This window comes from Oncorhynchus keta, unplaced genomic scaffold (assembly GCF_023373465.1).
Source record: "Oncorhynchus keta strain PuntledgeMale-10-30-2019 unplaced genomic scaffold, Oket_V2 Un_contig_4633_pilon_pilon, whole genome shotgun sequence".
In the NCBI taxonomy this organism is placed as follows: domain Eukaryota; kingdom Metazoa; phylum Chordata; class Actinopteri; order Salmoniformes; family Salmonidae; genus Oncorhynchus; species Oncorhynchus keta.
Window position 1 is genome coordinate 1,531 of NW_026287880.1, and position 72,089 is coordinate 73,619.

At 39.0% G+C, this 72,089-nt stretch overlaps 3 protein-coding genes across 6 annotated transcripts in view; 1 reads left to right on the top strand and 2 right to left on the bottom strand.

Annotated features, from left to right (window-relative positions):
* Positions 1-2,147: 2,147 nt before the first annotated feature.
* On the top strand, positions 2,148-40,274 carry LOC127924840 (sodium/glucose cotransporter 5-like; the record flags this gene model as incomplete). Its single annotated transcript, XM_052509452.1, has 6 exons — positions 2,148-2,252; positions 13,966-14,116; positions 14,651-14,819; positions 32,988-33,203; positions 39,086-39,191; positions 39,533-40,274. Coding segments are annotated over 6 exons (941 nt in total), but the record flags the coding sequence as incomplete, so codon positions are not given.
* Positions 40,275-44,407: 4,133 nt separating this feature from the next.
* On the bottom strand, positions 44,408-62,757 carry LOC127924843 (vinexin-like). Its single transcript, XM_052509457.1, has 4 exons — positions 62,199-62,757; positions 59,344-59,441; positions 59,084-59,203; positions 44,408-44,912 (listed from the first exon to the last, which is right to left on the bottom strand). The coding sequence occupies exons 1-4, from the start codon at positions 62,580-62,582 to the stop codon at positions 44,408-44,410; spliced, it is 1,107 nt and encodes a 368-aa protein (XP_052365417.1). The 5' UTR covers positions 62,583-62,757.
* Positions 62,758-68,176: 5,419 nt separating this feature from the next.
* The window catches only part of si:dkeyp-75b4.8 (lipopolysaccharide-induced tumor necrosis factor-alpha factor homolog), a 26,871-nt gene continuing 22,958 nt past the window's right edge, over positions 68,177-72,089 (bottom strand). For 2 of the 4 annotated variants that reach the window (XM_052509454.1, XM_052509453.1), the window contains exon 6: positions 68,239-68,635. In XM_052509454.1, coding sequence (XP_052365414.1) covers positions 68,629-68,635 — 7 coding nt within the window. In that variant the 3' untranslated portion in view covers positions 68,239-68,628. Of the gene's footprint in view, positions 68,636-72,089 lie in introns of all 4 variants that reach the window. The other 2 variants (XM_052509456.1, XM_052509455.1) reach the window with 2 other exon arrangements.

Genomic DNA, 72,089 nt, shown 5'->3' on the forward strand with positions numbered 1-72,089 from the left:
CTGTTCTGAGATCATACTGCTGGTGTCCTTTAGAAGGGGAGCTGTTCTGAGATCATACTGCTGGTGTCCTTTAGGAGGGGAGCTGTTCTGAGACCATACTGCTGGTGTCCTTTACAAAGGAGGGGAGCTGTTATGCGAGTGGTCTAATAAAAAAGTAAACAAAAGTAGATACAGGGGCCGGTACTGCATCAAAGCCTAATAGGGCGCCCCCTGGAGGTGAAAATCATAGACATTATAACCAGGGTAATAATGGTGTGTAATAATCCTAGACATTATAACCAGGGTAATAATGGTGTGTAATAATCATAGACATTATAACCAGGGTAATAATGGTGTGTAATAATCATAGACATTATAACCAGGGTAATAATGGTGTGTAATAATCATAGACATTATAACCAGGGTAATAATGGTGTGTAATAATCATAGACATTATAACCAGGGTAATAATGGTGTGTAATAATCATAGACATTATAACCAGGGTAATAATGGTGTGTAATAATCATAGACATTATAACCAGGGTAATAATGGTGTGTAATAATCATAGACATTATAACCAGGGTAATAATAATGGTGTGTAATAATCATAGACATTATAACCAGGGTAATAATGGTGTGTAATAATCATAGACATTATAACCAGGGTAATAATAATGGTGTGTAATAATCATAGACATTATAACCAGGGTAATAATGGTGTGTAATAATCATAGACATTATAACCAGGGTAATAATGGTGTGTAATAATCATAGACATTATAACCAGGGTAATAATGGTGTGTAATAATCATAGACATTATAACCAGGTAATAATGGTGTGTAATAATCATAGACATTATAACCAGGGTAATAATGGTGTGTAATAATCATAGACATTATAACCAGGGTAATAATAATGGTGTGTAATAATCCTAGACATTATAACCAGGGTAATAATGGTGTGTAATAATCATAGACATTATAACCAGGGTAATAATGGTGTGTAATAATCATAGACATTATAACCAGGGTAATAATGGTGTAATAATCATAGACATTATAACCAGGGTAATAATGGTGTGTAATAATCATAGACATTATAACCAGGGTAATAATGTTGTGTGTAATAATCCTAGACATTATAACCAGGGTAATAATGGTGTGTAATAATCATAGACATTATAACCAGGGTAATAATGGTGTGTAATAATGGTGTGTAATAATCATAGACATTATAACCAGGGTAATAATGGTGTGTAATAATGGTGTGTAATAATCATAGACATTATAACCAGGGTAATAATGGTGTGTAATAATCATAGACATTATAACCAGGGTAATAATAATGGTGTGTAATAATCCTAGACATTATAACCAGGGTAATAATGGTGTGTAATAATCATAGACATTATAACCAGGGTAATAATGGTGTGTAATAATCATAGACATTATAACCAGGGTAATAATGGTGTGTAATAATCATAGACATTATAACCAGGGTAATAATGGTGTGTAATAATCATAGACATTATAACCAGGGTAATAATGGTGTGTAATAATCATAGACATTATAACCAGGGTAATAATGGTGTGTAATAATCATAGACATTATAACCAGGGTAATAATGGTGTGTGTAATAATCATAGACATTATAACCAGGGTAATAATGGTGTGTAATAATCATAGACATTATAACCAGGGTAATAATGGTGTAATAATCATAGACATTATAACCAGGGTAATAATGGTGTGTAATAATCATAGACATTATAACCAGGGTAATAATAATGGTGTGTAATAATCATAGACATTATAACCAGGGTAATAATGGTGTGTAATAATCCTAGACATTATAACCAGGGTAATAATGGTGTGTAATAATCATAGACATTATAACCAGGGTAATAATGGTGTGTAATAATCATAGACATTATAACCAGGGTAATAATGGTGTGTGTAATAATCATAGACATTATAACCAGGGTAATAATGGTGTGTAATAATCATAGACATTATAACCAGGGTAATAATGGTGTGTAATAATCATAGACATTATAACCAGGGTAATAATGGTGTGTAATAATCATAGACATTATAACCAGGGTAATAATGGTGTGTGTAATAATCCTAGACATTAAAACCAGGGTAATAACTGTGTGTTCCAGACTCGGTGGGGTGTGTGGACCCAGAGGAGTGTGTGAGGGTGTGGAGCGGAGGTGGGCTGCTCCAACATCGCTTCCCAAAACTGGTCATCGAACTCATGCCCAGCGGTGAGTGAGTGTGTGTGTGTGTAATGCTGTATGTGTGTAAAAGCCTGGTGTAGATTGTATCTAAAAGCCTGGTGTAGAATGTCTCTGGGTGGTGTAGAATGTCTCTGGGTGGTGTAGAATGTCTCTGGGTGGTGTAGAATGTCTCTGGGTGGTGTAGAATGTATCAGTCATGTCTCTGGGTGATGTAGAATGTATCAGTCATGTCTCTGGGTGGTGTAGAATGTCTCTGGGTGGTGTAGAATGTCCCTGGGTGGTGTCGAATGTCTCTGGGTGGTGTAGAATGTATCAGTCATGTCTCTGGGTGATGTAGAATGTATCAGTCATGTCTCTGGGTGGTGTACAATGTATCAGTCATGTCTCTGGGTGGTGTAGAATGTATCAGTCATGTCTCTGGGTGGTGTAGAATGTCTCTGGGTGGTAGAATGTCCCTGGGTGGTATCGAATGTCTCTGGGTGGTGTAGAATGTATCCGTCATGTCTCTGGGTGGTGTAGAATGTCTCTGGGTGGTGTAGAATGTATCAGTCATGTCTCTGGGTGGTGTAGAATGTCTCTGGGTGGTGTAGAATGTCTCTGGGTGGTGTAGAATGTCTCTGGGTGGTGTAGAATGTATCAGTCATGTCTCTGGGTGGTGTAGAATGTCTCAGTCATGTCTCTGGGTGATGTAGAATGTCTCTGGGTGGTGTAGAATGTCTCTGGGTGGTGTAGAATGTCTCTGGGTGGTGTAGAATGTATCAGTCATGTCTCTGGGTGGTGTAGAATATATCAGTCATGTCTCTGGGTGGTGTAGAATGTATCAGTCATGTCTCTGGGTGGTGTAGAATATATCAGTCATGTCTCTGGGTGGTGTAGAATGTATCCGTCATGTCTCTGGGTGGTGTAGAATGTATCAGTCATGTCTCTGGGTGGTGTAGAATGTATCAGTCATGTCTCTGGGTGGTGTAGAATGTCTCTGGGTGGTGTAGAATGTATCAGTCATGTCTCTGGGTGGTGTAGAATGTATCAGTCATGTCTCTGGGTGGTGTAGAATGTATCAGTCATGTATCTGGGTGGTGTAGAATGTATCAGTCATGTCTCTGGGTGGTGTAGAATATATCAGTCATGTCTCTGGGTGGTGTAGAATATATCAGTCATGTCTCTGGGTGGTGTAGAATGTCTCTGGGTGGTGTAGAATGTCTCTGGGTGGTGTAGAATGTCTCTGGGTGGTGTAGAATGTATCAGTCATGTCTCTGGGTGGTGTGGAATGTATCAGTCATGTCTCTGGGTGGTGTAGAATGTATCAGTCATGTCTCTGGGTGGTGTAGAATGTATCAGTCATGTCTCTGGGTGGTGTAGAATGTATCAGTCATGTCTCTGGGTGGTGTAGAATGTATCAGTCATGTCTCTGGGTGGTGTAGAATGTATCAGTCATGTCTCTGGGTGGTGTAGAATGTCTCTGGGTGGTGTGGAATGTATCAGTCATGTCTCTGGGTGGTGTAGAATGTCTCTGGGTGGTGTAGAATGTATCAGTCATGTCTCTGGGTGGTGTAGAATGTATCAGTCATGTCTCTGGGTGGTGTAGAATGTCTCTGGGTGGTGTAGAATGTATCAGGCATGTCTCTGGGTGGTGTAGAATGTCTCTGGGTGGGTAGATTGTATCCGTCATGTCTCTGGGTGGTGTAGAATGTCTCTGGGTGGTGTAGAATGTATCAGTCATGTCTCTGGGTGGTGTAGAATGTATCAGTCATGTCTCTGGGTGGTGTAGAATGTATCAGTCATGTCTCTGGGTGGTGTAGAATATATCAGTCATGTCTCTGGGTGGTGTAGAATGTATCAGTCATGTCTCTGGGTGGTGTAGAATGTATCAGTCATGTCTCTGGGTGGTGTAGAATGTATCAGTCATGTCTCTGGGTGGTGTAGAATGTCTCTGGGTGGTGTAGAATGTATCAGGCATGTCTCTGGGTGGTGTAGAATGTATCAGTCATGTCTCTGGGTGGTGTAGAATGTATCAGTCATGTCTCTGGGTGGTGTAGAATGTATCAGTCATGTCTCTGGGTGGTGTAGAATGTATCAGTCATGTCTCTGGGTGGTGTAGAATGTATCAGTCATGTCTCTGGGTGGTGTAGAATGTCTCTGGGTGGTGTAGAATGTCTCTGGGTGGTGTAGAATGTCTCTGGGTGGTGTAGAATATATCAGTCATGTCTCTGGGTGGTGTAGAATGTATCAGTCATGTCTCTGGGTGGTGTAGAATGTATCAGTCATGTCTCTGGGTGGTGTAGAATGTCTCTGGGTGGTGTAGAATGTATCAGTCATGTCTCTGGGTGGTGTAGAATGTCTCTGGGTGGTGTAGAATGTATCAGTCATGTCTCTGGGTGGTGTAGAATGTCTCTGGGTGGTGTAGAATGTATCAGTCATGTCTCTGGGTGGTGTAGAATGTATCAGTCATGTCTCTGGGTGGTGTAGAATGTCTCTGGGTGGTGTAGAATGTATCAGGCATGTCTCTGGGTGGTGTAGAATGTCTCTGGGTGGTGTAGATTGTATCCGTCATGTCTCTGGGTGGTGTAGAATGTCTCTGGGTGGTGTAGAATGTATCAGTCATGTCTCTGGGTGGTGTAGAATGTATCAGTCATGTCTCTGGGTGGTGTAGAATGTATCAGTCATGTCTCTGGGTGGTGTAGAATATATCAGTCATGTCTCTGGGTGGTGTAGAATGTATCAGTCATGTCTCTGGGTGGTGTAGAATGTATCCGTCATGTCTCTGGGTGGTGTAGAATGTATCAGTCATGTCTCTGGGTGGTGTAGAATGTCTCTGGGTGGTGTAGAATGTATCAGGCATGTCTCTGGGTGGTGTAGAATGTATCAGTCATGTCTCTGGGTGGTGTAGAATGTATCAGTCATGTTTCTGGGTGGTGTAGAATGTATCAGTCATGTCTCTGGGTGGTGTAGAATGTATCAGTCATGTCTCTGGGTGGTGTAGAATGTATCAGTCATGTCTCTGGGTGGTGTAGAATGTCTCTGGGTGGTGTAGAATGTCTCTGGGTGGTGTAGAATGTCTCTGGGTGGTGTAGAATATATCAGTCATGTCTCTGGGTGGTGTAGAATATATCAGTCATGTCTCTGGGTGGTGTAGATTGTATCAGTCATGTCTCTGGGTGGTGTAGAATGTATCAGTCATGTCTCTGGGTGGTGTAGAATATATCAGTCATGTCTCTGGGTGGTGTAGAATGTATCAGTCATGTCTCTGGGTGGTGTAGAATGTATCAGTCATGTCTCTGGGTGGTGTAGAATGTCTCTGGGTGGTGTAGAATGTCTCTGGGTGGTGTAGAATGTCTCTGGGTGGTGTGGAATGTATCAGTCATGTCTCTGGGTGGTGTAGAATGTATCAGTCATGTCTCTGGGTGGTGTAGAATGTATCAGTCATGTCCCTGGGTGGTGTAGAATGTATCAGTCATGTCTCTGGGTGGTGTAGAATGTATCAGTCATGTCTCTGGGTGGTGTAGAATATATCAGTCATGTCTCTGGGTGGTGTAGAATATATCAGTCATGTCTCTGGGTGGTGTAGAATGTATCAGTCATGTCTCTGGGTGGTGTAGAATGTATGAGTCATGTCTCTGGGTGGTGTGGAATGTATCAGTCATGTCTCTGGGTGGTGTAGAATGTATCCGTCATGTCTCTGGGTGGTGTAGAATGTCTCTGGGTGGTGTAGAATGTCTCTGGGTGGTGTAGAATGTCTCTGGGTGGTGTGGAATGTATCAGTCATGTCTCTGGGTGGTGTAGAATGTATCAGTCATGTCTCTGGGTGGTGTAGAATGTATCAGTCATGTCCCTGGGTGGTGTAGAATGTATCAGTCATGTCTCTGGGTGGTGTAGAATGTATCAGTCATGTCTCTGGGTGGTGTAGAATATATCAGTCATGTCTCTGGGTGGTGTAGAATATATCAGTCATGTCTCTGGGTGGTGTAGAATGTATCAGTCATGTCTCTGGGTGGTGTAGAATATATCAGTCATGTCTCTGGGTGGTGTAGTATATATCAGTCATGTCTCTGGGTGGTGTAGAATATATCAGTCATGTCTCTGGGTGGTGTAGAATGTATCAGTCATGTCTCTGGGTGGTGTAGAATATATCAGTCATGTCTCTGGGTGGTGTAGAATGTATCAGTCATGTCTCTGGGTGGTGTAGAATGTATCAGTCATGTCTCTGGGTGGTGTAGAATGTATCAGTCATGTCTCTGGGTGGTGTAGAATGTATCAGTCATCAGTCATTGGAATAGACAATACCATGGGGTTGGCTTGGAATAGACAATACCATGGGGTTGGATTGGAATAGACAATACCATGGGGTTGGCTTGGAATAGACAATACCATGGGGTTGGATTGGAATAGACAATACCATGGGGTTGGATTGGAACAGACAATACCATGGGGTTGGCTTGGAATAGACAATACCATGGGGTTGGCTTGGAATAGACAATACCATGGGGTTGGGTTGGAATAGACAATACCATGGGGTTGGATTGGAATAGACAATACCATGGGGTTGGCTTGGAATAGACAATACCATGGGGTTGGCTTGGAATAGACAATACTATGGGGTTGGCTTGGAATAGACAATACCATGGGGTTGGGTTGGAATAGACAATACCATGGGGTTGGATTGGAATAGACAATACCATGGGGTTGGCTTGGAATAGACAATACCATGGGGTTGGATTGGAATAGACAATAACATGGGGTTGGCTTGGAATAGACAATACCATGGGGTTGGCTTGAATAGACAATACCATGGGGTTGGATTGGAATAGACAATACCATGGGGTTGGCTTGGAATAGACAATACCATGGGGTTGGCTTGGAATAGACAATACCATGGGGTTGGATTGGAATAGACAATACCATGGGGTTGGCTTGGATTGGAATAGACAATACCATGGGGTTGGATTGGAATAGACAATACCATGGGGTTGGATTGGAATAGACAATACCATGGGGTTGGATTGGAATAGACAATACCATCGGGTTGGCTTGGAATAGACAATACCATGGGGTTGGCTTGGAATAGACAATACCATGGGGTTGAATTGGAATAGACAATACCATGGGGTTGGCTTGGAATAGACAATACCATGGGGTTGGCTTGGAATAGACAATACCATGGGGTTGGATTGGAATAGACAATACCATGGGGTTGGCTTGGAATAGACAATACCATGGGGTTGAATTGGAATAGACAATACCATGGGGTTGGCTTGGAATAGACAATACCATGGGGTTGGATTGGAATAGACAATACCATGGGGTTGGCTTGGATTAGAATAGACAATACCATGGGGTTGGCTTGGAATAGACAATACCATGGGGTTGGATTGGAATAGACAATACCATGGGGTTGGCTTGGAATAGACAATACCATGGGGTTGGCTTGGAATAGACAATACCATGGGGTTGGATTGGAATAGACAATACCATGGGGTTGGCTTGGAATAGACAATACCATGGGGTTGGATTGGAATAGACAATACCATGGGGGTGGATTGGAATAGACAATACCATGGGGTTGGATTGGATTGGAATAGACAATACCATGGGGTTGGCTTGGAATAGACAATACCATGGGGTTGGATTGGAATAGACAATACCATGGGGTTGGATTGGAATAGACAATACCATGGGGTTGGCTTGGAAAGACAATACCATGGGGTTGGCTTGGAATAGACAATACCATGGGGTTGGCTTGGAATAGACAATACCATGGGGTTGGATTGGAATAGACAATACCATGGGGTTGGCTTGGAATAGACAATACCGTGGGGTTGGCTTGGAATAGACAATACCATGGGGTTGGATTGGAATAGACAATACCATGGGGTTGGATTGGAATAGACAATACCATGGGGTTGGATTGGAATAGACAATACCATGGGGTTGGCTTGGAATAGGCAATACCATGGGGTTGGATTGGAATAGACAATACCATGGGGTTGGATTGGAATAGACAATACCATGGGGTTGGATTGGAATAGACAATACCATGGGGTTGGATTGGAATAGACAATACCATGGGGTTGGATTGGAATAGACAATACCATGGGGTTGGATTGGATTGGAATAGACAATACCATGGGGTTGGCTTGGAATAGACAATACCATGGGGTTGGATTGGAATAGACAATACCATGGGGTTGGCTTGGAATAGACAATACCATGGGGTTGGATTGGAATAGACAATACCATGGGGTTGGATTGGAATAGACAATACCATGGGGTTGGATTGGAATAGACAATACCATGGGGTTGGATTGGAATAGACAATACCATCATGGGGTTGGCTTGGAATAGACAATACCATGGGGTTGGCTTGGAATAGACAATACCATGGGGTTGGATTGGAACAGACAATACCATGGGGTTGGATTGGAATAGACAATACTATGGGGGTGGATTGGAATAGACAATACCATGGGGTTGGATTGGAATAGACAATACCATGGGGTTGGATTGGATTGGAATAGACAATACCATGGGGTTGGATTGGAATAGACAATACCATGGGGTTGGATTGGAATAGACAATACCATGGGGTTGGATTGGATTGGAATAGACAATACCATGGGGTTGGATTGGAATAGACAATACCATGGGGTTGGATTGGATTGGAATAGACAATACCATGGGGTTGGATTGGAATAGACAATACCATGGGGTTGGATTGGCTTGGAATAGACAATACCATGGGGTTGGATTGGAATAGACAATACCATGGGGTTGGCTTGGAATAGACAATACCGTGGGGTTGGCTTGGAATAGACAATACCATGGGGTTGGATTGGAATAGACAATACCATGGGGTTGGATTGGAATAGACAATACCATGGGGTTGGATTGGAATAGACAATACCATGGGGTTGGATTGGAATAGGCAATACCATGGGGTTGGCTTGGAATAGACAATACCATGGGGTTGGATTGGAATAGACAATACCATGGGGTTGGATTGGAATAGACAATACCATGGGGTTGGATGGATTGGAATAGACAATACCATGGGGTTGGCTTGGAATAGACAATACCATGGGGTTGGATTGGAATAGACAATACCATGGGGTTGGCTTGGAATAGACAATACCATGGGGTTGGATTGGAATAGACAATACCATGGGGTTGGATTGGAATAGACAATACCATGGGGTTGGATTGGAATAGACAATACCATGGGGTTGGCTTGGAATAGACAATACCATGGGGTTGGCTTGGAATAGACAATACCATGGGGTTGGCTTGGAATAGACAATACCATGGGGTTGGATTGGAATAGACAATACCATGGGGTTGGGTTGGATTGGAATAGACAATACCATGGGGTTGGATTGGAATAGACAATACCATGGGGTTGGATTGGAATAGACAATACCATGGGGTTGGATTGGAATAGACAATACCATGGGGTTGGATTGGAATAGACAATACCATGGGGTTGGATTGGATTGGAATAGACAATACCATGGGGTTGGATTGGAATAGACAATACCATGGGGTTGGGTTGGAATAGACAATACCATGGGGTTGGCTTGGATTGGAATAGACAATACCATGGGGTTGGCTTGGATTGGAATAGACAATACCATGGGGTTGGATTGGAATAGACAATACCATGGGGTTGGCTTGGATTGGAATAGACAATACCATGGGGTTGGATTGGAATAGACAATACCATGGGGTTGGATTGGAATAGACAATACCATGGGGTTAGATTGGAATAGACAATACCATGGGGTTGGATTGGATTGGAATAGACAATACCATGGGGTTGGCTTGGAATAGACAATACCATGGGGACAATACCATGGGGTTGGATTGGAATAGACAATACCATGGGGTTGGCTTGGAATAGACAATACCATCGGGTTGGCTTGGAATAGACAATACCATGGGGTTGGCTTGGAATAGACAATACCATGGGGTTGGATTGGAATAGACAATACCATGGGGTTGGATTGGATTGGAATAGACAATACCATGGGGTTGGCTTGGAATAGACAATACCATGGGGTTGGATTGGAATAGACAATACCATGGGGTTGGATTGGAATAGACAATACCATGGGGTTGGATTGGAATAGACAATACCATGGGGTTGGATTGGAATAGACAATACCATGGGGTTGGATTGGAATAGACAATACCATGGGGTTGGATTGGAATAGACAATACCATGGGGTTGGCTTGGATTGGAATAGACAATACCATGGGGTTGGATTGGAATAGACAATACCATGGGGTTGGCTTGGAATAGACAATACCATGGGGTTGGATTGGAATAGACAATACCATGGGGTTGGATTGGAATAGACAATACCATGGGGTTGGCTTGGATTGGAATAGACAATACCATGGGGTTGGATTGGAATAGACAATACCATGGGGTTGGATTGGAATAGACAATACCATGGGGTTGGCTTGGATTGGAATAGACAATACCATGGGGTTGGGTTGGAATAGACAATACCATGGGGTTGGCTTGGATTGGAATAGACAATACCATGGGGTTGGATTGGAATAGACAATACCATGGGGTTGGATTGGAATAGACAATACCATGGGGTTGGATTGGAATAGACAATACCATGGGGTTGGATTGGAATAGACAATACCATGGGGTTGGATTGGAATAGACAATACAATGGGGTTGGCTTGGAATAGACAATACCATGGGGTTGGATTGGAATAGACAATACCATGGGGTTGGGTTGGATTGGAATAGACAATACCATGGGGTTGGATTGGAATAGACAATACCATGGGGTTGGATTAGAATAGACAATACCATGGGGTTGGATTGGAATAGACAATACCATGGGGTTGGATTGGAATAGACAATACCATGGGGTTGGATTGGAATAGACAATACCATGGGGTTGGATTGGAATAGACAATACCATGGGGTTGGATTGGAATAGACAATACCATGGGGTTGGATTGGAATAGACAATACCATGGGGTTGGATTGGAATAGACAATACCATGGGGTTGGATTGGAATAGACAATACCATGGGGTTGGATTGGAATAGACAATACCATGGGGTTGGATTGGAATAGACAATACCATGGGGTTGGATTGGAATAGACAATACCATGGGGTTGGATTGGATTGGAATAGACAATACCATGGGGTTGGATTGGAATAGACAATACCATGGGGTTGGATTGGAATAGACAATACCATGGGGTTGGATTGGAATAGACAATACCATGGGGTTGGATTGGAATAGACAATACCATGGGGTTGGATTGGAATAGACAATACCATGGGGTTGGATTGGAATAGACAATACCATGGGGTTGGATTGGAATAGACAATACCATGGGGTTGGATTGGAATAGACAATACCATGGGGTTGGATTGGAATAGACAATACCATGGGGTTGGATTGGAATAGACAATACCATGGGGTTGGATTGGAATAGACAATACCATGGGGTTGGATTGGAATAGACAATACCATGGGGTTGGATTGGAATAGACAATACCATGGGGTTGGATTGGAATAGACAATACCATGGGGTTGGATTGGAATAGACAATACCATGGGGTTGGATTGGAATAGACAATACCATGGGGTTGGATTGGAATAGACAATACCATGGGGTTGGATTGGAATAGACAATACCATGGGGTTGGATTGGAATAGACAATACCATGGGGTTGGATTGGATTGGAAGACAATACCATGGGGTTGGATTGGAATAGACAATACCATGGGGGGTTGGATTGGAATAGACAATACCATGGGGTTGGATTGGAATAGACAATACCATGGGGGGTTGGATTGGAATAGACAATACCATGGGGTTGGGTTGGAATAGACAATACCATGGGGTTGGATTGGAATAGACAATACCATGGGGTTGGATTGGAATAGACAATACCATGGGGTTGGATTGGAATAGACAATACCATGGGGTTGGATTGGAATAGACAATACCATGGGGTTGGATTGGAATAGACAATACCATGGGGTTGGATTGGAATAGACAATACCATGGGGTTGGATTGGAATAGACAATACCATGGGGTTGGATTGGAATAGACAATACCATGGGGGGTTGGATTGGAATAGACAATACCATGGGGTTGGCTTGGAATAGACAATACCATGGGGTTGGCTTGGAATAGACAATACCATGGGGTTGGCTTGGAATAGACAATACCATGGGGTTGGATTGGAATAGACAATACCATGGGGTTGGATTGGAATAGACAATACCATGGGGTTGGCTTGGAATAGACAATACCATGGGGTTGGATTGGAATAGACAATACCATGGGGTTGGATTGGAATAGACAATACCATGGGGTTGGATTGGAATAGACAATACCATGGGGTTGGATTGGAATAGACAATACCATGGGGTTGGATTGGAATAGACAATACCATGGGGTTGGATTGGAATAGACAATACCATGGGGTTGGATTGGAATAGACAATACCATGGGGTTGGATTGGAATAGACAATACCATGGGGTTGGATTGGAATAGACAATACCATGGGGTTGGATTGGAATAGACAATACCATGGGGTTGGATTGGAATAGACAATACCATGGGGGGTTGGATTGGAATAGACAATACCATGGGGTTGGATTGGAATAGACAATACCATGGGGTTGGATTGGAATTGTTGAATAGACAATACCATGGGGTTGGATTGGAATAGACAATACCATGGGGGTTGGATTGGAATAGACAATACCATGGGGTTGGATGGGGTTTGGAATAGACAATACCATGGGGGGTTGGCATTGGCTTGGAATAGACAATACCATGGGGTTGGATTGGAATAGACAATACCATGGGGTTGGCTTGGAATAGACAATACCATGGGGTTGGCTTGGATTAGAATAGACAATACCATGGGGTTGGATTGGAATAGACAATACCATGGGGTTGGATTGGATTGGAATAGACAATACCATGGGGTTGGATTGGAATAGACAATACCATGGGGTTGGATTGGATTGGAATAGACAATACCATGGGGTTGGATTGGAATAGACAATACCATGGGGTTGGATTGGAATAGACAATACCATGGGGTTGGCTTGGAATAGACAATACCATGGGGTTGGATTGGAATAGACAATACCATGGGGTTGGCTTGGAATAGACAATACCATGGGGTTGGATTGGAATAGACAATACCATGGGGTTGGCTTGGAATAGACAATACCATGGGGTTGGCTTGGAATAGACAATACCATGGGGTTGGATTGGAATAGACAATACCATGGGGTTGGATTGGAATAGACAATACCATGGGGTTGGATTGGAATAGACAATACCATGGGGTTGGCTTGGAATAGACAATACCATGGGGTTGGCTTGGAATAGACAATACCATGGGGTTGGCTTGGAATAGACAATACCATGGGGTTGGATTGGAATAGACAATACCATGGGGTTGGATTGGAATAGACAATACCATGGGGTTGGCTTGGAATAGACAATACCATGGGGTTGGATTGGAATAGACAATACCATGGGGTTGGATTGGAATAGACAATACTATGGGGTTGGCTTGGAATAGACAATAGAATATATTGAATAGAATAGATTGAAATTCCATGAGGTCTGATGATTACATGTGTGTGTGTGTGTGTGTGTGTGTGTGTGTGTGTGTGTGTGTGTGTGTGTGTGTGTGTGTGTGTGTGTGTGTGTGTGTGTGTGTGTGTGTGTGTAGGTCTGCGGGGGCTGATGATAGCAGTGATGATGGCGGCCCTGATGTCATCGTTGACCTCTATCTTTAACTCCTCCTCCACGCTCTTCACCATGGACATCTGGAAGAAGTACCGCGCTTACGCCTCGGAACGGGAGCTGCTATTGGTCGGCAGGTCAGTCACTCACACAGGAACAGCTGTTATTGGTCGGCAGGTCAGTCACTTATACAGGAACAGCTGTTATTGGTCGGCAGGTCAGTCACTTATACAGGAACAGCTGCTATTGGTCGGCAGGTCAGTCACTCATACAGGAACAGCTGTTATTGGTCGGCAGGTCAGTCACTCATACAGGAACAGCTGCTATTGGTCGGCAGGTCAGTCACTCATACAGGAACAGCTGCTATTGGTCGGCAGGTCAGTCACTCATACAGGAACAGCTGTTATTGGTCAGCAGGTCAGTCACTCATACAGGAACAGCTGCTATTGGTCGGCAGGTCAGTCACTCATACAGGAACAGCTGCTATTGGTCAGCAGGTCAGTCACTCATACAGGAACAGCTGCTGTTTAGACGTTTAGGTTCTATTCTTAGAGATGATGTCATTGTATACGGTTCCTAAATCTCCACTGTGTGTGTGTGTGTGTGTGTGTGTGTGTGTGTGTGTGTGTGTGTGTGTGTGTGTGTGTGTGTGTGTGTGTGTGTGTGTGTAGGATAGTAACAGTGATTCTGGTGGTGATAAGCGTGGTGTGGATTCCAATCCTGCAGTCGGCCAATAGCGGACAGCTCTACGTTTACATCCAATCAGTGACCAGTTACCTGGCTCCACCCGTTACCGCTGTCTTCTCATTGGCTATCTTCTGGACCAGAACCAACGAGCAGGTAACACACACTTTAGTCCAAAAGGAAGGACAGTCAAGAATCCCTTTTCTTTTGGGTTAGCAGGAAACAAACCCATGACTCTTGGTGTTGCACAGTGGTCTGAGCCACATAGGACATGTAACAGAGTATAGTTAGTTATATAATTAGGGTTATATACTATAGTATAGTTAGTCATATAATTAGGGTTATATACTGGTGTGATCAGAGGGTTCTATAGTTAGTGATATAATTAGGGTTATATACTATAGTATAGTTAGTCATATAATTAGGGTTATATACTATAGTATAGTTAGTTATATAATTAGGGTTATATACTATAGTATAGTTAGTTATATAATTAGGGTTATATACTGGTGTGATCAGAGGGTTCTATAGTTAGTCATATAATTAGGGTTATATACTGGTGTGGTCAGAGGGTTCTATAGTATAGTTAGTTATATAATTAGGGTTATATACTGGTGTGATCAGAGGGTTCTATAGTTAGTCATATAATTAGGGTTATATACTGGTGTGATCAGAGGGTTGTATAGTTAGTTATATAATTAGGGTTATATACTATAGTATAGTTAGTCATATAATTAGGGTTATATACTGGTGTGATCAGAGGGTTGTATAGTTAGTTATATAATTAGGGTTATATACTATAGTATAGTTAGTCATATAATTAGGGTTATATACTGGTGTGATCAGAGGGTTGTATAGTTAGTTATATAATTAGGGTTATATACTATAGTATAGTTAGTTATATAATTAGGGTTATATACTATAGTATAGTTAGTTATATAATTAGGGTTATATACTGTTGTATAGTTAGTTATATAATTAGGGTTATATACTGGTGTGGTCAGAGGGTTCTATAGTTAGTCATATAATTAGGGTTATATACTATAGTATAGTTAGTTATATAATTAGGGTTATATACTGGTGTGATCAGAGGGTTCTATAGTATAGTTATATAATTAGGGTTATATACTATAGTATAGTTAGTCATATAATTAGGGTTATATACTATAGTATAGTTAGTCATATAATTAGGGTTATATACTATAGTATAGTTAGTCATATAATTAGGGTTATATACTATAGTATAGTTAGTCATATAATTAGGGTTATATACTATAGTATAGTTAGTTATATAATTAGGGTTATATACTGGTGTGATCAGAGGGTTCTATAGTTAGTCATATAATTAGGGTTTTATACTGGTGTGATCAGAGAGTTCTATAGTTAGTCATATAATTAGGGTTTTATACTGGTGTGATCAGAGGGTTCTATAGTATAGTTAGTTATATAATTAGGGTTATATACTGGTGTGATCAGAGGGTTGTATAGTTAGTTATATAATTAGGGTTATATACTGGTGTGATCAGAGGGTTGTATAGTTAGTTATATAATTAGGGTTATATACTGGTGTGATCAGAGGGTTATATAGTTAGTTATATAATTAGGGTTATATACTGGTGTGATCAGAGGGTTCTATAGTATAGTTAGTCATATAATTAGGGTTATATACTGGTGTGGTCAGAGGGTTCTATAGTTAGTTATATAATTAGGGTTATATACTATAGTATAGTTAGTCATATAATTAGGGTTATATACTATAGTATAGTTAGTCATATAATTAGGGTTATATACTATAGTATAGTTATATAATTAGGGTTATATACTATAGTATAGTTAGTCATATAATTAGGGTTATATACTATAGTATAGTTATATAATTAGGGTTATATACTGGTGTGATCAGAGGGTTCTATAGTATAGTTAGTCATATAATTAGGGTTATATACTGGTGTGATCAGAGGGTTCTATAGTATAGTTAGTCATATAATTAGGGTTATATACTGGTGTTATCAGAGGGTTCTATAGTATAGTTATATAATTAGGGTTATATACTGGTGTGATCAGATGGTTCTATAGTTAGTTATATAATTAGGGTTATATACTATAGTATAGTTAGTCATATAATTAGGGTTATATACTGGTGTGATCAGAGGGTTGTATAGTATAGTTAGTCATATAATTAGGGTTATATACTATAGTATAGTTAGTCATATAATTAGGGTTATATACTGGTGTGATCAGAGGGTTCTATAGTATAGTTAGTTATATAATTAGGGTTATATACTGGTGTGATCAGAGGGTTCTATAGTATAGTTATATAATTAGGGTTATATACTATAGTATAGTTAGTCATATAATTAGGGTTATATACTGGTGTGATCAGAGGGTTCTATAGTATAGTTAGTCATATAATTAGGGTTATATACTATAGTATAGTTAGTCATATAATTAGGGTTATATACTGGTGTGGTCAGAGGGTTGTATAGTTAGTTATATAATTAGGGTTATATACTATAGTATAGTTAGTCATATAATTAGGGTTATATACTATAGTATAGTTAGTCATATAATCAGGGTTATATACTATAGTATAGTTATAATTAGGGTTATATACTATAGTATAGTTAGTCATGTAATTAGGGTTATATACAATAGTATAGTTAGTTATATAATTAGGGTTATATACTGATGTGATCAGAGGGTTGTATAGTTAGTCATATAATTAGGGTTATATACTATAGTATAGTTAGTCATATAATTAGGGTTATATACTATAGTATAGTTATATAATTATGGTTATATACTATAGTATAGTTAGTCATATAATTAGGGTTATATACTGGTGTGATCAGAGGGTTCTATAGTTAGTCATATAATTAGGGTTATATACTATAGTATAGTTAGTCATATAATTAGGGTTATATACTATAGTATAGTTATATAATTAGGGTTATATACTATAGTATAGTTAGTCATATAATTAGGGTTATATACTATAGGGTTAGTCATATAATTAGGGTTATATACTATAGTATAGTTAGTTATATAATTAGGGTTATATACTGGTGTGATCAGATGGTTCTATAGTTAGTCATATAATTAGGGTTATATACTGGTGTGATCAGAGGGTTCTATAGTAGAGTTAGTCATATAATTAGGGTTATATACTATAGTATAGTTAGTCATATAATTAGGGTTATATACTATAGTATAGTTATTTATATAATTAGGGTTATATACTGGTGTGATCAGAGGGTTGTATAGTTAGTTATATAATTAGGGTTATATACTGGTGTGATCAGAGGGTTGTATAGTTAGTCATATAATTAGGGTTATATACTGGTGTGATCAGAGGGTTCTATAGTATAGTTAGTTATATAATTAGGGTTATATACTATAGTATAGTTAGTCATATAATTAGGGTTATATACTGGTGTGATCAGATGGTTGTATAGTTAGTTATATAATTAGGGTTATATACTGGTGTGATCAGAGGGTTCTATAGTATAGTTAGTTATATAATTAGGGTTATATACTATAGTATAGTTAGTCATATAATTATGGTTATATACTGGTGTGATCAGAGGGTTCTATAGTTAGTCATATAATTAGGGTTATATACTGGTGTGATCAGAGGGTTCTATAGTATAGTTAGTTATATAATTAGGGTTATATACTGGTGTGATCAGAGGGTTCTATAATTAGTCATATAATTAGGGTTATATACTATAGTATAGTTATATAATTAGGGTTATATACTGGTGTGATCAGAGGGTTCTATAGTATAGTTAGTCATATAATTAGGGTTATATACTATAGTATAGTTAGTCATATAATTAGGGTTATATACTGGTGTGATCAGAGGGTTCTATAGTTAGTTATATAATTAGGGTTATATACTATAGTATAGTTAGTCATATAATTAGGGTTATATACTGGTGTGATCAGAGGGTTCTATAGTTAGTTATATAATTAGGGTTATATACTATAGTATAGTTAGTCATATAATTAGGGTTATATACTGGTGTGATCAGAGGGTTCTATAGTTAGTTATATAATTAGGGTTATATACTATAGTATAGTTAGTCATATAATTAGGGTTATATACTATAGTATAGTTAGTCATATAATTAGGGTTATATACTGGTGTGATCAGAGGGTTCTATAGTATAGTTAGTTATATAATTAGGGTTACATACTGGTGTTGTCAGAGGGTTCTATAGTTAGTCATATAATTAGGGTTATATACTATAGTATAGTTAGTCATATAATTAGGGTTATATACTATAGTATAGTTAGTCATATAATTAGGGTTATATACTATAGTATAGTTATATAATTAGGGTTATATACTATAGTATAGTTAGTCATATAATTAGGGTTATATACAATAGTATAGTTAGTTATATAATTAGGGTTATATACTGATGTGATCAGAGGGTTGTATAGTTAGTCATATAATTAGGGTTATATACTATAGTATAGTTAGTCATATAATTAGGGTTATATACTATAGTATAGTTATATAATTATGGTTATATACTATAGTATAGTTAGTCATATAATTAGGGTTATATACTGGTGTGATCAGAGGGTTCTATAGTTAGTCATATAATTAGGGTTATATACTATAGTATAGTTAGTCATATAATTAGGGTTATATACTATAGTATAGTTATATAATTAGGGTTATATACTATAGTATAGTTAGTCATATAATTAGGGTTATATACTATAGTATAGTTAGTTATATAATTAGGGTTATATACTGGTGTGATCAGAGGGTTCTATAGTTAGTTATATAATTAGGGTTATATACTGGTGTGATCAGAGGGTTCTATAGTATAGTTAGTCATATAATTAGGGTTATATACTATAGTATAGTTAGTTATATAATTATGGTTATATACTATAGTATAGTTAGTCATATAATTAGGGTTATATACTGGTGTGATCAGAGGGTTGTATAGTTAGTCATATAATTAGGGTTATATACTGGTGTGATCAGAGGGTTGTATAGTTAGTCATATAATTAGGGTTATATACTATAGTATAGTTAGTTATATAATTAGGGTTATATACTATAGTATAGTTAGTCATATAATTAGGGTTATATACTGGTGTGATCAGAGGGTTCTATAGTTAGTTATATAATTAGGGTTATATACTGGTGTGATCAGAGGGTTCTATAGTATAGTTAGTTATATAATTAGGGTTATATACTATAGTATAGTTAGTCATATAATTATGGTTATATACTGGTGTGATCAGAGGTTCTATAGTTAGTCATATAATTAGGGTTATATACTGGTGTGATCAGAGGGTTCTATAGTATAGTTAGTTATATAATTAGGGTTATATACTGGTGTGATCAGAGGTTCTATAGTTAGTCATATAATTAGGGTTATATACTATAGTATAGTTAGTCATATAATTAGGGTTATATACTGGTGTGATCAGAGGGTTCTATAGTATAGTTAGTTATATAATTAGGGTTATATACTATAGTATAGTTAGTCATATAATTAGGGTTATATACTGGTGTGATCAGAGGGTTCTATAGTTAGTCATATAATTAGGGTTATATACTATAGTATAGTTAGTCATATAATTAGGGTTATATACTGGTGTGATCAGAGGGTTCTATAGTATAGTTATATAATTAGGGTTATATACTGGTGTGATCAGAGGGTTCTATAGTTAGTCATATAATTAGGGTTATATACTGGTGTGATCAGAGGGTTCTATAGTATAGTTATATAATTAGGGTTATATACTGGTGTTATCAGAGGGTTCTATAGTATAGTTATATAATTAGGGTTATATACTGGTGTGATCAGAGGGTTCTATAGTATAGTTATATAATTAGGGTTATATACTGGTGTGATCAGAGGGTTCTATAGTTAGTCATATAATTAGGGTTATATACTGGTGTGATCAGAGGGTTGTATAGTTAGTTATATAATTAGGGTTATATACTATAGTATAGTTAGTTATATAATTAGGGTTATATACTATAGTATAGTTAGTCATATAATTAGGGTTATATACTATAGTATAGTTAGTCATATAATTACGGTTATATACTGGTGTGATCAGAGGGTTCTATAGTTAGTCATATAATTAGGGTTATATACTGGTGTGATCAGAGGGTTCTATAGTTAGTTATATAATTAGGGTTATATACTGGTGTGATCAGATGGTTCTATAGTTAGTCATATAATTAGGGTTATATACTATAGTATAGTTAGTTATATAATTAGGGTTATATACTGGTGTGATCAGAGGATTCTATAGTTAGTCATATAATTAGGGTTATATACTGGTGTGATCAGAGGGTTCTATAGTATAGTTATATAATTAGGGTTATATACTATAGTATAGTTAGTCATATAATTAGGGTTATATACTGGTGTGATCAGAGGGTTCTATAGTTAGTTATATAATTAGGGTTATATACTGGTGTGATCAGAGGGTTCTATAGTATAGTTAGTTATATAATTAGGGTTATATACTATAGTATAGTTAGTCATATAATTAGGGTTATATACTGGTGTGATCAGAGGGTTCTATAGTATAGTTAGTTATATAATTAGGGTTATATACTGGTGTGATCAGAGGGTTGTATAGTTAGTCATATAATTAGGGTTATATACTGGTGTGATCAGAGGGTTCTATAGTTAGTTATATAATTAGGGTTATATACTATAGTATAGTTAGTTATATAATTAGGGTTATATACTGGTGTGATCAGAGGGTTTTATAATTTAGTATAGTTATATAATTAGGGTTATATACTATAGTATAGTTAGTTATATAATTAGGGTTATATACTGGTGTGATCAGAGGGTTGTATACTTAGTTATATAATTAGGGTTATATACTGGTGTGATCAGAGGGTTCTATAGTTAGTCATATAATTAGGGTTATATACTATAGTATAGTTAGTTATATAATTAGGGTTATATACTATAGTATAGTTAGTTATATAATTAGGGTTATATACTATAGTATAGTTAGTCATATAATTAGGGTTATATACTATAGTATAGTTAGTCATATAATTAGGGTTATATACTATAGTATAGTTAGTCATATAATTAGGGTTATATACTATAGTATAGTTAGTCATATAATTAGGGTTATATACTGGTGTGATCAGAGGGTTCTATAGTATAGTTATATAATTAGGGTTATATACTATAGTATAGTTAGTCATATAATTAGGGTTATATACTATAGTATAGTTAGTCATATAATTAGGGTTATATACTGGTGTGGTCAGAGGGTTCTATAGTTAGTTATATAATTAGGGTTATATACTGGTGTGATCAGAGGGTTCTATAGTTAGTCATATAATTAGGGTTATATACTGGTGTGATCAGAGGGTTCTATAGTATAGTTAGTCATATGATTAGGGTTATATACTGGTGTGATCAGAGGGTTGTATAGTATAGTTAGTCATATAATTAGGGTTATATACTGGTGTGATCAGAGGGTTATACAGTTAGTTATATAATTAGGGTTATATACTGGTGTGATCAGAGGGTTCTATAGTTAGTCATATAATTAGGGTTATATACTATAGTATAGTTAGTCATATAATTAGGGTTATATACTGGTGTGATCAGAGGGTTCTATAGTTAGTCATATAATTAGGGTTATATACTATAGTATAGTTAGTCATATAATTAGGGTTATATACTGGTGTGATCAGAGGGTTGTATAGTATAGTTAGTTATATAATTAGGGTTATATACTATAGTATAGTTAGTCATATAATTAGGGTTATATACTATAGTATAGTTAGTCACATAATTAGGGTTATATACTATAGTATAGTTAGTTATATAATTAGGGTTATATACTGGTGTGATCAGAGGGTTCTATAGTTAGTTATATAATTAGGGTTATATACTGGTGTGATCAAAGGGTTCTATAGTTAGTCATATAATTAGGGTTATATACTGGTGTGATCAGAGGGTTCTATAGTTAGTCATATAATTAGGGTTATATACTGGTGTGATCAGAGGGTTCTATAGTTAGTCATATAATTAGGGTTATATACTGGTGTGATCAGAGGTTCTATAGTTAGTCATATAATTAGGGTTATATACTATAGTATAGTTAGTTATATAATTAGGGTTATATACTATAGTATAGTTAGTTATATAATTAGGGTTATATACTGGTGTGATCAGAGGGTTCTATAGTTAGTTATATAATTAGGGTTATATACTGGTGTGATCAGAGGGTTCTATAGTTAGTCATATAATTAGGGTTATATACTATAGTATAGTTAGTCACATAATTAGGGTTATATACTATAGTATAGTTAGTCATATAATTAGGGTTATATACTATAGTATAGTTAGTTATATAATTAGGGTTATATACTGGTGTGATCAAAGGGTTCTATAGTTAGTCATATAATTAGGGTTATATACTGGTGTGATCAGAGGGTTCTATAGTATAGTTAGTCATATAATTAGGGTTATATACTATAGTATAGTTAGTCATATAATTAGGGTTATATACTGGTGTGATCAGAGGGTTATATAGTTAGTTATATAATTAGGGTTATATACTGGTGTGATCAGATGGTTCTATAGTTAGTCATATAATTAGGGTTATATACTATAGTATAGTTAGTCATATAATTAGGGTTATATACTGGTGTGATCAGAGGGTTCTATAGTTAGTCATATAATTAGGGTTATATACTATAGTATAGTTAGTCATATAATTAGGGTTATATACTGGTGTGATCAGAGGGTTCTATAGTATAGTTAGTTATATAATTAGGGTTATATACTATAGTATAGTTAGTCATATAATTAGGGTTATATACTATAGTATAGTTAGTCATATAATTAGGGTTATATACTATAGTATAGTTAGTTATATAATTAGGGTTATATACTGGTGTGATCAGAGGGTTCTATAGTTAGTTATATAATTAGGGTTATATACTGGTGTGATCAGAGGGTTGTATAGTTAGTCATATAATTAGGGTTATATACTGGTGTGATCAGATGGTTCTATAGTTAGTCATATAATTAGGGTTATATACTGGTGTGATCAGAGGGTTCTATAGTATAGTTAGTTATATAATTAGGGTTATATACTGGTGTGATCAGAGGGTTCTATAGTTAGTTATATAATTAGGGTTATATACTGGTGTGATCAGAGGGTTCTATAGTTAGTCATATAATTAGGGTTATATACTGGTGTGATCAGAGGGTTCTATAGTTAGTCATATAATTAGGGTTATATACTGGTGTGATCAGAGGGTTCTATAGTTAGTTATATAATTAGGGTTATATACTGGTGTGATCAGAGAGTTCTATAGTTAGTCATATAATTAGAGTTATATACTGGTGTGATCAGAGGGTTATATACTATAGTATAGTTATATAATTAGGGTTATATACTATAGTATAGTTAGTTATATAATTAGGGTTATATACTGGTGTGGTCAGAGGTTTATATACTATAGTATAGTTATATAATTAGGGTTATATACTATAGTATAGTTAGTTATATAATTAGGGTTATATACTGGTGTGATCAGAGGGTTATATACTATAGTATAGTTATATAATTAGGGTTATATACTGGTGTGATCAGAGGGTTCTATAGTATAGTTAGTTATATAATTAGGGTTATATACTATAGTATAGTTATATAATTAGGGTTATATACTGGTGTGATCAGAGGGTTCTATAGTATAGTTAGTTATATAATTAGGGTTATATACTATAGTATAGTTAGTCATATAATTAGGGTTATATACTGGTGTGATCAGAGGGTTGTATAGTTAGTTATATAATTAGGGTTATATACTGGTGTGATCAGAGGGTTGTATAGTTAGTTATATAATTAGGGTTATATACTATAGTATAGTTAGTTATATAATTAGGGTTATATACTGGTGTGATCAGAGGGTTGTATAGTTAGTTATATAATTAGGGTTATATACTATAGTATAGTTAGTCATATAATTAGGGTTATATACTATAGTATAGTTAGTCATATAATTAGGGTTATATACTATAGTATAGTTAGTTATATAATTAGGGTTATATACTATAGTATAGTTAGTCATATAATTAGGGTTATATACTGGTGTGATCAGAGGGTTCTATAGTATAGTTAGTCATATAATTAGGGTTATATACTATAGTATAGTTAGTTATATAATTAGGGTTATATACTATAGTATAGTTAGTTATATAATTAGGGTTATATACTATAGTATAGTTAGTTATATAATTAGGGTTATATACTATAGTATAGTTAGTTATATAATTAGGGTTATATACTGGTGTGATCAGAGGGTTCTATAGTTAGTTATATAATTAGGGTTATATACTGGTGTGATCAGAGGGTTCTATAGTTAGTCATATAATTAGGGTTATATACTGGTGTGATCAGATGGTTCTATAGTTAGTCATATAATTAGGGTTATATACTATAGTATAGTTAGTCATATAATTAGGGTTATATACTATAGTATAGTTAGTCATATAATTAGGGTTATATACTATAGTATAGTTATATAATTAGGGTTATATACTATAGTATAGTTAGTCATATAATTAGGGTTATATACTGGTGTGATCAGAGGGTTCTATAGTATAGTTAGTCATATAATTAGGGTTATATACTATAGTATAGTTAGTCATATAATTAGGGTTATATACTATAGTATAGTTAGTCATATAATTAGGGTTATATACTATAGTATAGTTAGTCATATAATTAGGGTTATATACTATAGTATAGTTATATAATTAGGGTTATATACTATAGTATAGTTATATAATTAGGGTTATATACTATAGTATAGTTAGTCATATAATTAGGGTTATATACTGGTGTGATCAGAGGGTTCTATAGTATAGTTAGTCATATAATTAGGGTTATATACTATAGTATAGTTAGTCATATAATTAGGGTTATATACTATAGTATAGTTAGTTATATAATTAGGGTTATATACTATAGTATAGTTAGTCATATAATTAGGGTTATATACTATAGTATAGTTAGTCATATAATTAGGGTTATATACTATAGTATAGTTAGTCATATAATTAGGGTTATATACTATAGTATAGTTAGTCATATAATTAGGGTTATATACTATAGTATAGTTAGTTATATAATTAGGGTTATATACTGGTGTGATCAGAGGGTTCTATAGTTAGTCATATAATTAGGGTTATATACTATAGTATAGTTAGTCATATAATTAGGGTTATATACTATAGTATAGTTAGTTATATAATTAGGGTTATATACTGGTGTGATCAGAGGGTTCTATAGTTAGTCATATAATTAGGGTTATATACTATAGTATAGTTAGTCATATAATTAGGGTTATATACTGGTGTGATCAGAGGGTTCTATAGTATAGTTAGTTATATAATTAGGGTTATATACTGGTGTGATCAGAGGGTTCTATAGTATAGTTAGTTATATAATTAGGGTTATATACTGGTGTGATCAGAGGGTTCTATAGTATAGTTATATAATTAGGGTTATATACTATAGTATAGTTAGTTATATAATTAGGGTTATATACTGGTGTGATCAGAGGGTTCTATAGTATAGTTAGTCATATAATTAGGGTTATATACTATAGTATAGTTAGTTATATAATTATGGTTATATACTATAGTATAGTTAGTCATATAATTAGGGTTATATACTGGTGTGATCAGAGGGTTGTATAGTTAGTCATATAATTAGGGTTATATACTGGTGTGATCAGAGGGTTGTATAGTTAGTCATATAATTAGGGTTATATACTATAGTATAGTTAGTTATATAATTAGGGTTATATACTATAGTATAGTTAGTCATATAATTAGGGTTATATACTATAGTATAGTTAGTCATATAATTAGGGTTATATACTATAGTATAGTTAGTTATATAATTAGGGTTATATACTGGTGTGATCAGAGGGTTCTATAGTATAGTTAGTTATATAATTAGGGTTATATACTGGTGTGATCAGAGGGTTCTATAGTTAGTTATATAATTAGGGTTATATACTATAGTATAGTTAGTCATATAATTAGGGTTATATACTATAGTATAGTTAGTCATATAATTAGGGTTATATACTGGTGTGATCAGAGGGTTCTATAGTTAGTCATATAATTAGGGTTATATACTATAGTATAGTTAGTCATATAATTAGGGTTATATACTATAGTATAGTTAGTCATATAATTAGGGTTATATACTGGTGTGATCAGAGGGTTCTATAGTTAGTCATATAATTAGGGTTATATACTATAGTATAGTTAGTTATATAATTAGGGTTATATACTGGTGTGATCAGAGGGTTCTATAGTTAGTCATATAATTAGGGTTATATACTATAGTATAGTTAGTCATATAATTAGGGTTATATACTATAGTATAGTTAGTCATATAATTAGGGTTATATACTGGTGTGATCAGAGGGTTCTATAGTTAGTCATATAATTAGGGTTATATACTATAGTATAGTTAGTCATATAATTAGGGTTATATACTGGTGTGATCAGAGGGTTCTATAGTTAGTCATATAATTAGGGTTATATACTATAGTATAGTTAGTCATATAATTAGGGTTATATACTATAGTATAGTTAGTCATATAATTAGGGTTATATACTGGTGTGATCATAGTATAGTTAGTTATATAATTAGGGTTATATACTATAGTATAGTTAGTCATACAATTAGGGTTATATACTATAGTATAGTTAGTCATATAATTAGGGTTATATACTATAGTATAGTTAGTCATATAATTAGGGTTATATACTATGGTATAGTTAGTCATATAATTAGGGTTATATACTATAGTATAGTTAGTCATATAATTAGGGTTATATACTGGTGTGATCAGATGCCTCAGGATAACTCCTTATGATGTAGGGTTATATACTGGTGTGATCAGATGCCTCAGGGTAACTCCTTATGATGTAGGGTTATATACTGGTGTGATCAGATGCCTCAGGATAACTCCTTATGATGTAGGGTTATATACTGGTGTGATCAGATGGCTCAGGGTAACTCCTTATGATGTAGGGTTATATACTGGTGTGATCAGATGCCTCAGGGTAACTCCTTATGATGTAGGGTTATATACTATAGTATAGTTAGTCATATAATTATGGTTATATACTGGTGTGATCAGATGCCTCAGGGTAACTCCTTATGATGTAGGGTTATATACTGGTGTGATCAGATGGCTCAGGATAACTCCTTATGATGTAGGGTTATATACTGGTGTGATCAGATGGCTCAGGATAACTCCTTATGATGTAGGGTTATATACTGGTGTGATCAGATGCCTCAGGGTAACTCCTTATGATGTAGGGTTATATACTGGTGTGATCAGATGCCTCAGGATAACTCCTTATGATGTAGGGTTATATACTGGTGTGATCAGATGCCTCAGGGTAACTCCTTATGATGTAGGGTTATATACTGGTGTGATCAGATGCCTCAGGATAACTCCTTATGATGTAGGGTTATATACTGGTGTGATCAGATGGCTCAGGGTAACTCCTTATGATGTAGGGTTATATACTGGTGTGATCAGATGCCTCAGGGTAACTCCTTATGATGTAGGGTTATATACTGGTGTGATCAGATGGCTCAGGGTAACTCCTTATGATGTAGGGTTATATACTGGTGTGATCAGATGCCTCAGGGTAACTCCTTATGATGTAGGGTTATATACTGGTGTGATCAGATGCCTCAGGATAACTCCTTATGATGTAGGGTTATATACTGGTGTGATCAGATACCTCAGGATAACTCCTTATGATGTAGGGTTATATACTGGTGTGATCAGATGCCTCAGGGTAACTCCTTATGATGTAGGGTTATATACTGGTGTGATCAGATGCCTCAGGATAACTCCTTGTGATGTAGGGTTATATACTGGTGTGATCAGATGCCTCAGGGTAACTCCTTATGATGTAGGGTTATATACTGGTGTGATCAGATGCCTCAGGGTAACTCCTTATGATGTAGGGTTATATACTATAGTATAGTTAATAACTCCTTATGATGTAGGGTTATATACTGTTGTGATCAGATGCCTCAGGATAACTCCTTATGATGTAGGGTTATATACTGGTGTGATCAGATGCCTCAGGGTAACTCCTTATGATGTAGGGTTATATACTATAGTATAGTTAATAACTCCTTATGATGTAGGGTTATATACTGGTGTGATCAGATGGCTCAGGGTAACTCCTTATGATGTAGGGTTATATACTGGTGTGATCAGATGGCTCAGGGTAACTCCTTATGATGTAGGGTTATATACTGGTGTGATCAGATGCCTCAGGATAACTCCTTATGATGTAGGGTTATATACTGGTGTGATCAGATGGCTCAGGATAACTCCTTATGATGTAGGGTTATATACTGGTGTGATCAGATGCCTCAGGATAACTCCTTATGATGTAGGGTTATATACTGGTGTGATCAGATGGCTCAGGATAACTCCTTATGATGTAGGGTTATATACTGGTGTGATCAGATGCCTCAGGATAACTCCTTATGATGTAGGGTTATATACTGGTGTGATCAGATGCTTCAGGATAACTCCTTATGATGTAGGGTTATATACTGGTGTGATCAGATGCCTCAGGACAACTCCTTATGATGTAGGGTTATATACTGGTGTGATCAGATACCTCAGGACAACTCCTTATGATGTAGGGTTATATACTGGTGTGATCAGATGCCTCAGGATAACTCCTTATGATGTAGGGTTATATACTGGTGTGATCAGATGCCTCAGGATAACTCCTTATGATGTAGGGTTATATACTGGTGTGATCAGATGCCTCAGGATAACTCCTTATGATGTAGGGTTATATACTGGTGTGATCAGATGCCTCAGGATAACTCCTAATGATGTAGGGTTATATACTGGTGTGATCAGATGCCTCAGGATAACTCCTTATGATGTAGGGTTATATACTGGTGTGATCAGATGGCTCAGGATAACTCCTTATGATGTAGGGTTATATACTGGTGTGATCAGATGCCTCAGGATAACTCCTTATGATGTAGGGTTATATACTGGTGTGATCAGATGCCTCAGGATAACTCCTTATGATGTAGGGTTATATACTGGTGTGATCAGATGCCTCAGGGTAACTCCTTATGATGTAGGGTTATATACTGGTGTGATCAGATGCCTCAGGATAACTCCTTATGATGTAGGGTTATATACTGGTGTGATCAGATGGCTCAGGATAACTCCTTATGATGTAGGGTTATATACTGGTGTGATCAGATGGCTCAGGGTAACTCCTTATGATGTAGGGTTATATACTGGTGTGATCAGATGGCTCAGGGTAACTCCTTATGATGTAGGGTTATATACTGGTGTGATCAGATGGCTCAGGGTAACTCCTTATGATGTAGGGTTATATACTGGTGTGATCAGATGGCTCAGGATAACTCCTTATGATGTAGGGTTATATACTGGTGTGATCAGATGGCTCAGGATAACTCCTTATGATGTAGGGTTATATACTGGTGTGATCAGATGGCTCAGGGTAACTCCTCATGATGTAGGGTTATATACTGGTGTGATCAGATGGCTCAGGGTAACTCCTTATGATGTAGGGTTATATACTGGTGTGATCAGATGCCTCAGGATAACTCCTTATGATGTAGGGTTATATACTGGTGTGATCAGATGGCTCAGGGTAACTCCTTATGATGTAGGGTTATATACTGGTGTGATCAGATGCCTCAGGATAACTCCTTATGATGTAGGGTTATATACTGGTGTGATCAGATGCCTCAGGGTAACTCCTTATGATGTAGGGTTATATACTGGTGTGATCAGATGCCTCAGGGTAACTCCTTATGATGTAGGGTTATATACTGGTGTGATCAGATGCCTCAGGGTAACTCCTTATGATGTAGGGTTATATACTGGTGTGATCAGATGCCTCAGGGTAACTCCTTATGATGTAGGGTTATATACTGGTGTGATCAGATGCCTCAGGGTAACTCCTTATGATGTAGGGTTATATACTGGTGTGATCAGATGGCTCAGGATAACTCCTTATGATGTAGGGTTATATACTGGTGTGATCAGATGCCTCAGGGTAACTCCTCATGATCTTACTAATATTTTTTATTGTACCTTGTATAGCTCTTTGTTTTCATATAAATTAATGAACTGATCAACCGTAACTCATCTTGCTCTTGGCTCATGATGGTGTTAACATCATGAAATTCCACTTTGTTGACATTTATTTTGATACTTAACAGTTTGAAATGAAGGTCTAGGAGCCATGTTTAAGTGTTTTCAGTTTGATTCTGGGTTTGGTTTTCAAGGATACTTATTAATTAAGAAAACAGCTTGGCACATGATAAACAGTTGTCTTCCCTCTTGTTCTGTTAGACGTTTTGTTGTTGTAGAAAGTGTTTTGTAAATGTTTTGTAAATGTTTTGTAAATGCATTTCAGAAGGCATGATAGCGGTACCTAGCGGATGCCTGTAATTATCAGGACCAGGCAAAGTCACATTTCAAATGTTGGAGCATTAAAATGATTCTGATTAATTTGGGAAACAATGTACAGTACCAGTCAACAGTTTGGACACCTTCTCATTCCAGGGGTTTTCTTTATTTTTTACTATTTTCTACATTGTAGAATAATAGTGAAGACATTAAAACTATGAAATAACACACATGGAATCATGTGGTAACCAAAAACCAAATCAAAAATATATTTTATATTTGTGGTTCTTCAAGGTATCCCTCCTTTGTCTTGATGACAGCTTCACACTATTCAGATGAGCCCTTTGTTAAGTAAATCAGGTGTTACATCTAGTGAAACGGAGACTGGAGTTAGACTTAAAGTTCTATTATTAAAATTATATTCTAGTCAGTCACGCAATTCATTTTCTGCATTTTAATGTTTTTTTAAAGTTTGTCTTAGTAACTAGTGTGTAATTCCTAGGTTTAGTTTTAGTATGTACTTTTTAGGGTTAGTGTGTACTATTTAGTATTAGTGTGTACTATTCAGGGGTAGTGTTAGTGTGTACTATTTAGGGGTAGTGTTAGTGTGTACTATTTAGGGGTAGTGTTAGTGTGTACTATTTAGGGCTAGTGTTAGTGTGTACTATTTAGGGGTTGTGTTAGTGTGTACTATTTAGGGGTGGTGTTAGTGTGTACTATTTAGGGGTAGTGTTAGTGTGTACTCTTTAGGGTTAGTTTTAGTGCGTAGTTGGTAGAGTTAGTGTGTACTCTTTAGGGTTAGTTTTAGTGTGTAGTTGGTAGAGTTCGTGTGTACTCTTTAGGGTTAGTTTTAGTGCGTACTTGGTAGAGTTAGTGTGTACTCTTTAGGGTTAGTTTTAGTGCGTAGTTGGTAGAGTTAGTGTGTACTCTTTAGGGTTAGTTTTAGTGCGTAGTTGGTAGAGTTAGTGTGTAGTATTTAGGGTTAGTTTTAGTGCGTACTTGGTAGAGTTAGTGTGTACTCTTTAGGGTTAGTTTTAGTGTGTACTTTTTAGGGTTAGTTTTAGTGCGTACTTGGTAGAGTTAGTGTGTACTTTTTAGGGTTAGTTTTAGTGCGTACTTGGTAGAGTTAGTGTGTACTATTTAGGGGTAGTGTTAGTGTGTACTATTTAGGGGTAGTGTTAGTGTGTACTATTTAGGGGTAGTGTTAGTGTGTACTATTTAGGGTTTTACTTGGAAGAGTTAGTGTATACTATTTCGAGGGTAGTGTTAAATCAAATCAAATCAAATCAAATTTATTTATATAGCCCTTCGTACATCAGCTGATATCTCAAAGTGCTGTACAGAAACCCAGCCTAAAACCCCAAACAGCAAACAATGCAGGTGTAAAAGCACAGTGAAGCAGGTGTTAGTGTGTACTATTTAGGGGTAGTGTTAGTGTGTACTATTTTGTTAGTGTGTACTATTTAGGGGTAGTGTTAGTGTGTACTCTTTAGGGGTAGTGTTAGTGTGTACTATTTAGGGGTAGTGTTAGTGTGTACTATTTAGGGGGTAGTGTTAGTGTGTACTATTTAGGGGTAGTGTTAGTGTGTACTATTTAGGGGTAGTGTTAGTGTGTACTATTTAGGGGTAGTGTTAGTGTCTCCTCCACCTGCATGGAAACCTTCCAGCCATTGGTCTGTCTGTGAAACAGTCTTTGTGTTTCACCATTGTATGTGTGTGTGTGTGTGTGTGTGTGTGTGTGTGTGTGTGTGTGTGTGTGTGTGTGTGTGTGTGTGTGTGTGTGTGTGTGTGTGTGTGTGTGTGTGTGTGTGTAGGGAGCATTCTGGGGTCTGATGGTGGGGCTGGTGGTCGGTGTGTGTCGGATGGTTCTAGAATTTGCATTCCCGCCTCCTCGCTGTGGTATCCAAGACGACGCCCCGTCAGTGCTGCGCTCCGTTCACTACCTTCACTTCGCCATCATCCTCTGCTTCCTGTCTGCTGCCGTTGTCATAGTGATATCACTGCTGACTCCGCCCCCCACTGAAGAGCAGGTATGATGTCACTTTGTTTATCATGTCTTCACATCAACTCGTTCTTAATAATACTAACCTATGAGTGTGTTAACTTGTTGTTGTTAATAATAATACTAACCTATGAGTGTGTTAACTTGTTGTTGTTAATAATAATACTAACCTATGAGTGTGTTAACTTGTTGTTAATAATAATACTAACCTATGAGTGTGTTAACTTGTTGTTGTTAATAATAAACTAACCTATGAGTGTGTTAATAATAATACTAACCTATGAGTGTGTTAACTTGTTGTTGTTAATAATAACACTAACCTATGAGTGTGTTAACTTGTTGTTGTTAATAATAATACTAACCTATGAGTGTGTTAACTTGTTGTTGTTAATAATAATACTAACCTATGAGTGTGTTAACTTGTTGTTAATAATAATACTAACCTATGAGTGTGTTAACTTGTTGTTAATAATACTAACCTATGAGTGTGTTAACTTGTTGTTGTTAATAATACTAACCTATGAGTGTGTTAACTTGTTGTTAATAATACTAACCTATGAGTGTGTTAACTTGTTGTTGTTAATAATAATACTAACCTATGAGTGTGTTAACTTGTTGTTAATAATACTAACCTATGAGTGTGTTAACTTGTTGTTAAAAATAATACTAACCTATGAGTGTGTTAAATTGTTGTTGTTAATAATAATACTAACCTATGAGTGTGTTAAATTGTTGTTGTTAATAATAATACTAACCTATGAGTGTGTTAACTTGTTGTTAATAATAATACTAACCTATGAGTGTGTTAAATTGTTGTTGTTAATAATAATACTAACCTATGAGTGTGTTAACTTGTTGTTGTTAATAATAATACTAACCTATGAGTGTGTTAACTTGTTGTTGTTAATAATAATACTAACCTATGAGTGTGTTAACTTGTTGTTAATAATACTAACCTATGAGTGTGTTAACTTGTTGTTGTTAAAAATAATACTAACCTATGAGTGTGTTAACTTGTTGTTAATAATACTAACCTATGAGTGTGTTAAATTGTTGTTGTTAATAATACTAACCTATGAGTGTGTTAACTTGTTGTTAATAATAATACTAACCTATGAGTGTGTTAACTTGTTGTTAATAATAATAATACTAACCTATGAGTGTGTTAACTTGTTGTTGTTAATAATACTAACCTATGAGTGTGTTAACTTGTTGTTGTTAATAATACTAACCTGAGTGTGTTAACTTGTTGTTGTTAATAATAATAATACTAACCTATGAGTGTGTTAACTTGTTGTTGTTAATAATACTAACCTGAGTGTGTTAACTTGTTGTTGTTAATAATAATACTAACCTATGAGTGGGTTAACTTGTTGTTGTTAATAATAATACTAACCTTTGAGTGTGTTAACTTGTTGTTGATAATAATACTAACCTATGAGAGTGTTAACTTGTTGTTAATAATAATACTAACCTATGGGTGTGTTAACTTGTTGTTAATAATAATACTAACCTATGAGTGTGTTAACTTGTTGTTGATAATAATACTAACCTATGAGAGTGTTAACTTGTTGTTAATAATAATACTAACCTATGGGTGTGTTAACTTGTTGTTAATAATAATACTAACCTATGAGTGTGTTAACTTGTTGTTAATAATAATACTAACCTATGGGTGTGTTAACTTGTTGTTAATAATAATACTAACCTATGAGTGTGTTAACTTGTTGTTAATAATAATACTAACCTATGAGTGTGTTAACTTGTTGTTAATAATAATACTAACCTATGGGTGTGTTAACTTGTTGTTAATAATAATACTAACCTATGAGTGTGTTAACTTGTTGTTAATAATAATACTAACCTATGAGTGTGTTAACTTGTTGTTGTTAATAATAATACTAACCTATGAGTGTGTTAACTTGTTGTTGTTAATAATACTAACCTATGAGTGTGTTAACTTGTTGTTGTTAATAATAATACTAACCTATGAGTGTGTTAACTTGTTGTTGTTAATAATAATACTAACCTATGAGTGTGTTAACTTGTTGTTGTTAATAATAATACTAACCTATGAGTGTGTTAACTTGTTGTTGATAATAATACTAACCTATGAGTGTGTTAACTTGTTGTTGTTAATAATAACACTAACCTATGAGTGTGTTAACTTGTTGTTGTTAATAATAACACTAACCTATGAGTGTGTTAACTTGTTGTTGTTGTTAATAATACTAACCTATGAGTGTGTTAACTTGTTGTTAATAATACTAACCTATGAGTGTGTTAACTTGTTGTTGTTAAAAATAATACTAACCTATGAGTGTGTTAACTTGTTGTTGTTGTTAATAATACTAACCTATGAGTGTGTTAACTTGTTGTTAATAATACTAACCTATGAGTGTGTTAACTTGTTGTTGTTAAAAATAATACTAACCTATGAGTGTGTTAAATTGTTGTTGTTAATAATACTAACCTATGAGTGTGTTAACTTGTTGTTAATAATAATACTAACCTATGAGTGTGTTAACTTGTTGTTAATAATAATAATACTAACCTATGAGTGTGTTAACTTGTTGTTGTTAATAATACTAACCTGAGTGTGTTAACTTATTGTTGTTAATAATAATAATACTAACCTATGAGTGTGTTAACTTGTTGTTGTTAATAATACTAACCTATGAGTGTGTTAACTTGTTGTTGTTAATAATACTAACCTGAGTGTGTTAACTTGTTGTTGTTAATAATAATACTAACCTATGAGTGGGTTAACTTGTTGTTGTTAATAATAATACTAACCTATGAGTGTGTTAACTTGTTGTTGATAATAATACTAACCTATGAGAGTGTTAACTTGTTGTTAATAATAATACTAACCTATGGGTGTGTTAACTTGTTGTTAATAATACTAACCTATGAGTGTGTTAACTTGTTGTTGTTAATAATAATACTAACCTATGAGTGTGTTAACTTGTTGTTAATAATAATACTAACCTATGAGTGTGTTAACTTGTTGTTAATAATAATACTAACCTATGAGTGTGTTAACTTGTTGTTGTTAATAATAACACTAACCTATGAGTGTGTTAACTTGTTGTTGTTAATAATAACACTAACCTATGAGTGTGTTAACTTGTTGTTAATAATAATACTAACCTATGAGTGTGTTAACTTGTTGTTGATAATAATACTAACCTATGAGTGTGTTAACTTGTTGTTGTTAATAATAACACTAACCTATGAGTGTGTTAACTTGTTGTTAATAATAACACTAACCTATGAGTGTGTTAACTTGTTGTTAATAATACTAACCTATGAGTGTGTTAACTTGTTGTTGTTAATAATAACACTAACCTATGAGTGTGTTAACTTGTTGTTGTTGTTAATAATACTAACCTATGAGTGTGTTAACTTGTTGTTGTTAATAATAATACTAACCTAGTGTGAGTGTGTTAACTTGTTGTTTAATAATACTAACCTATGAGTGTGTTAAATTGTTGTTGTTAATAATACTAACCTATGAGTGTGTTAACTTGTTGTTAATAATAATACTAACCTATGAGTGTGTTAACTTGTTGTTAATAATAATAATACTAACCTATGAGTGTGTTAACTTGTTGTTGTTAATAATACTAACCTATGAGTGTGTTAACTTGTTGTTGTTAATAATACTAACCTGAGTGTGTTAACTTATTGTTGTTAATAATAATAATACTAACCTATGAGTGTGTTAACTTGTTGTTGTTAATAATACTAACCTATGAGTGTGTTAACTTGTTGTTGTTAATAATACTAACCTGAGTGTGTTAACTTGTTGTTGTTAATAATAATACTAACCTATGAGTGGGTTAACTTGTTGTTGTTAATAATAATACTAACCTATGAGTGTGTTAACTTGTTGTTGATAATAATACTAACCTATGAGTGTGTTAACTTGTTGTTAATAATAATACTAACCTATGGGTGTGTTAACTTGTTGTTAATAATAATACTAACCTATGAGTGTGTTAACTTGTTGTTAATAATAATACTAACCTATGGGTGTGTTAACTTGTTGTTAATAATAATACTAACCTATGAGTGTGTTAACTTGTTGTTAATAATAATACTAACCTATGAGTGTGTTAACTTGTTGTTAATAATAATACTAACCTATGGGTGTGTTAACTTGTTGTTAATAATAATACTAACCTATGAGTGTGTTAACTTGTTGTTGTTAATAATAATACTAACCTATGAGTGTGTTAACTTGTTGTTGTTAATAATACTAACCTATGAGTGTGTTAACTTGTTGTTGTTAATAATAATACTAACCTATGAGTGTGTTAACTTGTTGTTGTTAATAATAATACTAACCTATGAGTGTGTTAACTTGTTGTTGTTAATAATAATACTAACCTATGAGTGTGTTAACTTGTTGTTGTTAATAATACTAACCTATGAGTGTGTTAACTTGTTGTTGTTAATAATAATACTAACCTATGAGTGTGTTAACTTGTTGTTGTTAATAATACTAACCTATGAGTGTGTTAACTTGTTGTTGTTAATAATAACACTAACCTATGAGTGTGTTAACTTATTGTTGTTAATAATAATACTAACCTATGAGTGTGTTAACTTGTTGTTGTTAATAATAATACTAACCTATGAGTGTGTTAACTTGTTGTTGTTAATAAAACTAACCTATGAGTGTGTTAACTTGTTGTTGTTAATAATAATACTAACCTATGAGTGTGTTAACTTGATGTTGTTAATAATACTAACCTATGAGTGTGTTAACTTGTTGTTGTTAATAATACTAACCTATGAGTGTGTTAACTTGTTGTTGTTAATAATAATACTAACCTATGAGTGTGTTAACTTGTTGTTAATAATAATACTAACCTATGAGTGTGTTAACTTGTTGTTGTTAATAATAATACTAACCTATGAGTGTGTTAACTTGTTGTTGTTAATAATACTAACCTATGAGTGTGTTAACTTGTTGTTGTTAATAATACTAACCTATGAGTGTGTTAACTTGTTGTTGTTAATAATACTAACCTATGAGTGTGTTAACTTGTTGTTGTTAATAATAATACTAACCTATGAGTGTGTTAACTTGTTGTTGTTAATAATAATACTAACCTATGAGTGTGTTAACTTGTTGTTGTTAATAATAATACTAACCTATGAGTGTGTTAACTTGTTGTTGATAATAATACTAACCTATGAGTGTGTTAACTTGTTGTTGATAATAATACTAACCTATGAGTGTGTTAACTTGTTGTTGTTAATAATACTAACCTATGAGTGTGTTAACTTGTTGTTGATAATAATACTAACCTATGAGTGTGTTAACTTGTTGTTGATAATAATACTAACCTATGAGTGTGTTAACTTGTTGTTGTTAATAATAATACTAACCTATGAGTGTGTTAACTTGTTGTTAATAATAACACTAACCTATGAGTGTGTTAACTTGTTGTTGTTAATAATACTAACCTATGAGTGTGTTAACTTGTTGTTGTTAATAATAATACTAACCTATGAGTGTGTTAACTTGTTGTTGTTAATAATAATACTAACCTATGAGTGTGTTAACTTGTTGTTAATAATAATACTAACCTATGAGTGTGTTAACTTGTTGTTAATAATACTAACCTATGAGTGTGTTAACTTGTTGTTGTTAATAATACTAACCTATGAGTGTGTTAACTTGTTGTTGTTAATAATAATACTAACCTATGAGTGTGTTAACTTGTTGTTGTTAATAATAATACTAACCTATGAGTGTGTTAACTTGTTGTTGTTAATAATAATACTAACCTATGAGTGTGTTAACTTGTTGTTAATAATAATACTAACCTATGAGTGTGTTAACTTGTTGTTGTGTCAGTTCTGTTACATTAAGTTGTTGTTGTTGTTGTTTAGGTGCGTAACCTGACGTGGTGGACTTTGACTCAGGAGGAAGAGGGAGAAATACCACTCCAGAAAGTCTCCTCTATCAGCCACCGAGAGCAGAGACCCCAGGTCCACGGTGAGACAGACAGACAGACAGACAGACAGACAGACACCACGTCCAGGGTGAGACAGACAGACAGACAGACAGACAGACGGACGGACGGACGACGGACGGACGGACGGACGGACGGACGGACGGACGGACGGACGGACAGACAGACAGACAGACAGACAGACAGACAGACAGACAGACACCACGCCCAGGGTGAGACAGACAGACAGACAGACAGACAGACAGACAGACAGACAGACAGACAGACAGACAGACAGACAGACAGACAGACAAGACTAGATCAAAACCTTTGCTACAGATGGACTGACACAGTAATGTTGCTTTACATTCTGTGGTGTGTGAAGGTTCTGCTCCGGTGCGGAGGGCGGTCTGCGGCCACGGGGCGGGGCTCTGCAGCTCAGCGGAGGGGCCAGCAGAGGAGGTTCCGTTACCCAGAATCCCCAGCGTTAGAGAGAGTGTGTTTTGGTCTCGCTTCTGCTGCGTCAATGCCATTCTGCTGATCTGTGTTAATATATTCCTCTACGCTTACTTCGCCTGACCTCTGACCTCTAACTGCTGTCCCAGTAGGATATGAGGGTGTTTCCATCTCTACGTAAATCAATGTTCTTATGGTTCTAGAAGATGTACCGTTCTAGAATGTTACGGACCTGTGATGTCACAGTGGGTAGGGTCCTATTTAGTGTATTGTATATGGACCTCTGATTGGTCAATATTGTGTCCTTGTGTAAATGAGATTCATGAATAAACACGTGGCCACGTCTTGTAATCTACAGAGAAGAAACTTTATTGTCATCAAGATCAGAGATCAGTGGTTAGAGGTCAGAGGTCCGGGGTTAGAGGTCAGGGGCTAGGGGCTAGGGGGAGATACATTTCCTATAGGTTCACCACACACAGTAGAGTAGCATGAAATACACCTGAACCCATACAGATATATACCTCAACCAGACCCATAGCATGTTGCATCAATACTACAATAACTAACTGTTACATGAAATACACCTCACCCTGACCCCTGACCCCAACCAGACCCATAACATGTTGCATCAATACTACAATAACTAACTGTTACATGAAATACACCTCACCCTGACCCCTGACCCCAACCAGACCCATAGCTTTCCACTAGATGTTGGAACATTGCTGCTATAACAGCCTACACTCTTCTGGGAAGGCTTTCCACTAGATGTTGGAACATTACTGCTATAACAGCCTACACTCTTCTGGGAAGGCTTTCCACTAGATGTTGGAACATTACTGCTATAACAGCCTCCACTCTTCTGGGAAGGCTTTCCACTAGATGTTGGAACATTACTGCTATAACAGCCTCCACTCTTCTGGGAAGGCTTTCCACTAGATGTTGGAACATTGCTGCTATAACAGCCTACACTCTTCTGGGAAGGCTTTCCACTAGATGTAGGAACATTGCTGCTATAACAGCCTACACTCTTCTGGGAAGGCTTTCCACTAGATGTTGGAACATTGCTGCTATAACAGCCTCCACTCTTCTGGGAAGGCTTTCCACTAGATGTTGGAACATTGCTGCTATAACAGCCTCCACTCTTCTGGAAAGGCTTTCCACTAGATGTCGGGAACATTGCTGCTATAACAGCCTACACTCTTCTGGGAAGGCTTTCCACTAGATGCAGGAACATTGCTGCTATAACAGCCTCCACTCTTCTGGGAAGGCTTTCCACTAGATGTTGGAACATTGCTGCTATAACAGCCTCCACTCTTCTGGGAAGGCTTTCCACTAGATGTTGGAACATTGCTGCTATAACAGCCTCCACTCTTCTGGGAAGGCTTTCCACTAGATGTAGGAACATTGCTGCTATAACAGCCTCCACTCTTCTGGAAAGGCTTTCCACTAGATGTCGGGAACATTGCTGCTATAACAGCCTACACTCTTCTGGGAAGGCTTTCCACTAGATGCAGGAACATTGCTGCTATAACAGCCTCCACTCTTCTGGGAAGGCTTTCCACTAGATGTTGGAACATTGCTGCTATAACAGCCTCCACTCTTCTGGGAAGGCTTTCCACTAGATGTAGAAACATTGCTGCTATAACAGCCTCCACTCTTCTGGGAAGGCTTTCCACTAGATGTAGGAACATTGCTGCTATAACAGCCTCCACTCTTCTGGGAAGGCTTTCCACTAGATGTAGGAACATTGCTGCTATAACAGCCTCCACTCTTCTGGGAAGGCTTTCCACTAGATGTAGGAACATTGCTGCTATAACAGCCTCCACTCTTCTGGGAAGGCTTTCCACTAGATGTTGGAACATTGCTGCTATAACAGCCTCCACTCTTCTGGGAAGGCTTTCCACTAGATGTAGGAACATTGCTGCTATAACAGCCTCCACTCTTCTGGGAAGGCTTTCCACTAGATGTAGGAACATTGCTGCTATAACAGCCTCCACTCTTCTGGGAAGGCTTTCCACTAGATGTAGGAACATTGCTGCTATAACAGCCTCCACTCTTCTGGGAAGGCTTTCCACTAGATGTCGGGAACATTGCTGCTATAACAGCCTACACTCTTCTGGGAAGGCTTTCCACTAGATGTTGGAACATTGCTGCTATAACAGCCTACACTCTTCTGGGAAGGCTTTCCACTAGATGTCGGGAACATTGCTGCTATAACAGCCTACACTCTTCTGGGAAGGCTTTCCACTAGATGCAGGAACATTGCTGCTATAACAGCCTACACTCTTCTGGGAAGGCTTTCCACTAGATGTTGGAACATTACTGCTATAACAGCCTACACTCTTCTGGGAAGGCTTTCCACTAGATGTTGGAACATTACTGCTATAACAGCCTCCACTCTTCTGGGAAGGCTTTCCACTAGATGTTGGAACATTGCTGCTATAACAGCCTACACTCTTCTGGGAAGGCTTTCCACTAGATGTCGGGAACATTGCTGCTATAACAGCCTACACTCTTCTGGGAAGGCTTTCCACTAGATGCAGGAACATTGCTGCTATAACAGCCTACACTCTTCTGGGAAGGCTTTCCACTAGATGTTGGAACATTACTGCTATAACAGCCTACACTCTTCTGGGAAGGCTTTCCACTAGATGTTGGAACATTACTGCTATAACAGCCTCCACTCTTCTGGGAAGGCTTTCCACTAGATGTTGGAACATTACTGCTATAACAGCCTCCACTCTTCTGGGAAGGCTTTCCACTAGATGTCGGGAACATTGCTGCTATAACAGCCTACACTCTTCTGGGAAGGCTTTCCACTAGATGCAGGAACATTGCTGCTATAACAGCCTCCACTCTTCTGGGAAGGCTTTCCACTAGATGTTGGAACATTGCTGCTATAACAGCCTACACTCTTCTGGGAAGGCTTTCCACTAGATGTCGGGAACATTGCTGCTATAACAGCCTACACTCTTCTGGGAAGGCTTTCCACTAGATGCAGGAACATTGCTGCTATAACAGCCTCCACTCTTCTGGGAAGGCTTTCCACTAGATGTTGGAACATTGCTGCTATAACAGCCTCCACTCTTCTGGGAAGGCTTTCCACTAGATGTAGGAACATTGCTGCTATAACAGCCTCCACTCTTCTGGGAAGGCTTTCCACTGGATGTAGGAACATTGCTGCTATAACAGCCTCCACTCTTCTGGGAAGGCTTTCCACTAGATGTTGGAACATTGCTGCTATAACAGCCTCCACTCTTCTGGGAAGGCTTTCCACTAGATGTAGGAACATTACTGCTATAACAGCCTCCACTCCTCTGGGAAGGCTTTCCACTAGATGTAGGAACATTGCTGCTATAACAGCCTCCACTCTTCTGGGAAGGCTTTCCACTAGATGTTGGAACATTGCTGCTATAACAGCCTCCACTCTTCTGGGAAGGCTTTCCACTAGATGTGGGAACATTACTGCTATAACAGCCTCCACTCTTCTGGGAAGGCTTTCCACTAGATGTTGGAACATTGCTGCTATAACAGCCTCCACTCTTCTGGGAAGGCTTTCCACTAGATGTAGGAACATTGCTGCTATAACAGCCTCCACTCTTCTGGGAAGGCTTTCCACTAGATGTTGGAACATTGCTGCTATAACAGCCTCCACTCTTCTGGGAAGGCTTTCCACTAGATGTAGGAACATTGCTGCTATAACAGCCTCCACTCTTCTGGGAAGGCTTTCCACTAGATGTAGGAACATTGCTGCTACAACAGCCTCCACTCTTCTGGGAAGGCTTTCCACTAGATGTTGGAACATTGCTGCTATAACAGCCTCCACTCTTCTGGGAAGGCTTTCCACTAGATGTTGGAACATTGCTGCTATAACAGCCTCCACTCTTCTGGGAAGGCTTTCCACTAGATGTAGGAACATTGCTGAGGGGACTTGCTTCCGTTCAGCCACAGGAGCTTTTAGTCGGCCACTGATGTTGGGGATTAGGCCACTTCTGTATAGACCTTTTAGTGAGGTCGGCCACTTCTGTATAGACCTTTTAGTGAGGTCGGCCACTTCTGTATAGACCTTTTAGTGAGGTCGGCCACTGATGTTGGGGATTAGGCCACTTCTGTATAGACCTTTTAGTGAGGTCGGCCACGTCTGTATAGACCTGGCTTTCTGCACAGGGGGCATTGTCATGCTGAAACAAGAAAGGGCTCCAAAGATGGAAGAGTCGTCTAGAATGTCATTGTATGCCGGCTGCCATGGAAACCCATTTCAGGAAACTCCCGACGAACAGTTCTTGTGCTGACGTTGCTTCCAGAGGCAGTGTGGAACTCGGTAGTGATGTGTTGCAACCGAGGACAGACGAGTTTTACAAACTGACTTGAAATTTGACAAACTGACTTGAAATTTGACAAACTGACTTGAAATTTGACAAACTGACTTGTTGGAAAAGTGGCATCCCGGTGTTGAAAGTCACTGAGCTCCTCAGTGAGGCCATTCTACTGTCAATGTTTGTCTGTGGAGATTGCATGGCTTGTGGGCTCGATTTGATACACCTGTCAGCAACAGATGTGGGTGAAATAGTAAAATCCACTCATTTGAGGGGGTGCCCACATTATTTTGCATATATAGTGTACCTTTGCTGATCAGAGTTACGTAGACATGTGTGTGTGTGTGTGTGTGTGTGTGTGTGTGTGTGTGTGTGTGTGTGTGTGTGTGTGTGTGTGTGTGTGTGTGTGTGTGTGTGTGTGTGTGTGTGTGTGTGTGTGTGTGTGTGTGTGTGTGTGTGCGTGTGTGTGTGTGTGTGTGGTTATGTTATGTAGGGGCAGAATAGCCCCAGTTCAGGTTCCTGCTTGGTTCTCTTCTGTTGGAGTAGCTGGCTGGGGCTGGGGCTGGGGGGTGTTGGGTAGGGGTGTGTGTGTGGTGTGTGTTAGGGGAGTTTGTGGTGTGTGTGTTAGGGTTAGGGGTGTGTGCGCGAGGGTGAGTGGGGTGTGTGTGGTGCTCAGCTAGATACGGGTTAGGGGTGTGTGTGTGTGTTAGGGTTAGGGGTGTGTAGGGGTTTGGGTTAGGGTCCGGTAGATGCATGGCAGTGTGTGTGAGAGGGTGTGCAGGTGTGTGTGCGTGTAGAGGTGTGTGTGAGGGTGTGTGTGTGTGTAGAGGTGTGTCAGGAGGGTCGGTAAGGTAGACAGGTCTCTCCTGGGCAATGCTGTGTGATCTGTAGAAGTCGACCAATCGGTTGAGAGACGAGAAAGTCTCCTCCCACACACAGTACTGACCCAACCCCTCGAGAACCAGGAAGTGCTCGACCATGTCGCCATAGCTACAAAGAGAGAGAGAGAGGGGGGGAGAGACAGATAGAGATGGTGAGGGAGGGAGGGAGAGAGAGAGAGAGAGAGAGAGAGAGAGAGAGAGAGAGAGAGAGAGAGAGAGAGAGAGAGAGAGAGAGAGAGAGAGAGTTAGTTAGTTAGTTAGTTAGTTAGTTAGTTAGTTAGTTAGTTAGTTAGTTAGTTAGTTCTAGAAGTGGTTTTCAGACATGTCAGAAAATGAAGAATGAAATCATACTTCCACTACGATAAGATACACAGAATCTCACTTACTTCCTGTGGAGGGTACAGCTACGGTATAAATCTAACTCCCTGTGGAGGGTACAGCTACAGTATAAATCTTACTCTCTGTGGAGGGTACAGCTACAGTATAAATCTCACTCCCTGTGGAGGGTACAGCTACAGTATAAATCTCACTCCCTGTGGAGGGTACAGCTACAGTATAAATCCAACTCCCTGTGGAGGGTACAGCTACAGTATAAATCTCACTCCCTGTGGAGGGTACAGCTACAGTATAAATCTCACTCCCTGTGGAGGGTACAGCTACAGTATAAATCTTACTCCCTGTGGAGGGTACAGCTACAGTATAAATCTTACTCTCTGTGGAGGGTACAGCTACAGTATAAATCTTACTCCCTGTGGAGGGTACAGCTACAGTATAAATCTTACTCCCTGTGGAGGGTACAGCTACAGTATAAATCTTACTCCCTGTGGAGGGTACAGCTACAGTATAAATCCAACTCCCTGTGGAGGGTACAGCTACAGTATAAATCCAACTCCCTGTGGAGGGTACAGCTACAGTATAAATCTCACTCCCTGTGGAGGGTACAGCTACAGTATAAATCTCACTCCCTGTGGAGGGTACAGCTACAGTATAAATCTTACTCCCTGTGGAGGGTACAGCTACAGTATAAATCTTACTCCCTGTGGAGGGTACAGCTACAGTATAAATCCAACTCCCTGTGGAGGGTACAGCTACAGTATAAATCTTACTCCCTGTGGAGGGTACAGCTACAGTATAAATCTCACTCCCTGTGGAGGGTACAGCTACAGTATAAATCTCACTCCCTGTGGAGGGTACAGCTACAGTATAAATCTTACTCCCTGTGGAGGGTACAGCTACAGTATAAATCTTACTCCCTGTGGAGGGTACAGCTACAGTATAAATCTTACTCTCTGTGGAGGGTACAGCTACAGTATAAATCTTACTCCCTGTGGAGGGTACAGCTACAGTATACATTTTACTCCCTGTGGAGGGTACAGCTACAGTATAAATCTCACTCCCTGTGGAGGGTACAGCTACAGTATAAATCTTACTCCCTGTGGAGGGTACAGCTACAGTATAAATCTCACTCCCTGTGGAGGGTACAGCTACAGTATAAATCTTACTCCCTGTGGAGGGTACAGCTACAGTATAAATCTCACTCCCTGTGGAGGGTACAGCTACAGTATAAATCTCACTCCCTGTGGAGGGTACAGCTACAGTATAAATCTTACTCCCTGTGGAGGGTACAGCTACAGTATAAATCTTACTCCCTGTGGAGGGTACAGCTACAGTATAAATCTTACTCCCTGTGGAGGGTACAGCTACAGTATAAATCCAACTCCCTGTGGAGGGTACAGCTACAGTATAAATCTTACTCTCTGTGGAGGGTACAGCTACAGTATAAATCCAACTCCCTGTGGAGGGTACAGCTACAGTATAAATCTTACTCCCTGTGGAGGGTACAGCTACAGTATAAATCTTACTCCCTGTGGAGGGTACAGCTACAGTATAAATCTTACTCCCTGTGGAGGGTACAGCTACAGTATAAATCTCACTCCCTGTGGAGGGTACAGCTACAGTATAAATCTTACTCCCTGTGGAGGGTACAGCTACAGTATAAATCTTACTCCCTGTGGAGGGTACAGCTACAGTATAAATCTCACTCCCTGTGGAGGGTACAGCTACAGTATAAATCCAACTCCCTGTGGAGGGTACAGCTACAGTATAAATCTCACTCCCTGTGGAGGGTACAGCTACAGTATAAATCTCACTCCCTGTGGAGGGTTCAGCTACAGTATAAATCTCACTCCCTGTGGAGGGTAGAGCTACAGTATAAATCTCACTCCCTGTGGAGGGTACAGCTACAGTATAAATCTTACTCCCTGTGGAGGGTACAGCTACAGTATAAATCTCACTCCCTGTGGAGGGTACAGCTACAGTATAAATCTCACTCCCTGTGGAGGGTACAGCTACAGTATAAATCTCACTCCCTGTGGAGGGTACAGCTACAGTATAAATCTTACTCCCTGTGGAGGGTACAGCTACAGTATAAATCTCACTCCCTGTGGAGGGTACAGCTACAGTATAAATCTTACTCCCTGTGGAGGGTACAGCTACAGTATAAATCTCACTCCCTGTGGAGGGTACAGCTACAGTATAAATCTTACTCCCTGTGGAGGGTACAGCTACAGTATAAATCTCACTCCCTGTGGAGGGTACAGCTACAGTATAAATCTTACTCCCTGTGGAGGGTACAGCTACAGTATAAATCTCACTCCCTGTGGAGGGTACAGCTACAGTATAAATCTTACTCTCTGTGGAGGATAGAGCTACAGTATAAATCTTACTCCCTGTGGAGGGTAGAGCTACAGTATAAATCTTACTCCCTGTGGAGGGTACAGCTACAGTATAAATCTTACTCCCTGTGGAGGGTACAGCTACAGTATAAATCTTACTCCCTGTGGAGGGTACAGCTACAGTATAAATCTCACTCCCTGTGGAGGGTACAGCTACAGTATAAATCTCACTCCCTGTGGAGGGTACAGCTACAGTATAAATCTTACTCTCTGTGGAGGATAGAGCTACAGTATAAATCTTACTCCCTGTGGAGGGTAGAGCTACAGTATAAATCTTACTCCCTGTGGAGGGTACAGCTACAGTATAAATATTACTCCCTGTGGAGGGTACAGCTACAGTATAAATCTTACTCCCTGTGGAGGGTACAGCTACAGTATAAATTTTACTCCCTGTGGAGGGTACAGCTACAGTATAAATCCAACTCCCTATGGAGGGTACAGCTACAGTATAAATCTTACTCTCTGTGGAGGGTACAGCTACAGTATAAATCTTACTCTCTGTGGAGGGTACAGCTACAGTATAAATCTCACTCCCTGTGGAGGGTACAGCTACAGTATAAATCTTACTCCCTGTGGAGGGTACAGCTACAGTATAAATCTTACTCCCTGTGGAGGGTACAGCTACAGTATAAATCTCACTCCCTGTGGAGGGTACAGCTACAGTATAAATCTCACTCCCTGTGGAGGGTACAGCTACAGTATAAATCTTACTCTCTGTGGAGGGTACAGCTACAGTATAAATCTTACTCCCTGTGGAGGGTACAGCTACAGTATAAATCTTACTCCCTGTGGAGGGTACAGCTACAGTATAAATCTTACTCCCTGTGGAGGGTACAGCTACAGTATAAATCTAACTCCCTGTGGAGGGTACAGCTACAGTATAAATTTTACTCCCTGTGGAGGGTACAGCTACAGTATAAATCCAACTCCCTATGGAGGGTACAGCTACAGTATAAATCTTACTCTCTGTGGAGGGTACAGCTACAGTATAAATCTTACTCTCTGTGGAGGGTACAGCTACAGTATAAATCTCACTCCCTGTGGAGGGTACAGCTACAGTATAAATCCAACTCCCTATGGAGGGTACAGCTACAGTATAAATCTTACTCTCTGTGGAGGGTACAGCTACAGTATAAATCTTACTCTCTGTGGAGGGTACAGCTACAGTATAAATCCAACTCCCTGTGGAGGGTACAGCTACAGTATAAATCTTACTCTCTGTGGAGGATAGAGCTACAGTATAAATCTTACTCCCTGTGGAGGGTACAGCTACAGTATAAATCTTACTCTCTGTGGAGGATAGAGCTACAGTATAAATCTTACTCCCTGTGGAGGGTACAGCTACAGTATAAATCTTACTCCCTGTGGAGGGTACAGCTACAGTATAAATCCAACTCCCTGTGGAGGGTACAGCTACAGTATAAATCCAACTCCCTGTGGAGGGTACAGCTACAGTATAAATCCAACTCCCTGTGGAGGGTACAGCTACAGTATAAATCTTACTCCCTGTGGAGGGTACAGCTACAGTATAAATCTTACTCCCTGTGGAGGGTAGAGCTACAGTATAAATCCAACTCCCTGTGGAGGGTACAGCTACAGTATAAATCTTACTCCCTGTGGAGGGTACAGCTACAGTATAAATCTCACTCCCTGTGGAGGGTACAGCTACAGTATAAATCTTACTCCCTGTGGAGGGTACAGCTACAGTATAAATCTTACTCCCTGTGGAGGGTACAGCTACAGTATAAATCTTACTCCCTGTGGAGGGTACAGCTACAGTATAAATCTTACTCCCTGTGGAGGGTACAGCTACAGTATAAATCTTACTCCCTGTGGAGGGTACAGCTACAGTATAAATCTTACTCCCTGTGGAGGGTACAGCTACAGTATAAATCTTACTCCCTGTGGAGGGTACAGCTACAGTATAAATCTTACTCCCTGTGGAGGGTACAGCTACAGTATAAATCTTACTCTCTGTGGAGGGTACAGCTACAGTATAAATCTCACTCCCTGTGGAGGGTACAGCTACAGTATAAATCTCACTCCCTGTGGAGGGTACAGCTACAGTATAAATCTTACTCCCTGTGGAGGGTACAGCTACAGTATAAATCTTACTCTCTGTGGAGGGTAGAGCTACAGTATAAATCTTACTCCCTGTGGAGGGTACAGCTACAGTATAAATCTTACTCTCTGTGGAGGGTACAGCTGCAGTATAAATCTTACTCCCTGTGGAGGGTACAGCTACAGTATGAATCCAACTCCCTGTGGAGGGTACAGCTACAGTATAAATCTAACTCCCTGTGGAGGGTACAGCTACAGTATAAATCTCACTCCCTGTGGAGGGTACAGCTACAGTATAAATCTCACTCCCTGTGGAGGGTACAGCTACAGTATAAATCTTACTCCCTGTGGAGGGTAGAGCTACAGTATAAATCTTACTCCCTGTGGAGGGTACAGCTACAGTATAAATCTCACTCCCTGTGGAGGGTACAGCTACAGTATAAATCTTACTCTCTGTGGAGGGTACAGCTGCAGTATAAATCTTACTCCCTGTGGAGGGTACAGCTGCAGTATAAATCCAACTCCCTGTGGAGGGTACAGCTACAGTATAAATCTTACTCCCTGTGGAGGGTACAGCTACAGTATAAATCTTACTCTCTGTGGAGGGTACAGCTACAGTATAAATCTTACTCCCTGTGGAGGGTACAGCTACAGTATAAATCTTACTCCTTGTGGAGGGTACAGCTACAGTATAAATCTTACTCCCTGTGGAGGGTACAGCTACAGTATAAATCCAACTCCCTGTGGAGGGTACAGCTACAGTATAAATCTTACTTACCCACTTGGGAGCCAGGTGCCCAGGAGCCCTAAACCTCAACATTTGAGACATCTGTGGCATTGTGTTGTGTGACAAACCTACACATTGTAGAGTGACCTTTTGTTGTCCCCAGCACAAGGTGCACCTGTGTAATGATCACGCTGTTTAATCAACTTCTTGACTTGCCACACCTGTCAGGTGGATGGATTATCTTGGCAAAGGAGAAATGCTCAAAACAGGGGATGTAAACAAAGAGAAATAATATATAGACACTCTGCCCCTCCCCATTACTACCACCAATCAGAACAGCAGTATAGACACTCTACCCCCCCATTACTACCACCAATCAGAACAGCAGTATAGACACTCTGCCCTCCCCTCCATTACTACCACCAATCAGAACAGCAGTATAGACACTCTACCCCCCATTACTACCACCAATCAGAACAGCAGTATAGACACTCTGTCCCCCCCATTACTACCACCAATCAGAACAGCAGTATAGACACTCTGCCCCTCCCCCATTACTACCACCAATCAGAACAGCAGTATAGACACTCTGCCCCTCCCCCATTACTACCACCAATCAGAACAGCAGTATAGACACTCTGTCCCTCCCCCATTACTACCACCAATCAGAACAGCAGTATAGACACTCTGCCCCTCCCCCATTACTACCACCAATCAGAACAGCAGTATAGACACTCTGCCCCTCCCCCATTACTACCACCAATCAGAACAGCAGTATAGACACTCTGCCCTCCCCTCTATTACTACCACCAATCAGAACAGCAGTATAGACACTCTGACCCTCCCCCATTACTACCACCAATCAGAACAGCAGTATAGACACTCTGCCCCTCCCCCATTACTACCACCAATCAGAACAGCAGTATAGACACTCTGCCCCTCCCCCATTACTACCACCAATCAGAACAGCAGTATAGACACTCTGCCCCTCCCCCATTACTACCACCAATCAGAACAGCAGTATAGACACTCTGCCCCTCCCCCATTACTACCACCAATCAGAACAGCAGTATAGACACTGTGTCCCTCCCCAAATACTACCACCAATCAGAACAGCAGTATAGACACTCTGCCCCTCCCCTATTACTACCACCAATCAGAACAGCAGTATAGACACTCTGCACCTTCCCCATTACTACCACCAATCAGAACAGCAGTATAGACACTCTGCCCCTCCCCCATTACTACCACCAATCAGAACAGCAGTATAGACACTCTGCCCCTCCCCTATTACTACCACCAATCAGAACAGCAGTATAGACACTCTGCCCCCCCATTACTACCACCAATCAGAACAGCAGTATAGACACTCTGTCCCTCCCCTACTACTACCACCAATCAGAACAGCAGTATAGACACTCTGCCCCCCATTACTACCACCAATCAGAACAGCAGTATAGACACTCTGTCCCTCCCCTATTACTACCACCAATCAGAACAGCAGTATAGACACTCTGTCCCTCCCCTATTACTACCACCAATCAGAACAGCAGTATAGACACTCTGCCCCCCCCATTACTACCACCAATCAGAACAGCAGTATACACACTCTGTCCCTCCCCTATTACTACCACCAATCAGAACAGCAGTATAGACACTCTGCCCCTCCCCTATTACTACCACCAATCAGAACAGCAGTATAGACACTCTGTCCCCCCCATTACTACCACCAATCAGAACAGCAGTATAGACACTCTGCCCCTCCCCCATTACTACCACCAATCAGAACAGCAGTATAGACACTCTGCCCCTCCCCCATTACTACCACCAATCAGAACAGCAGTATAGACACTCTGTCCCTCCCCCATTACTACCACCAATCAGAACAGCAGTATAGGCACTCTGCCCCTCCCCCATTACTACCACCAATCAGAACAGCAGTATAGACACTCTGCCCCTCCCCCATTACTACCACCAATCAGAACAGCAGTATAGACACTCTGCCCTCCCCTCTATTACTACCACCAATCAGAACAGCAGTATAGACACTCTGCCCTCCCCTCCATTACTACCACCAATCAGAACAGCAGTATAGACACTCTGACCCTCCCCCATTACTACCACCAATCAGAACAGCAGTATAGACACTCTGCCCCTCCCCCATTACTACCACCAATCAGAACAGCAGTATAGACACTCTGCCCCTCCCCCATTACTACCACCAATCAGAACAGCAGTATAGACACTGTGTCCCTCCCCAAATACTACCACCAATCAGAACAGCAGTATAGACACTCTGCACCTTCCCCATTACTACCACCAATCAGAACAGCAGTATAGACACTCTGCCCCTCCCCCATTACTACCACCAATCAGAACAGCAGTATAGACACTCTGCCCCTCCCCTATTACTACCACCAATCAGAACAGCAGTATAGACACTCTGTCCCTCCCCCATTACTACCACCTATCAGAACAGCAGTATAGACACTCTGCCCCTCCCCATTACTACCACCAATCAGAACAGCAGTATAGACACTCTGCCCCTCCCCCATTACTACCACCAATCAGAACAGCAGTATAGACACTCTGCCCCTCCCCCATTACTACCACCAATCAGAACAGCAGTATAGACACTCTGTCCCTCCCCCATTACTACCACCAATCAGAACAGCAGTATAGACACTCTGTCCCTCCCCTATTACTACCACCAATCAGAACAGCAGTATAGACACTCTGCCCCCCCATTACTACCACCAATCAGAACAGCAGTATAGACACTCTGTCCCTCCCCTATTACTACCACCAATCAGAACAGCAGTATAGCCACTCTGCCCCCATTACTACCACCAATCAGAACAGCAGTATAGACACTCTGTCCCTCCCCTATTACTACCACCAATCAGAACAGCAGTATAGACACTCTGCCCCCCCATTACTACCACCAATCAGAACAGCAGTATAGACACTCTGTCCCTCCCCTATTACTACCACCAATCAGAACAGCAGTATAGACACTCTGTCCCTCCCCTATTACTACCACCAATCAGAACAGCAGTATAGACACTCTGCCCCCATTACTACCACCAATCAGAACAGCAGTATACACACTCTGTCCCTCCCCTATTACTACCACCAATCAGAACAGCAGTATAGACACTCTGTCCCTCCCCCATTACTACCACCAATCAGAACAGCAGTATAGACACTCTGCCCCTCCCCTATTACTACCACCAATCAGAACAGCAGTATAGACACTCTGCCCCCCCATTACTACCACCAATCAGAACAGCAGAATAGACACTCTGCCCCTCCCCCATTACTACCACCAATCAGAACAGCAGTATAGACACTCTGCCCCTCCCCCATCCAGCCAGTTTGTTGGGGGTGTAAGGTAAGGGGGGGGGGCAGCAGGACGCGGGAGATACGCCTGTTCTCTGTTTTACTGTGTGTGTGTGTGTGTGTGTGTGTGTGTGTGTGTGTGTGTGTGTGTGTGTGTGTGTGTGTGTGTGTGTGTGTGTCTCTCTCTCTCTGTGTGTGTGTGTGTGTCTCTCTCTCTCTCTCTGTGTGTGTGTGTGTGTGTGTGTGTGTGTGTCTCTCTCTCTCTCTCTCTCTCTCTCTCTGTGTGTGTGTGTGTGTGTGTGTGTGTGTGTGTGTGTGTGTGTGTGGTAGCAGTATAATAGAGGAGATATTTTTAGCTTCTGAGGCCCAAAGAATGTTTAAATAGATCTCAGACTTTCCTTCACTGACCCACACACACACACACACACACACACACACACACACACACACACACACACACACACACACACGCTCTTTCACACCTTTCAAATACGCTGCTGCTACTCTAAACTTCAGAATTCAACTGTATCTCTGTGTATTATCTATCCTGTCTAGTCCCTTCACCCCTACCTACATGTACATATTACCTCAACTACCTAGTATCTCTGTGTATTATCTATCCTGTCTAGTCCCTTCACCCCTACCTACATGTACATATTACCTCAACTACCTAGTATCTCTGTGTATTATCTATCCTGTCTAGTCCCTTCACCCCTACCTACATGTACATATTACCTCAACTACCTAGTATCTCTGTGTATTATCTATCCTGTCTAGTCCCTTCACCCCTACCTACATGTACATATTACCTCAACTACCTAGTATCTCTGTGTATTATCTATCCTGTCTAGTCCCTTTACCCCTACCTACATGTACATATTACCTCAACTACCTAGTATCTCTGTGTATTATCTATCCTGAGGTCCCTTTACCCCTACCTACATGTACATATTACCTCAACTACCTAGTATCTCTGTGTATTATCTATCCTGTCTAGTCCCTTTACCCCTACCTACATGTACATATTACCTCAACTACCTAGTATCTCTGTGTATTATCTATCCTGTCTAGTCCCTTTACCCCTACCAACATGTACATATTACCTCAACTACCTAGTACATAATACCTCAATCACCTCAACTACCTGGTACCCCAACACATTGACTCGGTACTGGTACTCCTGTATATAGTCTCATTATGACCTCATTACTACCTGGTACTCCTGTATATAGTCTCATTACTACCTGGTACTCCTGTATATATCCACATTACTACCTGGTACTCATTTACATTACATTTAAGTCATTTAGCAGACGCTCTTATCCAGAGCGACTTACAAATTGGTGCATACACCTTATGACAACCAGTGGAACAGCCACTTGCATCTAAATCTTGTTGGGGGGGGAGAAGGGGGGTGAGAAGGATTACTTACCCTTACTTACCCTATCCTAGGTATTCCTTGAAGAGGTGGGGTTTCAGGTGTCTCCGGAAGGTGGTGATTGACTCCGCTGTCCTGGCGTCGTGAGGGAGTTTGTTCCACCATTGGGGGCCAGAGCAGCGAACAGTTTTGACTGGGCTGAGCGGGAACTGTACTTCCTCAGTGGTAGGGAGGCGAGCAGGCCAGAGGTGGATGAACGCAGTGCCCTTGTTTGGGTGTAGGGCCTGATCAGAGCCTGGAGGTACTGAGGTGCCGTTCCCCTCACAGCTCCGTAGGCGAGCACCATGGTCTTGTAGCGGATGCGAGCTTCAACTGGAAGCCAGTGGAGAGAGCGGAGGAGCGGGGTGACGTGAGAGAACTTGGGAAGGTTGAACACCAGACGGGCTGCGGCGTTCTGGATGAGTTGTAGGGGTTTAATGGCACAGGCAGGGAGCCCAGCCAACAGCGAGTTGCAGTAATCAAGACGGGAGATGACAAGTGCCTGGATTAGGACCTGCGCCGCTTCCTGTGTGAGGCAGGGTCGTACTCTGCGGATGTTGTAGCGCATGAACCTACAGGAACGGGACACCGCCTTGATGTTAGTTGAGAACGTCAGGGTGTTGTCCAGGATCACGCCAAGGTTCTTAGCGCTCTGGGAGGAGGACACAATGGAGTTGTCAACCGTGATGGCGAGATCATGGAACGGGCAGTCCTTCCCCGGGAGGAAGAGGAGCTCCGTCTTGCTGAGGTTCAGCTTGAGGTGGTGATCCGTCATCCACACTGATATGTCTGCCAGACATGCAGAGATGCGATTCGCCACCTGGTCATCAGAAGGGGGAAAGGAGAAGATTAATTGTGTGTCGTCTGCATAGCAATGATAGGAGAGACCATGTGAGGTTATGACAGAGCCAAGTGACTTGGTGTATAGCGAGAATAAGAGAGGGCCTAGAACAGAGCCCTGGGGGACACCAGTGGTGAGAGCGCGTGGTGAGGAGACAGATTCTCGCCACGCCACCTGGTAGGAGCGACCTGTCAGGTAGGACGCAATCCAAGCGTGGGCCGCGCCGGAGATGCCCAACTCGGAGAGGGTGGAGAGGAGGATCTGATGGTTCACAGTATCGAAGGCAGCCGATAGGTCTAGAAGGATGAGAGCAGAGGAGAGAGAGTTAGCTTTAGCAGTGCGGAGCGCCTCCGTGATACAGAGAAGAGCAGTCTCAGTTGAATGACTAGTCTTGAAACCTGACTGATTTGGATCAAGAAGGTCATTCTGAGAGAGATAGCGGTAGAGCTGGCCAAGGACGGCACGCTCAAGAGTTTTGGAGAGAAAAGAGAGAAGGGATACTGGTCTGTAGTTGTTGACATCGGAGGGATCGAGTGTAGGTTTTTTCAGAAGGGGTGCAACTCTCGCTCTCTTGAAGACGGGAGGGACGTAGCCAGCGGTCAGGGATGAGTTGATGAGCAAGGTGAGGTAAGGGAGAAGGTCTCCGGAAATGGTCTGGAGAAGAGAGGAGGGGATAGGGTCAAGCGGGCAGGTTGTTGGGCGGCCGGCCGTCACAAGACGCGAGATTTCATCTGGAGAGAGAGGGGAGAAAGAGGTCAGAGCATAGGGTAGGGCAGTGTGAGCAGAACCAGCGGTGTCGTTTGACTTAGCAAACGAGGATCGGATGTCATCGACCTTCTTTTCAAAATGGTTGACGAAGTCATCTGCAGAGAGGGAGGAGGGAGGGGGGGGGGAGGATTCAGGAGGGAGGAGAAGGTGGCAAAGAGCTTCCTAGGGTTAGAGGCAGATGCTTGGAATTTAGAATGGTAGAAAGTGGCTTTAGCAGCAGAGACAGAGGAGGAAAATGTAGAGAGGAGGGAGTGAAAGGATGCCAGGTCCGCAGGGAGGCGAGTTTTCCTCCATTTCCGCTCGGCTGCCCGGAGCCCTCCTGTATATGACCTCATTACTACCTGGTTCTCCTGTATATAGCCTCATTACTACCTGGTACCCCTGTATATATTCTCATTACTACCTGGTACTCCTGTATATGACCTCATTACTACCTGGTTCTCCTGTATATAGCCTCATTACTACCTGGTACTCCTGTATATGACCTCATTACTACCTGGTACTCCTGTATATGACCTCATTACTACCTGGTACTCCTGTATATAGTCTCATTACTACCTGGTACTCCTGTATATGACCTCATTACTACCTGGTACTCCTGTATATGACCTCATTACTACCTGGTACTCCTGTATATATAGCCTCATTACTACCTGGTACTCCTGTATATGACCTCATTACTACCTGGTACTCCTGTATATGACCTCATTACTACCTGGTACTCCTGTATATAGTCTCATTACTACTTGGTACTCCTTTATATGACCTCATTACTACCTGGTACCCCTGTATATGACCTCATTACTACCTGGTACTCCTGTATATAGTCTCATTACTACCTGGTAATCCTGTATATGACCTCATTACTACCTGGTACTCCTGTATATGACCTCATTACTACCTGGTACTCCTGTATATAGTATCATTACTACCTGGTACTCCTTTAAATGACCTCATTACTACCTGGTACTCCTGTATATAGTCTCATTACTACCTGGTACTCCTGTATATGACCTCATTACTACCTGGTACTCCTGTATATGACCTCATTACTACCTGGTACTCCTGTATATAGTCTCATTACTACCTGGTACTCCTGTATATAGCCACATTACTACCTGGTACTCCTGTATATAGCCACATTACTACCTGGTACTCCTGTATATAGCCACATTACTACCTGGTACTCCTGTATATGACCTCATTACTACCTGGTACTCCTGTATATAGTCTCATTACTACCTGGTACTCCTGTATATAGCCACATTACTACCTGGTACTAATGTATATAGCCACATTACTACCTGGTACTCCTGTATATAGCCACATTACTACCTGGTACTCCTGTATATAGCCACATTACTACCTGGTACTCCTGTATATGACCTCATTACTACCTGGTACTCCTGTATATAGTCTCATTACTACCTGGTACTCCTGTATATAGCCACATTACTACCTGGTACTCCTGTATATAGCCACATTACTACCTGGTACTCCTGTATATAGCCACATTACTACCTGGTACTCCTGTATATGACCTCATTACTACCTGGTACTCCTGTATATAGTCTCATTACTACCTGGTACTCCTGTATATAGCCACATTACTACCTGGTACTAATGTATATAGCCACATTACTACCTGGTACTCCTGTATATAGCCACATTACTACCTGGTACTCCTGTATATAGCCACATTACTACCTGGTACTCCTGTATATGACCTCATTACTACCTGGTACTCCTGTATATAGTCTCATTACTACCTGGTACTCATGTATATAGCCACATTACTACCTGGTACTCCTGTATATAGCCACATTACTACCTGGTACTCCTGTATATGACCTCATTACTACCTGGTACTCCTGTATATCGCCTCATTACTACCTGGTACTCCTGTGACAATGTGACATTATTGTATTGTGTTACTGCTTCCTATCTCATGTTATGCTAATGTGACAATGTGACATTTGACAATTTATTTTATTTTATTTTATTCGTACATTCTGTATTACCATCTGGTTCAGTTTCTTCATTATACAACAGAGGATTTGTGTGTGTGTGTGTGTGTGTGTGTGTGTGTGTGTGTGTGTGTGTGTGTGTGGGCCTGTGGTGTGTGTGTGTGTGGTGTGTGTGTATGGCTGTGTGTGTGTGTGTGTGTATGTGTGTGTGTGTGTGTGTGTGTGTGTGTGTGTGTGTGTGTGTGTGTGTGTGTGTGTGTGTGTGTGTGTGTGTGTGTGTGTGTGTGTGTGTGTGTGTGTGTGTGTGTGTGTGTGTGTGTGTGTGTGTGTGTGTGTGTGTGTGTGTGTGTGTGTGTGTGTGTGTGTGTGTGTGTGTGTGTGTGTGTGTGTGTGTGTGTGTGTGTGTGTGTGTGAGTGGTTACCTGACAGAAACAGAGAACTCTCCTGGTGAACTCTCTGACTCTCTAACCAGGAACACTCCTCTCTCCTCCCAACGCAACCGCTGCTCAGCCTGCTTCCTGGACACACGTCCCGCAAACCACCTACACACAAACAGACACAAACAGATATAGTAGGTATATAAGGGTTAGGTATAGTAGGTATATAATGGTTAGGTATAGTAGGTATAGTAGGTATATAAGGGTTAGGTATAGCAGGTTTTTAATCGTTATATAATACTAACGGGTGTGGTAACAGACTAATGTAGTTCTCAGGGACGTAGCCTCGCCTCCCGTGGAGTTCTGCCATCATCCAATTAGGATCCTCATCCATCTCCGTCACCTAGAGAGGTTAGAGGTCACAGGTCAGAGGCTGGAGCATGGAGGTCAGGTCACGGTTGCAACTGGAAGGAATCTTTAAGGATGTTCTTCAATTTAACCATTGATAATGTTTTGATCTATCCCTTACTGTAAGCCTGTGGAGAATGTTTTGATTTATCCCTTACTGTAATCCTGTGGAGAATGTTTTGATCTATCCCTTACTGTAATCCTGTGGAGAATGTTTTGATCTATCCCTTACTGTAATCATGTGGAGAATGTTTCCATCTGTCCCTTACTGTAATCCTGTGGAGAATGTCTCCATCTATGCCTTACTGTAATCCTGTGGAGAATGTTGATCTATACCTTACTGTAAGTCTGTGGAGAATGTTGTTGATCTAACCCTTACTGTAATCCTGTGGAGAATGTTGTTGATCTAACCCTTACTGTAATCCTGTGGAGAATGTTTCCATCTATCTCTTACTGTAATCCTGTGGAGAATGTTGTGATCTAACCCTTACTGTAATCCTGTGGAGAATGTTGTTGATCTATGCCTTACTGTAAGCCTGTGGAGAATGTTTCCATCTATCCCTTACTGTAATCCTGTGGAGAATGTTGTGATCTAACCCTTACTGTAATCCTGTGGAGAATGTTGTTGATCTATCCCTTGCTGTAATCCTGTGGAGAATGTTTCCATCTATTACTTTACTGTAATCCTGTGGAGAATGTTGATCTATGCCTTACTGTAATCCTGTGGAGAATGTTTCCATCTATTACCTTACTGTAATCCTGTGGAGAATGTTGATCTATTCCTTACTGTAATCCTGTGGAGAATGTTGTGATCTAACCCTTACTGTAATCCTGTGGAGAACTTTTCCATCTACCCCTTACTGTAATCCTGTGGATAATGTTTCCATCTATCCCTTACTGTAATCCTGTGGAGAACTTTTCCATCTACCCCTTACTGTAATCCTGTGGAGAACGTTTCCATCTATCCCTTACTGTAAGCCTGTGGAGAACTTTTCCATCTACCCCTTACTGTAATCCTGTGGAGAACGTTTCCATCTATCCCTTACTGTAAGCCTGTGGAGAATGTTTCCATCTATCCCTTACTGTAATCCTGTGGAGAATGTTGTGATCTAACCCTTACTGTCAGCCTGTGGAGAATGTTGTTGATCTATCCCTTACTGTAATCCTGTGGAGAATGTTGTGATCTAACCCTTACTGTAATCCTGTGGAGAATGTTTACATCTATCCCTTACTGTAAGCCTGTTGAGAATGTTGTTGATCTATGTCTTACTGTAAGCCTGTGGAGAATGTTTTGATCTAACCCTTACTGTAATTATGTGGAGAATGTTATTGATTTATGCCTTGCTGTAATCCTGTGGAGAATGTTTCCATCTATTACCTTACTGTAATCCTGTGGAGAACGTTTCCATCTATCCCTTACTGTAATCCTGTGGAGAATGTTTCCATCTATCCTTTACTGTAATCCTGTGGAGAATGTTTCCATCTATCCCTTACTGTAATCATGTGGAGAATGTTTCGATCTATCCCTTACTGTAATCCTGTGGAGAATGTTGTTGATCCAACCCTTACTGTAATCCTGTGGAGAATGTTGTTGATCCAACCCTTACTGTAATCCTGTGGAGAACGTTTCCATCTACCTGAAAATGAGTCTCTTCTGCTCTGTTCTCTTCTGTTCTGCACTGTAACGTAGTCATATGTCCTTCACAGAACGATCACACACTATTCACGCATCTGCCCTTCACAGAACGATCACACACTATTCCCTCATCTGCCCTTCACAGAACGATCACACACTATTCCCTCATCTGTCCTTCACAGAACGATCACACACTATTCCCTCATCTGTCCTTCACAGAACGATCACACACTATTCCCTCATCTGCCCTTCACAGAACGATCACACACTATTCCCTCATCTGCCCTTCACAGAACGATCACACACTATTCCCTCATCTGCCCTTCACAGAACGATCACACACTATTCCCTCATCTGTCCTTCACAGAACGATTACACACTATTCCCTCATCTGCCCTTCACAGAACGATCATACACTATTCCCTCATCTGCCCCTCACAGAACGATCACACACTATTCCCTCATCTGTCCTTCACAGAACGATTACACACTATTCCCTCATCTGCCCTTCACAGAACGATCACACACTATTCCCTCATCTGTCCTTCACAGAACGATTACACACTATTCCCTCATCTGCCCTTCACAGAACGATCACACACTATTCCCTCATCTGCCCTTCACAGAATGATCACACACTATTCCCTCATCTGTCCTTCACAGAACGATCACACACTATTCCCTCATCTGCCCTTCACAGAACGATCACACACTATTCCCTCATCTGCCCTTCACAGAACGATCACACACTATTCCCTCATCTGCCCTTCACAGAACGATCACACACTATTCCCTCATCTGCCCTTCACAGAACGATCACACACTATTCCCTCATCTGCCCTTCACAGAACGATCACACACTATTCCCTCATCTGTCCTTCACAGAACGATCACACACTATTCCCTCATCTGCCCTTCACAGAACGATCACACACTATTCCCTCATCTGTCCTTCACAGAACGATCACACACTATTCCCTCATCTGTATTAGTTCTGTTCATCTTCAGTATCACACACACACACACACACACACACACACACACACACACACACACACACACACACACACACACACACACACACACACACACACACACACACACACACATACCCACCTTCAGTATCTCTCCTTTCTGGAAGCTGAGCTCGTCTCGTTCTTTTGCTCGGAAAGAAAACACGGCTACAGCCTCCATGATGGAGAGAAAGAAAGAGAGAAAGAAAGAGAGAAAGAAAGAGAGAAAGAAAGAAAGAAAGAAAGAAAGAAAGAGAGAAAGAAAGAGAGAAAGAAAGAGAGAAAGAAAGAAATAGAGAAAGAAAGAGGGAGATTTAAGGGTAGAGAGAACGTAATGTGGAAAAGAGACAATAGTGAAGATGGTAAAAGGGAGAGAAAGATGGAGGGGAAGATGTGTAAAAGAGTAGAGAGAACGAGAGAAGAGAGGACTGTTCTGTCTGTCAGGAGGAAAGAAATGGCAGAGTAGAGAGAGATGTGTGATAGCCATGTGCTTGATTACGTCTGTTCATTAGTTAATGAGAGCTCTCTCTCTCTCTGTTCATATCTGTTTGTTCTACTGACTGAGCGGGGTGTGTGTCTGTGATTACGTCTGTTCATTAGTTAATGAGAGCTCTCTCTCTCTCTGTTCATATCTGTTTGTTGTACTGACTGAGCGGGGTGTGTGTCTGTGTGTCTGTGTGTGTGTCTGTGTGTGTGTGTCTGCCTGTGTGTATCTGTGTGTGTGTCTCTGTGTGTCTGTGGGTGTGTGTGTGTCTGTCTGTGTGTGTGTATCTGTGTATCTGTGTGTGTGTCTGTCTGTGTGTCAATGTGTGTGTGTCTGTGTGTATCTGTGTGTGTGTCTGTGTGTGTGTCTGTCTGTGTGTCAATGTGTGTGTGTCTGTGTGTGTCTGTGGGTGTGTGTCTGTGTGTGTGTCTGTGTGTGTGTCTGTGTGTGTGTCTGTCTGTGTGTCAATGTGTCTGTGTGTGTCTGTGGGTGTGTGTCTGTGTGTGTGTCTGTCTGTGTGTCTGTCTGTGTGTGTGTGTCTGTGTGTCTGTCTGTGTGTCTGTGTGTCTGTCTGTGTGTCTGTCTGTGTTTGTCTGTGTGTGTGTCTGTCTGTGTGTCTGTGTTTGTCTGTGTGTGTGTGTCTGTGTGTCTGTCTGTGTGGCTGTGTGTCTGTGTTTGTCTGTGTGTGTGTCTGTGTGTCTGTCTGTGTCTGTGTCTGTGTGTGTTAGGTATAGTTAGGTTAGTGTTAAATTTAGGGTTAAGGTAAGATTAGGGTTAGGAGCTAGGTGTAAGGTTAGGGTTATGGCAAGGTTAAGGTTAAGGTTAGGGTTATGGTTATGGTAAGGTTTTTGGGTTAGGATTAAGGTCAGAGTTAATGTTAGGGTTATGGTAAGGTTAAGGTCAGGGTTATGGTTATGGTAAGGTTTTTGGTTATGGTTATGGTAAGGTTTTGGGTTAGGATTAAGGTCAGAGTTAATGTTAGGGTTATGGTAAGGTTAGGGTTAGGGTTAGGAGCTAGGGGAGAGAGACAGACAGAGAGGCATAGAGAGGAGGAGACAGAGAAAGAGGGAGAGAGAGAGGGAGAGGCATAGAGAGAGATGGAGAAAGAGCCGTGGAGGCAGAGATAGAGAGGGAGAGACCGAGGAAGAGAGAGAGAGAGTGAGAGACAGAGGGAGAGAGTGAGAGGTGGAGCAAGTGAGTGAGCTGGAGAGACAGAGAGAGAGGGAGAGAAAGAGGGAGAAAGAGAGAGAGATTATTGTTATAGTTGAGATTTTCAGGTGTGACCTGTTATCTGGCTGTTTAAATCTTTTCCTCAAAGCTCTTGAGTTATAATAATATATAATATAACAGAGTTATAATAATATATAATATAACAGAGTTATAATAATTTATGATATAATATAATAGAGTTAAAATAATATATATTAAAATAATATATAATATAGCCGAGGTATAATAATACATAATATAATATAATATAGTTATAATAATATATAATATAATATAATAGAGTTATAATAATATATAATATAATGGAGTTATAATAATATATAATATAATATAATAGAGTTATAATAATATATAATATAATGGAGTTATAATAATATATAATATAATATAATAGAGTTATAATAAAATATAATATAATGGAGTTATAATAATATATAATATAATTGTCACGAGTCCGACCGAGGGTGTTTCCCCTTCCCGGGCGGTTGGCGCTCGGCGGTCGTCATCACCGGCCTATTAGCTGCCACTGATTGTTTTTCCTCTCCCTCCTTGTATGTTTAGTGGTAGCACCTGTTCATGTTTAATTAGTTTCCGTTTGTACATTCTCATTCCCTGTGTTTGGGGCCGTTACTATTGTGAGCACCCTGTGGTGCGTTGGTGCCATTAAAGACGCACAGCTTTGCACTCACTGTCTCCTGCGTTTGACTCCACACACCTACGACACCTGAAGCATTACAATAATATAATAGAGTGATAAAAATATATAATATAATGGAGTTATAATAATATATAATATAATATAATAGAGTTATAATAAAATATAATATAATATAATAGAGTGATAATAATATATAATATAATGGAGTTATAATAATATATAATATAATATAATAGAGTTATAATAAAATATAATATAATATAATAGAGTGATAATAATATATAATATAATATATATATGATATAATAGAGTTATAATAATATATAATATAATAGAGTTATAATAATATATAATATAATAGAGTTATAATAATATATAATATAATAGAGTTATAATAATATATAATATAATATAATAGAGTTATAATAATATATAATATAATAGAGTTATAATAATATATAATATAATAGAGTTATAATAATATATAATATAATATAATAGAGTTATAATAATATATAATATAATAGAGTTATAATAATATATAATATAATGAAGTTATAATTGTGGTCCTTCTGTAGCTCAGTTGGTAGAGCATGGCGCTTGTAACGCCAGGGTAGTGGGTTCGATTCCCGGGACCACCCATACGTAGAATTACATGACTGTAAGTCGCTTTGGATAAAAGCGTCTGCTAAATGGCATATATTTTTATATATTTTTAATATAATATCATATAATAGAGTTATAATACTATCTAATATAATAGAGTTATAATAATATATAATATAATATAGTTATAATAATATATAATATAATAGAGTTATATTAATATATAATATAATAGAGTTATAATAATATATAATATAATATAATAGAGTTATAATAATATATAATATTTAATAATAGTTATAATAACATATAATATAATATAATAGAGTTATAATAATATATAATATAATATAGTTATAATAATATATAATATAATAGCCGTATAATAATATATAATATAATAGAGTTATAATAATATCTAATATAATAGAGTTATAATAACATATAATATAATAGAGTTATAATAATATCTAATATAATATAATAGAGTTATAATAATATATAATATAATATAATAGAGTTATAATAAAATATAATTGAATAGCCTTATAATAAATAATATAATAGAGTTATAATAATATATAATATAATAGAGTTATAATAATATATAATATAATGGAGTTATAATAATATATAATATAATATAATAGAGTTATAATAAAATATAATATAATGGAGTTATAATAATATATAATATAATATAATAGAGTGATAATAATATATAATATAATGGAGTTATAATAATATATAATATAATATAATAGAGTTATAATAAAATATAATATAATATAATAGAGTTATAATAATATATAATATAATATATATATGATATAATAAAGTTATAATAATATATAATATAATAGAGCTATAATAATATATAATATAATATAATAGAGTTAAAATAAAATATAATATAATGGAGCTATAATAATAAATAATATAATATATATAATATAATAGAGCTATACTAATATATAATATAATAGAGTTACAATAATATATAATATAATAGAGTTATAATAATATATAATATGATATATATAATATAATAGAGTTATAATAATATATAATATAATAGAGTTATAATACTATCTAATATAATAGAGTTATAATAATATATAATATAATATATATAATATAATAGAGTTATAATAATATATAATATGATATATAAAATATAATAGAGTTATAATAATATATAATATAATAGAGTTATAATAATATATAATATAATATAATAGAGTTATAATAATATATAATATAATATAGTTATAATAATATATAATATAATATAGTTATAATAATATATAATATAATATAATAGAGTTATAATAAAATATAATATAATAGAGGTATAATAATATATAATATAATAGAGTTATAATAAAATATAATATAATAGAGGTATAATAATATATAATATAATAGAGTTATAATAAAATATAATATAATGGAGTTATAATAATATATAATATAATAGAGTTATAATAATATATAATATAATATATATATAATATAATAAAGTTATAATAATATATAATATAATAGAGTTACAATAATATAATATAATAGAGTTATAATAATATATAATATAATATATATAATATAATAGAGCTATACTAATATATAATATAATAGAGTTACAATAATATATAATATAATAGAGTTATAATAATATATAATATAATATATATATAATATAATAGAGATATAATAATATATAATATAATAGAGTTATAATAATATATAATATATATTATAATATAATAGAGTAAAATATAAATATCCAAGTTAATTGTTGTTTTTAAATAACTTTCCTGATCATCTATTTAAGCAATAAGACGAGGGGGTGTGGTATAGGAGGGGGTATACGAGGGGGTGTGGTATAGGAGGGGGTATACGAGGGGGTGTGGTATAGGAGGGTGTGTGGTATAGGAGGGGGTATACGAGGGGGTGTGGTATAGGAGGGTGTGTGGTATATGAGGGGGTATACGAGGGGGTGTGGTATAAGAGGGTGTGTGGTATATGAGGGGGTATACGAGGGGGTGTGGTATATGAGGGGGTATACGAGGGGGTGTGGTATATGAGGGGGTATACGAGGGGGTGTGGTATAGGAGGGTGTGTGGTATAGGAGGGGGTATACGAGGGGGTGTGGTATATGAGGGGGTATACGAGGGGGTGTGGTATAGGAGGGTGTGTGGTATAGGAGGGGGTATACGAGGGGGTGTGGTATAGGAGGGTGTGTGGTATATGAGGGGGTATACGAGGGGGTGTGGTATAAGAGGGTGTGTGGTATATGAGTTGGTATACGAGGGGGTGTGGTATAGGAGGGTGTGTGGTATATGAGTTGGTATACGAGGGGGTGTGGTATACGATTGGGTATACGAGGGGGTACATGAGGGGGTGTGGTATAGGAGGGGGTATACGAGGGGGTACATGAGGGGGTGTGGTATAGGAGGGGGTACACGAGGGGTACCTGAGGGGGTTGTGGTATATGAGGGGGTATACGAGGGGGTACATGAAGGGGTGTGGTATAGGAGGGGGTGTGGTATAGGGGGGTACACGAGGGGTACCTGAGGGGTTGTGGTATAGGCGGGGGTATACAAGGGGGTACATGAGGGGGTGTGGTATAGGAGGGGTGTAGTATAGGAGGGGGTGTGGTATTCTAGGGTGTGTGGTACACGAGGGGGTGTGGTATACGAGGGGGTGTGGTATAGGAGGGGGTGTAGTATAGGAGGGGGTGTGGTATAGGAGGGGGTGTAGTATAGGAGGGGGTGTGGTATTCTAGGATGTGTGGTACACGAGGGGGTGTGGTATACGAGGGGGTGTGGTATAGGAAGGGGTGTAGTATAGGAGGGGGTGTGGTATATGCCCAATATACCACGGCTAAGGGCTGTTCTTAACACGACGCAACGCAGAGTGCCTCGATACCATATACCACAAACCCCCAGGTGCCTTATTGCTATTATAAACTGGTTACCAACGTAATTAGAGCACTAAAAAAATATGTTTCGTCATACCCGTGGTATCCGGTCTGATATCCCATGGCTGTCAGCCAATCAGCATTCAGGGCTCGAACCACCCAGTTTACAATACACAATATATCAAATATAATAGATTTATTACCATATGAAATATAACATACAATATAACTCATACACTATTTAATAAATAATGTAGTTAATACAGTGTGCAATATGATAAATGATATAGTTAATATATTGAATACAGTGACATTTAATACAGTGTAAATTAATGTTGTAATCGGGATTCAACCCAACAGCCATGCTCTCATTCCCTCCTCTGAAACCCTAACCTCTGAACCCTAACCTCTGTAACCTCTCTATCCCCTAACCCAGTCTACACCAGTCCAGTGGTTTAAAGCCCTGAGAGGACACTCTGACTAGGGCTTCTGATGTCACCAGTCCTTCTCTTCTTGTGGTGATGATGTCACGTCCTGTAGTGATGATGTCACATCCTGTAGTGATGATATCACGCCATGTAGTGATGATGTCACGTCCTGTAGTGAGGATGTCATGGCATGTAGTGATGATGTCACATCCTGTAGTGATGAGAAAACAATGAAAACAAGCAAGCATCCCAGAAAAGTGCTGAAATAGACCATGTTAACATATGTTGCTTAAGAAACAAGGTTCATGAAGTCAATAACTTGCTAGGAGCAGATGACATTCATATTCTGACCATCTCTGAAACTCACTTAGATAACACCTTTGATGATACAGTGGTAGCAATACATGGTTATCACATCTACCGAAAAGACAGAAATGCCAAAGGTGGAGGTGTTTCTGTTTATATTCAGAACCACTTTACTGTAAAGATTAGAGAGGATCTCATGTTAAATACTGTTGTAGTAATATGGCTACAGGTTCATCTGCCTCACCTAAAGCCCATTCTGGAGGGAAGCTGCTATAGACAGTCAGTATCTGGATAATGTTAAATACTGTTGTAGTAATATGGCTACAGGTTCATCTGCCTCACCTAAAGCCCATTCTGGTGGGAAGCTGCTATAGACCACCAAGTGTTAACAGTCAGTATCTGGATAATGTTAAATACTGTTGAAGTAATATGGCTACAGGTTCATCTGCCTCACCTAAAGCCCATTCTGGAGGGAAGCTGCTATAGACAGTCAGTATCTGGATAATGTTAAATACTGTTGAAGTAATATGGCTACAGGTTCATCTGCCTCACCTAAAGCCCATTCTGGTGGGAAGCTGCTATAGACCACAAAGTGTTAACAGTCAGTATCTGGATAACGTGTGTGAAATGCTTGATAATATATGTGATATCAAAAGAGAGGTATATTTTCTGGGTGATTTAAATATTGACTGGCTTTCATCAAGCTGCCCAGTCAAGAAAAAGCTGTGCCTGCAACCTGGTTCAGGTTATCAGTCAACCTACCAGGGTCGTTACAAACAGCACAGGAATTAAATCATCAACATGTATTGATCACATCTTAAAACTAATGCTGCAGAAATGAGCTTGAAACCAGTATACAAATCCATCGGATGTAGTGATCACAATATAGTGGCCACGTCTAGGAAAACCAAAGTCCCAAAGGCTGGGCCTAATATAGTGTATAAGAGGTCAGGCTGGGCCTAATATAGTGTATAAGAGGTCAGGCTGGGCCTAATATAGTGTATAAGAGGACAGGCTGGGCCTAATATAGTGTATAAGAGGTCAGGCTGGGCCTAATATAGTGTATAAGAGGTCAGGCTGGGCCTAATATAGTGTATAAGAGGTCAGGCTGGGCCTAATATAGTGTATAAGAGGTCAGGCTGGGCCTAATATAGTGTATAAGAGGTCAGGCTGGGCCTAATATAGTGTATAAGAGGTCAGGCTGGGCCTAATATAGTGTATAAGAGGTCAGGCTGGGCCTAATATAGTGTATAAGAGGACAGGCTGGGCCTAATATAGTGTATAAGAGGTCAGGCTGGGCCTAATATAGTGTATAAGAGGTCAGGCTGGGCCTAATATAGTGTATAAGAGGTCAGGCTGGGCCTAATATAGTGTATAAGAGGTCAGGCTGGGCCTAATATAGTGTATAAGAGGTCAGGCTGGGCCTAATATAGTGTATAAGAGGTCAGGCTGGGCCTAATATAGTGTATAAGAGGTCAGGCTGGGCCTAATATAGTGTATAAGAGGTCAGGCTGGGCCTAATATAGTGTATAAGAGGTCAGGCTGGGCCTAATATAGAGTATAAGAGGTCAGGCTGGGCCTAATATAGAGTATAAGAGGCCAGGCTGGGCCTAATATAGTGTATAAGAGGTCAGGCTGGGCCTAATATAGTGTATAAGAGGTCAGGCTGGGCCTAATATAGTGTATAAGAGGTCAGGCTGGGCCTAATATAGTGTATAAGAGGTCAGGCTGGGCCTAATATAGTGTATAAGAGGTCAGGCTGGGCCTAATATAGTGTATAAGAGGTCAGGCTGGGCCTAATATAGAGTATAAGAGGTCAGGCTGGGCCTAATATAGTGTATAAGAGGTAACGCTGGGCCTAATATAGTGTATAAGAGGTCAGGCTGGGCCTAATATAGTGTATAAGAGGTCAGGCTGGGCCTAATATAGTGTATAAGAGGTCAGGCTGGGCCTAATATAGTGTATAAGAGGTCAGGCTGGGCCTAATATAGTGTATAAGAGGTCAGGCTGGGCCTAATATAGTGTATAAGAGGTCAGGCTGGGCCTAATATAGAGTATAAGAGGCCAGGCTGGGCCTAATATAGTGTATAAGAGGTAACGCTGGGCCTAATATAGTGTATAAGAGGTCAGGCTGGGCCTAATATAGAGTATAAGAGGTCAGGCTGGGCCTAATATAGTGTATAAGAGGTCAGGCTGGGCCTAATATAGAGTATAAGAGGTCAGGCTGGGCCTAATATAGTGTATAAGAGGTCAGGCTGGGCCTAATATAGTGTATAAGAGGTCAGGCTGGGCCTAATATAGTGTATAAGAGGTCAGGCTGGGCCTAATATAGTGTATAAGAGGTCAGGCTGGGCCTAATATAGTGTATAAGAGGTCAGGCTGGGCCTAATATAGTGTATAAGAGGACAGGCTGGGCCTAATAAGAGTGTATAAGAGGTCAGGCTGGGCCTAATATAGTGTATAAGAGGACAGGCTGGGCCTAATATAGTGTATAAGAGGACAGGCTGGGCCTAATAAGAGTGTATAAGAGGTCAGGCTGGGCCTAATATAGTGTATAAGAGGTCAGGATGGGCCTAATATAGTGTATAAGAGGTCAGGCTGGGCCTAATATAGTGTATAAGAGGTCAGGCTGGGCCTAATATAGAGTATAAGAGGTCAGGCTGGGCCTAATATAGTGTATAAGAGGTCAGGCTGGGCCTAATATAGTGTATAAGAGGTCAGGCTGGGCCTAATATAGTGTATAAGAGGTCAGGCTGGGCCTAATATAGTGTATAAGAGGTCAGGATGGGCCTAATATAGTGTATAAGAGGTCAGGATGGGCCTAATATAGTGTATAAGAGGTCAGGATGGGCCTAATATAGTGTATAAGAGGTCAGGATGGGCCTAATATAGTGTATAAGAGGTCAGGCTGGGCCTAATATAGTGTATAAGAGGTCAGGCTGGGCCTAATATAGTGTATAAGAGGTCAGGCTGGGCCTAATATAGTGTATAAGAGGTCAGGCTGGGCCTAATATAGTGTATAAGAGGTCAGGCTGGGCCTAATATAGTGTATAAGAGGACAGGCTGGGCCTAATATAGTGTATAAGAGGTCAGGCTGGGCCTAATATAGTGTATAAGAGGACAGGCTGGGCCTAATATAGTGTATAAGAGGTCAGGCTGGGCCTAATATAGTGTATAAGAGGTCAGGCTGGGCCTAATATAGTGTATAAGAGGTCAGGATGGGCCTAATATAGTGTATAAGAGGTCAGGCTGGGCCTAATATAGTGTATAAGAGGTCAGGCTGGGCCTAATATAGTGTATAAGAGGTCAGGCTGGGCCTAATATAGTGTATAAGAGGACAGGCTGGGCCTAATATAGTG

Coding starts and splice junctions, on each gene's coding strand:
- LOC127924843 (XM_052509457.1), bottom strand. CDS start 62,582: ATGGCTATCACACATCTCTCTCTACTCTGCCATTTCTTTCCTCCTGAC. Junction 59,442..62,198: donor AGAAAGGAGAGATACTGAAG/GTGGGTATGTGT, acceptor TAACCTCTCTAG/GTGACGGAGATGGATGAGGA. Junction 44,913..59,083: donor GAGTTCTCTGTTTCTGTCAG/GTAACCACTCAC, acceptor CTCTCTTTGTAG/CTATGGCGACATGGTCGAGC.